The 70693-nt window shown below is 44.7% G+C and overlaps 4 protein-coding genes across 4 annotated transcripts; 3 read left to right on the top strand and 1 right to left on the bottom strand.

Moving 5' to 3' along the window:
* Positions 1-22891: 22891 nt before the first annotated feature.
* On the bottom strand, positions 22892-24481 carry LOC100657658 (coatomer subunit zeta-2-like). Its single transcript, XM_064279988.1, has 2 exons — positions 24473-24481; positions 22892-23677 (listed from the first exon to the last, which is right to left on the bottom strand). Exons 1-2 carry the CDS (start codon positions 24479-24481, stop codon positions 23186-23188), a joined length of 501 nt encoding a protein of 166 aa, XP_064136058.1. The 3' UTR covers positions 22892-23185.
* Positions 24482-35114: 10633 nt separating this feature from the next.
* LOC104846337 (protein S100-A15A-like) lies at positions 35115-39579 on the top strand. Its single transcript, XM_010594996.1, has 3 exons — positions 35115-35146; positions 37060-37252; positions 39403-39579. The coding sequence occupies exons 1-3, from the start codon at positions 35115-35117 to the stop codon at positions 39577-39579; spliced, it is 402 nt and encodes a 133-aa protein (XP_010593298.1).
* Positions 39580-46577: 6998 nt separating this feature from the next.
* S100A8 (S100 calcium binding protein A8) lies at positions 46578-47681 on the top strand. Its single transcript, XM_003415076.3, has 3 exons — positions 46578-46708; positions 47181-47343; positions 47480-47681. Exons 2-3 carry the CDS (start codon positions 47203-47205, stop codon positions 47606-47608), a joined length of 270 nt encoding a protein of 89 aa, XP_003415124.1. The 5' UTR covers positions 46578-46708; positions 47181-47202; the 3' UTR covers positions 47609-47681.
* Positions 47682-61799: 14118 nt separating this feature from the next.
* On the top strand, positions 61800-63574 carry LOC100657376 (protein S100-A12). Its single transcript, XM_003414902.4, has 3 exons — positions 61800-61927; positions 62634-62794; positions 63303-63574. The coding sequence occupies exons 2-3, from the start codon at positions 62654-62656 to the stop codon at positions 63441-63443; spliced, it is 282 nt and encodes a 93-aa protein (XP_003414950.1). The 5' UTR covers positions 61800-61927; positions 62634-62653; the 3' UTR covers positions 63444-63574.
* Positions 63575-70693: the final 7119 nt, after the last annotated feature.

Below are 70693 nucleotides of genomic sequence, written 5' to 3'. Positions count from 1 at the left end.
GTAAAATAAAACATTTCCAGGAAGATTCTCAGTTAGAAAAAAAGTTTTTTAATTCTACATGCAAAAGAAATATGATCCCACGAGACTCACAGAAATGGAAAGTGAATGAAATGCAATTGTTGTTAGCTACCATTGAATTACCATTGAATTGCCCTCCAACTCATGGCAACCTATGTACAACGAAACAAAACTCCACCCTGTCCTGTGTCATCCCCATGATCAACCGTGGATTGGAACATTGTGATCCGTAGCATTTTCCTTGGCTGATTTTTGGAAGTAATCTGTTTTAGTCTGGAAGCTCCACTGAAACTTGTTCAGTATCACAGCAACACAAAACCCTCCACTGACAAGACAGGTGGTGGCTGCCCTTGAGGTACATTGGCTGGGAAACAAACCAGGTCTCCCACATAGAAGGCAGGGATTCTGCCACTGAACCACCAATGCCTCACAAGTGGAATGCAATCGAAAGAGTGAACATGCGATTTACAAATCCCAAAGTCCCTTGTATTCACACTTTCTGATCAGACTACTCCTGTAAACAGCATCCCTAAATCCAGACACCTGACAACAAACGGCCTGTTTACTTTTCCACTGACAATGCTGCTCTCATTCTTGCCCTTTAAGAAGAGAAAGAATCAGAAGGGCAGGATCTCTCCCCTAGAATATCCACCCACAGCATATCCAACAAAATATCCTGGCTTTTACCTGCCTCTCCACGAGGACAATAGTAGAATCATGGAACCTGTGCCTTCTCTTCTTGCTGGCCCTTAATTTACAAGTTCCCTCCAATAAAACCTATTCTTTAACCCAAATGGTGTGATTATGTTGTATTCACCCAAGTCTTAGCTCTGAACAGATGGAGGCTGAAAAGGATGTCAACTCACACAACATGGAATATGAAGAAAAAATCACTGTAAAGGACGACTCCAAGGATTTTGGCCTGAACAACTGAGGTTTGGAGTTGCCATTGAATTAGATAGGTGCTATGGATTGAATTGTGTTTCCCCAAAACCCGTAAATATCTTAAACCCTAACCCTGTGGATATAATCCTGTTTGGAAATAGGGTTGTATTTGTTATGTTAATGAGGCCATATCAGTGTAGGATGTGTCTTAAATCTAATCACTCCTGAGTGATATAAAGATTAAGCAGAGACAAGCAAGAACAAATGAGGGGAAAGATAGATGTCATGTGGAGAGCACCAAGGAAGGATGTGGCTAGAGAAGCTGAGACAAGGATTTTCCTTCAGATCCAACAGCGAGAGCCTTTCTCTAGAGCTGTTGTAAACTCCTAAACTACGAGAAAATAATTTTCTGTTCTTTAAAGCCACCCACTTGTGATATTTCTGTTACAGTAGCACTAGGAAACTAAGCTAAAAGAAAACTGCAGGAAAAATGGGTTTGAGAAGGGCTTGTTGATTTTGGTAGACCTATCACACACACACACAACAAAAACGTTGGTTTTTCTTTGAGGTAGACACAATGATAAAGTGGTCTATGATTGAAGTCCTGCAAGTCTCTTCATGCCATCCTGGAGTCCTGCAAGTCTCTTCATGCCATCCTGGCTTTTGTCACAAGATGGATCTAAGCTTTGTTCAGCTACCTCGGTTTTGTGTATTTTTTTCCTTGGGAGAGGAACATAGCTTAATCAGCAACTAAAAATTGATTACCTTATTTTTCTTTAAAGGAACAATCGTGGGACAGATTCCAGAGCAAGTAATTACATTTCAAAGACTAGCTTATACAGTTATACTAAAACATTAGAAAATATATTCTGTCTACTTCGATACTAAAACCCTAAAGAAAATATGTTTTCTCTACTTCACAAGGAGTCCTGGTGTCGCAACGGCTAAAGTGACGGACAGCTAACTGAAAGGTCGGAGGTTTGAAACCACCACTGGCTCCACCGGAGACAGATGTGGCAGTCTGCTTCTGTAGAGATTTATAGCCTTGAAAATTCTATGGGGTGGCTATGAGTCGGAATCTGAGTGGGTTTGGTTTTTTGGGTTTATTACATACTCACCAGTCACTCTGCAGGAGAAAGATGTGGCAGACTGCTTCTGTGATGATCATAACCTTGGAAACCCTATGGGGCAGTTCTACTCTGTCCTATGGGCTCACTATGAGTCAGAATCAACTCAAAGGCAATAGCTTTTTTTTTTCCTTTTTAAAATTACACACTCAAATAGAGATATCGAATAGCTAGCTGGATATACTGGTCTAGAGTTTGGGGGAGATGTTCTAACTAAAATATAATTTGAGACAACATTAGCATATAGCTGTTATTTAAAGCCATGAGATTTAATGAAAATTCCAAGGGAGTGGGAATTGATAGAGAAGTTCAAGGACAGAGACCTGTGGTGCTCCAACATTAAACTGCCATTTAGAGGGAGGCTGGGGAGGCCACGATGGATGAGGTGGGAGCCTTGACCCTGTGCTTTTTAATTGAAGACTCTGGCTCAAATAAGAGCATACATTGTTGTTAACTGCTGTGGAGTTGGCCCCCAAATCATGGCCACCCTATGCACAACAGAAGAAAAGATTGCCCGCCATAATCTGTTTTCGATCTGGCCATTGTGATCCACAGGGTTTTCATTAGCTGATTTGTTTTCTGAAACAGATTGCCAGGCCTTTCTTTCTAGTCTATCTTAGTCTGGAAGCTCCAGTGAAACTGTTCAGCATCATAACAACATGCAAGCCTCCACTGACAGATGGGTGGTGGCTGCACCTGAGGTGTATTGGCTGGGAATCGAACCAGGGTCTCCCAAACGGAATGCGAGAATTCTACTACTGTCCCCATATAAGAACATACACAGGAGACACAAAAATTCTGAGGAAGGATTTGTCTACACCCCCTTTGAATGCCCAATATTCATTCTCCCAGGCCTGGCACCCTTTGAATTCCAATCTCAAAATTACCTCCGTTCATTCACTCCCATTAAAATTCATAAATTCTGAGGCCCCTCCTTTTTGGACTCAATTATCTAATCCGTTACATTTTTCATGCTAATGAATTCAGTGGCGGTGGTTTAATGGTGAAGTTAGATAAGACAGTGAGTGAGACTCAAAAACTAGAGTTTTAGGGCTGCCTCATTTCACTTGGCATTAAGAATTCTATTGTGTTACTTCTGCTCTCAAGAGTACATGAAGAGAAACTTCCAGAGGCAGCTACAGAATCCAAATGAGTCAAAAAAAAAAAAAAACCAAACCTGTTGCTTTTGAGTTGATTCTGACTCATAGCGACCCTATAGGACAGAATAGAACTGCCCCATAGGGTTTCCAAGGAGGATCTGGTGGATTTCAACTGCCGACCTTTTAGGTAGCAGCCAAGCTCTTAACCACTGTGCCACCAGAGGTCTCCAAATAGGTCTAAAGGGGAAAATTTTTGTTGCAGAGAAAAGAGAGGTGTTTTTCCTGACCTACAAACTACCATAGATAGCTGACCAGCTAATAACAGTGGTTAATATCTCTACCTTTCTTTGCACTTTATGAAGCATTTTTGCATACATCACCTTATTGAAGAGCTCACAACAAGCTGGGAAAATAGGTACTATTGTCCCCATTTTGAAGCCATGGTGGTGCAGTGGTTAAGAGCTTGGCTGCTAAACAAAATGTTGACAGTTCGAATCCACCAGTGGCTCCTTGGAAGCTCTACAGGGCAGTTCCACTCTGTCCTATAGGGTTGCTATGAGTAGGGATGGACTCGACAGCAACGGATTGGTTTGGGTCCCCATTTTACATATGCAATAACTAAGGCTCAATGAGTCTGTAATTTCCTAGGGTAATTTAGCAACAGGGGGCATTGGTGGTTCAGTGGTAGAATTCTCGCCTTCCATGCAGGAGACCCGTTTGATTTTTCTGCCCATGCATCTCAAACTGAGGCACCATTCATCTGTCATTGGAGGTTTGTGTGTTGTTATGATGCTGAACAGATTTCAGTGGAGCTTCCAGACTAAGACAGACTAGGAAAAAAGGCCTGTTAAGCTACTTCTGAAAATCAGTCAATGAATCACAATGGTCCGATCTTCTCTTGCATGGGGTTGCCATGAATTGGGGGCTGATGTGATGACAGCTAACTACAACAACAAAAACAATTTAGTAAGTAAATGTCCGTGGCTATGTAGGAACCAGGGTCTTCTAAGCCCTATCCTGGATTCTGTCTATTACACTCCTTGGATTCAAGAAGCAGGCCCTGCAGGAAGCTAGGGAGAGATGCAAGATGTGAAAGAGAGAATGAGGCTCAGAGTCTGCTTGTCAACCCGGCTATGAGAGTCTCTTAGGGAATTGGAATTCTCTGGCAAACTAGGGCTGTGTGTCCTACCCACTTCTGCTCCACTCCCTGCCCAGCCCCGTCTGCCCCCCACTCACACAGGCTGACAGGAAGGTGGGGACATTTTCCTTCATCATCTTTGACAAGCCACATTTGTCCATGGCATCTGAATCTCAAGAGTATTTGTGAAATTCGTGGAGCAAGCCCATCAACATCTTCTCAGCTTCAGTGTTACTCATCTTCGTTTTCCAAGAAGCTGCAGGAAACAGAGATGGCCACTTTGCTTCACTTTCCCGTGTGTGAGACTCTGGGGAACAGGGATGAGAGGAGATGAGATATGCTGGGAATGGCGTGAGCCACAGGGCTGTGGAGAGAGTGAGAGCAGGGCTTAGATGGAGCAGAATGATTCTGGTATTTATTTGGTCCAGGTGAAGTTCAGAGAAGGGAACAAAAATTTGAGGAGAGAGTGGGGAAAGTGCGGGGGATTAACTCTGAGCCCCACAGTGCCTCTCTGAGCATCTTGAAGAGACTGGAGCTCAGAAAGCCAGCGGAAACCACAGACCATGGAGTGAGTCAGGTGGAGGGCTGCAGAAAAGAGAAAAGGCTCTGGATACCCAGGACTCGGCTCTGTCCTCAGTTTCCTATGAAGACATTCACCCCAGTACTCCTTCTGTGAATCTCCCTGGGTGTCACACCTCACAGCCACCAAAAGTCAGAGCAGAAGGAACACAGGAGATTTTCCAGTCCAGCCCCCTCATTGCCCAGAAGAGGACACTGAGACCTGGAGAACAAAGAGGAATGAAGTTCCTGAGGCCACACAGCTCAGGAGGGGGCCAGCTGTGACTTGAACCAGGAACCCTAACTCCCAGCCCAGAGTTGTTCCCCTGGGGTTAGCAGGCAGCAAAGCAGGCTGGGGCATTAAGAAGCAAAGAGGCAGATGGAGCTCAGCAGACCCTGAGGAAGAGGCCCAGAGGAGGAGGGCAAATGAGAGATGTGCATCAGGGTGAAGAGCGTCCCTTTTATGGTGTGCTGATCTGGGCTTGGCCATGGCTGAGGGCCTGAGGTTTGTCCCATCAGTTGCCCCAACACGATGGTGCTCTTGGTGGAGGTTCACACCCAAGACTCTGACTTGGGGCTCAGTAGCATCTGCCCAGCCCAGGCCACCTTCTGCCTTTTTAAATCCTATAGGGCTGGAATGGCAGGTGGTGATGGAGAGCAGGTGATGGGGCCACTGTGCCCCAGGAAATAGAGCATTTAAGGATTTGCAGGTGGAATCAGAGTCTCTAATTATGTATCCAGTGAGTCATCCAACTAGCTTTTATTAATGGTCGATAACGTAAGAGCTGCTGCCATTAGTGACAGGTTCCTACATGCCAGCAGTATGCTGAGAGCTTTGAATGCATTGTCTCATTTAATCCTCAGAAAAACCCTGTGTGGTGGGGATCATTATTGCACCTTACAGATGTGGAACAGAGAGTTTAGATAAATTTCCCAAGAGTATCTAGTTACTATTGAGCTAGTTCTAACTCATGGTGACCCCAAGTGTATCAGAGTAAAACTGTGCTCCATAGCGTTTTCAGTGTCTGATGTTTTACAAGTAGATCACCAGACCTTTCTTCTGAGCCACCTCTGGGTGGACTCAAACTACCAGCCTTTTGGTTAGCAGCTGAGTGCATTAACCATTAGCACCACCCAGAGACTCTTTTCCAAGGGTACATCCCTCATAAATGGCAAAACCAGAATTTGAAGCCAAGTCCTACTGACTCAGAGGCCCAGCTTCTAGAACTCTGCTGAAATGCCCAGTCTCTGTCATGTCAGTCTCTTTGCTGAGTGAGTGGTGCCACCCTGGCCTGCCCTACAAGAGCCCACTGCCCAGGAGCAGATGCTGTTTGCACAGACACATGCACAGCAGAGTGACCAGGGCTCTCAGAGAGACACGGCCCAGGGCCTAAGCAGCAGTGAGGGAACCTCTGTGGTCTCCAGAGCCATGGTTCTCACACTCTTGCAGGCCACAAGCCGCTCTGGAGGGGACAACAGCAGAGGGTTCACTTTTGCTTTCTAAGGAAAACCACTTCTAATGGAAACATCTTGCCAGATCCTCTAGGAGGCTAGAAAGATAATCAGGATATTTTAAAAAACAAAGATGTCACCTTGATGACTAAGGTGCACCTGACCTGAGCTACGGTCTTTTAAACCTCATATGCATGTGAAAGGGGACAATGAAAAAAGAGAGAAGGAGAACTGATGCATTTGAAGTGTGGTGTTGGCAAAGCATATTGAATAAACTGTGGACTGCCAGAAGAACCAACAAATCAGTCTTAGCAGAAATACAATCAGAATCCTTCTTAGACGTGAGGATGGATAGGCTCTGACTCACTCACTTTGGACACTTCATCAGAAAGACCAATTGCTAGAAAAAGACATCGTGTTTGGTGAAGCAGAAAGTCAGTGAAAAAGAAGGAAACCTTCAGTGAGATCAACTGATACAATATCCACAGCAATGAGCTTAAATATACCAATGACCATGAAGATGGCGCAGGACCAGGGAACCTTTTGTTCTGTTATACATGGGGTCTCTAAGAGTCCAAGCTGGTTCAGTGGCAACTAACAACATCAAATGAAGGAAGAAAAGTTTGAGAGGATGTGGGCTTGGGCAAAGTCACAGAGTTGAGGAGGGCAGACTTGGGGCCAGAGCCCAAGAATTCTGATTCCCGGTAAGTGCCTTGCTGCCTGACCTCAGAGCCTCACGGGGTCCCTGGGGCACACCAGTAGAACCATTCCTTTATCCAACAGGAACTGGAGAGGCCAGGCACAGGGGTCTGATGACTTCTTGAGTTTACTCTTGGCCTGCTTTATGCTCCCCTCCTAATTGCCCTCCATGGAGCCAGGGGAACGTAGATTATTCAGTGAGCCCCACCCAGGCACCCTGGTGCTCCTCAGAGCCACTTCTGATGCCTCCCTTGGATGGGGCCTGTCCTTGGGGCCCTTCATATTCCCCCTAAACTGTTCTTCCAGCTCATAGGGTCTATCAAGAGCACCAGTGGTCTCCCTGACATCAGGGCTTCCTGGCTGTCCTGACAGCCCCCAACATACACACACACACACACACACACTAAGTCGTCACTTTCTTCCTTGAAAACATCCCTGACTCTCATCTCTTATCCCCAAGCCAGACTCTTCAAATGATTTGATTCCAAGATACTTTCTGCAAACAAAATTGTATGTGGGAGCCAGCAATGTCAAACTGTACAAAGCAGAGGTGTTTTGGGAAAGGATGGAAATGTGGCCATCAGCAGCAGCCACTACAGCACTCCAAAGCACCCAGGTTTCCAGATTCAGGCTGCCATGTTACTTATTATCTCTGGAACTCAGTGCACTCATTGGTAAAGGAGATGACAATAATAGTACATATCACCTAGGTGGCTGTGAAAATTAAAGGACAAACTATGTAAAGCACCTGGGAGAGTTATTGGCAGGTAGTATTTACTATATGTGTATGTGCTATTTGTAGTCAAGAAATTGGGTATAATTACTGAAAATTTTGATAGAAGACTCTATAGAAGAATCCTGATCAAAAGGGAAAAAATGCAGAACAGAATTTCAAATTCCCATGGAATTCAGACTTCTGGAGCCATAGAGGCTAGATGAATCCCTGAAGCTATTGCCCTGACATAATCTTTAAATCTTAGGCTGAAAAAATACCTTAAAGTCTTAAAACCAAACAATATTTAGCTTAACTAGTAGAGAATGTCTGCCTTGAGCATTGTGCTCTTTTAAAGATCTATCTATATGGGATCAAATTGACAACAGCAACTTGAAAGATTAGATAGAAAGCTTAAGGGGCAATGAGTTTATGTTAACAGGGAAAGAACAACTCAGAAAAGGAGGGTGAGAATGGTTGCACAATTCGAAGAATGTAATCAATGTCACTGAATTATACATGTAGAAATTGTTGAATTGGTGTATATTCTGCTGTATATATTCTCAACAACAACAAAAAAATAAAATGAGTTATATATATGCGTCTACTACCTATCTACCTACTCTACCTACTCAAGGGTAGGGTCTTGTCCAAGGCTCCATGATGAAAGTGACAGGCTCAGGGGGCATGTCAGAGGCCCGATCTGCCCAGACCTCTGTGCGGAAAAGTCACTGAACTGTATTGGTTTAACTGAAAGCAAAAAGAGACAGGGGACCTTCTTTTCACTCCTACCCTTCCGTATGAGATTTCAAGGTGGAAAGATAGAGACACAGACTGAGAGGCAGAGATTGGTGGAGACTGAGAAGGACTGGTTGGAGAGCAGAGTCTCGTTGGTTCAGAATGTATTTGCAACTGGACTCTCTCCATAGGTGAGATAAAAGCAAAACAGCCTTGGCACAGAACATTATTATCAATCTAAGGAAAAGCAGTTGAAAGACAAGACTGCTGGTCTTTGGTTGGGGACTTACGCGCATATGTGCACCAAAAAAAAAAATCAATCCGAGGGTTTTACTGTGTCCCATACCACCCTGCCCCTACTCTCCAGAGAAATGATTTTGAGGTCTGCACTTACTAGGCTCACCTGGGCAGGGTGCTGTGATGACCAGGCTGTAGCTTTCACAGTGACGATGAATTGCTCACACCTCCCTCACAACTCCCCCCTCTCCCACACACCCACCTAGTCATCCCTTGTTGTTCATTGTTGTTAGATGCTGTCAATTCCAACTCACGGTGACCATTTTGTACAGAGTAGTACTGCTCCATGGGTTCTCAAGGCTGTGATTTTCCAAAGCAGATCACCAGGACTGTCTTCTGAGGTGCCTCTGGGTGGGTCTCAATTGTCAGCCTTCTGGCCAGTAGCAAAGCACAAACCGTTTGCACCACCCAGGGACGTAAGAAACTACTACTTTGTTTTCTGTCTCTATAGATTTGCCTATTCTGGACTTTTTATATAAATGGAATCATACAATATGTGGTCTTTTGTAACTGGCTTCTTTCATATCATATAATGTTTTCAAGGTCCATCCATGTCATAGAATGTATCAGTGTTTCATACCTTTTTATACATGTATCAGTGCTTCATTCCTTTTTTACATTCCTTTTAATACATTCCATTGCATGTATACGCTTTGTTGTATTTAACCATTCACCAGGTGATGGGCATTTGCATTGCTTCCACTTTTTGGCTATTGTGAGTAATGCTACTTTCAACGTTTGTGTTTTTTGAAAATTTGAAAGTTTGTGTGTGAACATATGTTTTCATCTCTTTTGGGTATCTATCATCTCTAGGAGTGGAATTCCTGCGTCATATGGTAACTCTATGTTTAACCTTTTAAGGAACTGCCAAACTGTTTTCCAAAACAGCTCAGCATTTTACCAGATGCAGGGGTTGAATGAGTCTGAGTATTGTGTGTGTGTGCACAATGTGCCAGGGATCCCAATTTGCAGACCCTTAGGATGTATTCTTACAAATTGGAAATATTTCAGGCCAAGCTACATGAAAAAGAGAATGATTTTCCTTTGCAACACTGCCTGTCCACCATATAAATTGGCAGATGGACAGGAATGGCTAGAGAATGGGTCCTTAAATTATAATACTGTCCTTCAGTTAGACCTTTTCTGTGCTCATAAGGGAAAGTGGGATGAGAAGTATTATGTGGAAGACTTTATGGCACTGTTTTTTTTTTTTTTTTTTTTTTTAATCGGGACAAAAGATTGCAGAAGAAATGCAAAATTCTAGTCCAAAAGGGGGCCAGTGGACTGTTCTGCCAGTCCTCTCCTCTGACCCCAGGGAGGCACCCCCATAACTCCCCCTTCTTATGCTTCCATTCCAGGAGAAGCAGCTGTGCCAACAAGGATTCCTAGAAAAGGCTGGGGCCGAGGCCAACAGGTGCCATGAAGTATAGGCAGTAAATCAGCTGGGAGCAGATCACTGGCAAGTCCATCCCTAGGAGTTTAAAAACAGCCCCACTTTTTTCTGGGTCCACTCTAACTAAAGAACTGAGACAAAAAATCCCGACCAATAATATACTCCTCCATTATGTAGATGATTTGCTCATCACCAGCCACAGTGGGTATGATTGCCTCCAGAATACCATAGAGGTTGAACTTTCTAGGAAATGCAGGGTATCAGGTCTTGGAAGAAAAAGCTCAGGTCAATCAAAAGAAGGTGATTTATCTAGGTTTCAGGATCAAACAGGAGGAGAGAGAATTTCTCCCTGCCCAAAAGGACACTATCTGTAGATTGGTGGTCCCTACCAACTGGAAACAGCTCCAGGGTTTTTTGGGAATGGCTGGTTTTTGCCACAACTGGATCCCAAACTTTGGACTTATTGCCAAGCCTTTATATTGAGCCTTAGAGGGAAAAGACACAGACCCCCTAGAATGGACCATGTTGGAGCAACAGGCTTTTGATATCATTAAAACAAAGTTGATGGAGGCCTCAGCCTTAGGACTCCCCCATATGATTAAACTTATTGACCAGTTTGTTCATGCATCTGCCAGAGTGGCAGCCGGGGTACTTACCCAGACTCTCAGGACTTGGAAGCAACCAGTGGCATACTTCTCAAAGCAGCAAAACCTGGTCACTGGAGGATGGCCAGAACACCTTTTGGCAGTAGCAGCAGCAGTATTAATCATCAAAGAAGCAAACAAACTCACCCTTGGCCAACCTCCCCATGTGATCATGCCCCGCTCTGTTCTGACCATCTTAGAGCAGAGAGGGTAATGTTGGCTCTCCCCGGGGCAGATGGCCCAGTGCCAAGCAGTGCTGTTAGACAACCCAGCCATCACCCTACAGGAAACCACCAGTTGGAGCCCACCCACCCTACTGCCCACCTTGCCAAAGCAAGAAAGGGAACATGATTGCCTAAAGACCATCAGTCTGGTGTATGCCAGTCAGCCTGACCTCACTGACCAGCCACTCCAAAACCCAGACTTGAACTGTTCACAGATGGAAGCAGTTACATAGAACAAGGAGAAAAGAAAACTGGGTATGTGGTGGTCACTTTGGAGGAGATTCTAGAGGCTAACATGCTTACCCTGGGTGGGTACCTCCACCCAGAAGGCCAAGTTAATTGCCATGCTACAGGCCCTTAGAATCACCACAAGTAAGCGATCAACCATTTATACTGATTCCAAGTACATATTTGGAGTATTGCATGCACACAGGGCAAGCTGGAAGGAAAGAGGCCTCCTGACCACTGGTAAGGACATCAAGCACCCTCAAGAGATCCTTCAGCTCCTACAGGCCATCCTTTTGCTAATCCAGGTGGTGGTGGTACACTGCAGGGGATATCAGAAAGGAGATACCACTACAGCCAAAGGCAATAACAAAGCTGATCTGGCTGCCAAAACGGAACTTACAACAGGAACCTGTGATACTCACACACTTAATTCCCCACCTAGAGCTACCCCTGACCTGGTCTCTGCCCTGACTACTCACAACAGGATAAAAACATTGCCAAGACCTAGGGAGCCACTCTAAACAAGGATGGATGGCTGTACACCGCCCATGGAAAGATTTTCATTCCATCAAAACTCACGCACCCTATCCTACAGGACCCCACTGGTCCACCGTTTATGGGCGTGGTGGACTATATGATTGTGTTAAGACATTTAATTGGACAAAAGATCCATGACACTGTTTCAGCAGTGATACAGAGCTGCCCCACCTACTCAAAAAATAATCCCCAGAACATTACTGAAGTGTCCCCAGGGGTCCAGCAAACTGGGGCAATACCTGGAGATGACTGGCAGGTAGATTTCACTGAGATGCCTTGACCTTCAGGGAATTACAAATACCTCCTAGTTTTTATCAACACCTTCACTAACTGGGTTGAAGCTTTTCTTTGAAGGACTGAAAAGGCCACCAAGGTTGTAAAATACCTCTTGAACAAAATCATCCCTTGATTTGGGCTTCCTGTCTCCATTGGCAGCAACAACAGGCCCGATTTTGTGGTCTTGGTGGTAACTGCCCTGGATATTAATTGGGATTTACACACAGCCTGGATACCCCAGTTCAGCTGTAAAGTGGGACGGGCTAGCCAGACTCTGAAGAGACACCCAGCAAAGTTGTGCCAAGAGACCAGGTTGATATGGACAAAAGCACTGCTTATGGCCCTCTGAAGAGTTCTACCCGCCCCAGAGGCAAACTAAAACTTAATCCATTTACAGGCACCCTTTATTAGAGAAGCCCAATATGACCAACCTAGCTTGCCTTAATAATGGCCACCCTCCCACCATCCATGAGGTTGGAGATGTTCGAGTTACTAAATATTTTCAGTCTCTTTCAGCAACTCTGTCTTCTCTCAATGGATATGCTCACCTGGGCCTGCCTGAGCCAGAGGTGCCCCTTCTCAAGGCATGGAAAGCCAACCCCCTTCGGCAGAAGTGGACTGACCCCTTTGAAGTCCTCCTGGCTACTCCGACGGCTGTCAAACTCAATAGGCTCAAAGCTTGGATCCACCATACTTGGGTAAAGAAAACCACCCTGCCAGACACCGAGGGAGAAACTTGTCAGAACTGTGAGAACTGACTTGTGAACTAGTCGCAGACCTTAAGTACTTATTTTCCAGACACTCTTCTGCTTGGGTGAGATCCCCCAAAGACACTTAACACTGCTAAAAACCTTGGCGTTAGTATTTTGTCTTCTATACCTGCATACTCTACTCGAACAGGTTAGATTGCTGTAAACCTTTGAGTGAGCAGAATCAACCACAAACAGGGTGATATGGTTATTCCTGGGAGTTGCTCTATGTGTAAATACTGGATACGATTTCAATGTTCTTAATAGGTTGCACCAAACAGTTGTAAACCATAAGGCATGGGCTAACAATTGCTGGATTTGTTTACACTCCCCTTTACATGTTGGGCAAGGGTTACCCATAATCCCTGTACCTCTCCATCCAACTTACTGGCTAAAAGAAAAGGGGATGCAGGTAATAAATGAAAACAAAATCCTAGGCAGAGTCCAATACACTACTGTGAGGTCTGACTATACAGCAGTTTGGTGCATTCCATGTGATCCTACCCATCAATAATAGGTCAGTGGCCACGATACAACACTATCTGGGTCTATGCAAACCAAATATGAACTAAATTCAATACCAATACTTCTTCTGAATGGGACAGCACTAACGTGGTTATGTCAGAAAAATTAGGGCAAACTGTAGCCAATCAAAGCATTATAAAAGCAGACTTCCAATTTCCCCCTAGAGCCTACTTGTTAAGACACCAAGAACTTCATTGGTTGTGTGGGCATTCAACCAATAAAACATGGCCAACTGATTATACTAGCACATGTATGCTGGGCTGGATATGGGCAGGAGGCATACTTTTATTCCCACTAGAAGAGGTTCTGTATTCTACCAGAAGCATATGTAAGTTTAAAAGAGAAACTATAGATATTACTAAGAGTGCTTGGAAAAAGGCACAGAGGGTGCTACTCTTAATGCTTGGGGTTGGGAAGAATTATGACCACATTCATACCCTGTACCAGTTAATTAAGAATGTTTCTTTCTCACTTTAGACAGTAACCAAAAGTGCCAAAAACTTGATCCAGACTTAGCAGACTGAAGTAGACTCCATTGAAATCATAATTCTACTAAATTGAGCTGCATTAGATCTAATGCTAGCCTCTTATGGAGGAGTTTGTATATAGGTCAATGCTAGCTGTCGTTTCTTAGTCAATGCATCCGGACAGATTGAACATGACCAAGAAAAGTTGAGTTCAGTAGTTAGACAACTACAATGAGATCGTGCGACCACTGAACAATTAACAATGCCTTCTTTTTTTTTTTCAGGTCCTGATTTTAGCTGGTTGACATCGTGGTTACCCAACCTAGGATGGTAGAAGTCATTGGTTGCTTTTATAGTGTTAATAATGTTGTTGTTGTTGTTAGGTGCTGTCGAATTGGTTCCAACTCACAGAGACTCTATGTACAACAAAACCAAACACCACCCAGTCCTGCACCATCTTCACAATCGTTATGCTTGAGCCCATTGTTGCAGCCACTGTGTCAATTTATCTCCTTGAGGGTCTTCCTCTTTTTCTGCTGACATTCTACTTTACCAAGCATGCTGTCCTCTCCAGAGACTGACCCCTCCTGTTAACATGTCCAAAGTATGTGAGACACAGTCTCACCACCCTTGGTTCTAAGGAGCATTCTGGCTATACTTCTTTCAAGACAGATTTGTTCATTCTTTTGGCAGTCCATGGTATATTCAATATTCTTCACCAACATAATAATTCAAAGGCATCAATTCTTCTTCTGTCTTCCTAACTCATTGTCCAGCTTTCGCATGCATATGAGTCAATTGAAAATACCATGGCTTGGGTCAGGCACATCTTAACCCTCAAAGTGGCATCTTTGCTTTTTAACACTTGAAAGAGGTATTTTGCAGCAGATTTACCCAACGCAATGCATCTTTTGATTTCCCTACTGTTGCTTACATGGGTGTTGACTGTGGATCCAAGTAAAATTAAACCCTTGACAACTTCAATCTTTTCTCTGTTTATCATGATGTTGTCTGTTGACCCAGTTCTGAGGATTTTTGTTTTCTTTATGTTGAGGTGTAATCCATAATGAAGACTGCGGTCTTTAATCTTCCTCAGTAAGTGCTTTAAGTCCTATTCACTTTCAGCAAGCAAAGTTGCGTCATCTTCATAATGCAGATTGTTAGTGAGTTTTCCTCGAATCCCCAGGCCCCATTCTTCTTTATATAGTCCTGTTTCTCAGATTATTTGCTCAGCATGCAGACTGAATGAGTATGCTGAAAAGATACAACCCTGATACACACTTTTCCTGTACTGCTACAACTGCTTTTGAATGATCTTCAGCAAACTTTCACTTGTGTGTGATATTGATGATATTTCTCTATAATTTTTGCGTTCAGTTGGATCACCTTTCTTTGGAATAGGCATAAATATGGATCTTTTCCAGTAGGTTGGCCAGGTAGCTGTCTTCCAAATTTCTTGGCATAGATGAGTGAGCATTTCCCGCGCTGCATTCATTTGTCAAAATATCTCATTTGGTATTCTGTCAATTCCTGGAGCCTTATTTTTTGCCAATGCCTTTAGGACAGCTTGTACTTCTTCCTTCAGTATCATTGGTTCCTGACCATATGCTACCTCCTGAAATGGTTGAACATCAACCAATTCTTTTTGGTATAATGACTCTTGTATTCCTTCCATCTTCTTTTTTTTTAAAATAACTTTTATTGAGCTTTAAGTGAATGTTTACAAATCAAGTCAGTCTGTCACATATAAGCTTATATAGACCTTACTCCATACTCCCACTTACTCTCCCCCTAATGAGTCAGCCCTTCCAGTCTCTCCTTTCGTGACAATTTTTCCAGTTTCTAACCTTCTCTACCCTCCTATCTCCCCTGCAGACAGGAGATGCCAATACAGTCTCAAGTGTCCACCTGATACAAGTAGCTCACTCTTCGTCAGCATCTCTCTCCAACCCATTGTCCAGCCCCTTCCATGTCTGATGAGTTGTCTTTGGGAATGGTTCCTGTCCTGGGCCAACAGAAGGTTTGGGGACCATGACCGCCGGGATTCCTCTAGTCTCAGTCAGACCATTAAGTCGGGCCTTTTTATGAGAATTTGGGGTCTGCATCCCACTGATCTCCTGCTCCCTCAGGGGTTCTCTGTCGTGCTCCTTGTAAGGGCAGTCATTGGTTGTGGCCAGGCACCATCTAGTTCTTCTGGTCTCAGGATGATGTAAGTCTCTGGTTCATGTGGCCCTTTCTGTCTCTTGGGCTCATAGTTGTCGTGTGACCTTGGTGTTCATTCGCCTTTGATCCAGGTGGGTTGAGACCAATGGATGCATCTTAGATGGCCGCTTGTTAGCATTTAAGACCCCAGACGCCACATTTCAAAGTGGGATGCAGAATGTTTTCATAAATAGAATTATTTTGCCAATTGACTTAGAAGTCCCCTTAAGCCATAGTCCCCAAACCCCTGCCCTTGCTCCGCTGACCTTTGAAGCATTCAGTTTATCCTGGAAACTTCTTTGCTTTTGGTCCAGTCCAGTTGAGCTGACCTTCCGTGTATTGAGTATTATCCTTCCCTTCACCTAAAGTAGTTCTTTTCTACTAACTAATCAGTAAATAACCCTCTCCCACCCTCCCTCCCTCCCCCCCAGTAACCACAAAAGTATGTGTTCTTCTCAGTTTATACTATTTCTCAAGATATTATAATACTGGTCTTATACAATATTTGTCCTTTTGCCTCTGACTAATTTCACTCAGCGTAACGCCTTCCAGGTTCCTTCCATATGAAATGTTTCACAGATTTGTCACTGTTCTTTATCGATGCGTAGTATTCCGTTGTGTGAATATACCACTATTTATTTACCCATTCATCCATTGATGGACACTTTGGTTGCTTCCAGCTTTTTGCTATTGTAAACAGTGCTGCAATAAACATGGGTGTGCATATATCTGTTTGTGTAAAGGCTCTTATTTCTCTAGGGTATATTCTGAGGAGTGGGATTTCTGGGTTGTATGGTAGTTCTATTTCTAACTTTTAAAGAAAACGCCAGATAGATTTCCAAAGTGGTTGTACCATTTTAGATTCCCACCAGCAGTGTATAAGAGTTCCAATCTCTCTGCAGCCTCTCCAACATTTATTATTTTGTGTTTTTTGGATTAATGCCAGCCTTGTTGGAGTGAGATGGAATCTCATCATAGTTTTAATTTGCATTTTTCTAATGGCTAATGATCGAGAGCATTTTCTCATGTATCTGTTAGCTGCCTGAATATCTTCTTTAGTGAAGTGCGTGTTCATATCCTTTGCCCACTTTTTGATTGGGTTGTTTCTCTTTTTGTGGTTTAGGTTTAACAGAATCATATAGATTTTAGAGATCAGGCGCTGGTCGGAGATGTCGTAGCTGAAAATTCTTTCCCAGTCTGTAGGTAGTCTTTTTACTCTTTTGGTGAAGTCTTTAGATGAGCATAGGTGTTTGATTTTTAGGAGCTCCCAGTTATCTGGTTTCTCTTCGTCATTTTTGGTAATATTTTGTATTCTGTTTATGCCTTGTATTAGGGCTCCTAACGTTGTCCCTATTTTTTCTTCCATGATCTTTATCGTTTTAGTCTTTATGTTTAGGTCTTTGATCCAATGGAGTTAGTTTTTGTGCATGGTGTGAGGTATGGGTCCTGTTTCATTTTTTTGCAAATAGATATCCAGTTATGCCAGCACCATTTGTTAAAAAGACTATCTTTTAATGTTTTTCTAATATTAAACCAGCCTTGCATGTCTGGTATAAATCCCACTTGGTCGTGGTGGATTATTTTTTTGATATGTTGTTGAATTCTATTGGCTGGAATTTTGTTGAGGATTTTTGCATCTATGTTTATGAGGGATATAGATCTGTAATTTTGTTTTTTTTGTGATGTCTTTACCTGGTTTTGGTATCAGGGAGATGGTGGCTTCATAGAATGAGTTAGGTAGTATTCCGTCATTTACTATGCTTTGAAAGAACTTTAGTAGTAGTGGTGTCAACTCTTCTCCGAAAGTTTGGTAGAATTCTGCAGCAAAGCCGTCTGGGCCAGGGCCTTTTTTGTTGGGAGTTTTTTGATTACCATTTCAATCTCTTTTTTCGTTATGGGTCTATTTAGTTGTTCTACTTCTGATTGTGTTAGTTTAGGTAGGTAGTGTTTTTCTAGGAATTCATCCATTTCTTCGAGGTTTGCAAATTTGTTAGACTACAATTTTCTGTAATAATCTGATATGATTCTTTTAATTTCAGTTGGGTCTGTTGTGATGGGGCACATCTCATTTGTTATTCGGGTTATTTTTCCTTTCCTGTATTTCTTTCGTCAGTCTGGCCAATGCTTTATCAATTTTGTTAATTTTTTCAAAGAACCAGCTTTTGGCTTTGTTAATTCTTTCAATTGTTTTTCTGTTCTCTAATTCATTTAGTTCAGCTCTAATTTTTATTATTTGTTTTCTTCTGGTTCCTGATGGATTCTTTTGTTGCTCACTTTCTATTTGTTCAAGTCGTAGGGACAGTTCTCTGATTTTGGCTCTTTCTTCTTTTTGTATGTGTGCATTTATTGATAGAAATTGATATCTGAGCACTGCTTTTGCTGTGTCCCAGAGGTTTTGATGGGAAGTGGTTTCATTCTCGTTGCATTCTTTGAATTTCTTTATTCCCTCCTTAATGTCTTCTATAACCCAGTCTTTTTTCAGCAGGGTACTGTTGAGTTTCCAAGTGTTTGATTTCTTTTCCCTAATTTTTCTGTTATTGATTTCCACTTTTATGGCCTCATGGTCTGAGAAGATGCTTTGTAATATTTTGATGTTTTGGATTCTGCAAAGGTTTGTTTTATGACCTAATATGTGGTCTATTCTAGAGAATGTTCCATGTGCACTAGAAAAAAATTATACTTTGCAGCAGTTGGGTGGAGTGTTCTGTATAAGTCTATGAGATCAATTTGGTTGATTGTAGCAATTAGCTCTTCTGTGTCTCTATTGAGCTTCTTACTGGATGTCCTATCCTTCTCCGAAAGTGGTGTGTTGAAGTCTCCTACTATAATTGTGGAGGTGTCTATCTCACTTTTCAGTTCTGTTAAAGTTTGTTTTATGTATCTTGCAGCCCTGTCATTGGGTGCATAAATATTTAATATGGTTATATCTTCCTGGTCAATTGTCCCTTTAATCATTATGTAGTGTCCTTCTTTATCCTTTGTGGTGGATTTAAGTTTAAAGTCTATTTTGTCAGAAATTAATATTGCTACTCCGGCTCTTTTTTGCTTGTTATTTGCTTGATATATTTTTTTCCATCCTTTGTGTTTTAGTTTGTTTGTGTCTCTAAGTCTAAGGTGTGTCTCTTGTAGGCAGCATATAGACGGATCATGTTTCTTTATCCAGTCTGAGACTCTCTGTCTCTTTATTGGTGCACTTAGTCCATTTACATTCAGTGTAATTATAGATAAGTATGTGTTTAGTGCTATCATTTTGATGCCTTTTTATGTGTGTTGTTGACAATTTCATTTTTTCTACTTACTTTTTTGTGCTCAGGTGTTTTTCTTTGTAAATTGTGTGTTCCTCATTTTCATAGTATTTGACTTTATGTTTGCAGAGTCATTATGTTTTTCTTGGTTTTCATTTTGAGTTATGGAGTTGTTATACCTCTTTGTGGTTACCTTAATATTTACCCCTATTTTTCTAAGTAAAAACCTAACTTGTATTGTCCTATACCACCTTGTATCCCTCTCCATGTGGCAGTTCTATGCCACCCGTATTTAGTCCCTCTTTTTGATTATTGTGATCTTTTACATATTGACTTCAATGATTCCCTGTTTTGAGCAGTTTTTTTTTTTTAATTAATCTGAATTTGTTTTTGTGATTTCCCTATTTGAGTTGATAGCAGGATGTTCTGTTCTGTGACCTTGTGTTGTGCTGGTATCTGATATTATTGGTTTTCTGACCAAACAATTTCCTTTAGTATTTCTTGTAGCTTTGGTTCGGTGTTTGCAAATTCTCTAAGCTTGTGTTTATCTGTAAATATTTTAATTTCGCCTTCATATTTTAGAGAGAGGTTTGCTGGATATATGATCCTTGGCTGGCAGTTTTTCTCCTTCAGTACTCTATATATGTCATCCCATTGCCTTCTTGACTGCATGGTTTCTGCTGAGTAAAAGTAGTCTCAAGTTATTCTTATTGATTCTCCTTTGTAGGAGACCTTTTTTTAATCCCTGGCTGCTTTTAAAATTTTCTCTTTATCTTTGGTTTTGGCAAGTTTGATGATAATATGTCTTGGTGATTTTCTTTTTGGATCAATCTTAAGTGGGGTTCGATGAGCATCTTGGATAGATATCCTTTCATCTTTCATGATGTCAGGGAAGTTTTCTGCCAACAGATCTTCAACTATTCTCTCTGTGTTTTCTGTCATCCCTCCCTGTTCTGGGACTCCAATCACACGCAAGTTGTTCTTCTTGATAGAGTCCCACATGATTCTTAGGGTTTCTTCATTTTTTTAAATTCTTTTATCTGATTTTTTTTTCAGCTATATTGTTGTCAATTCCCTGGTCCTCCGGATCTCCCACTCTGCATTCCAACTGCTCAAGTCTGCTCCTCTGACTTCCTATTGCATTGTCTAATTCTGTCATTTTATTGTTAATCTTTTGGATTTATGAATGCTGTCTCTCTATGGATTCTTGCAACTTATAAGTTTTTCCACTATGTTTTTGAATGATCTTTTTGAGTTCTTCAACTGCTTTATCAGTGTGTTCCTTGGCTTTTCCTGTAGATTGCCTTTTTTCACTTCTGAGGTCATCCCTGATGTCTTGAAGCATTCTGTAAATTAGTTTTTTATATTCTGCATCTGGCAATTCCAGGATTGTATCTTCATTTGGAAAAGATTTTGATTCTTTAGTTTGGGGAGTTGTAGAAGCAATCATGGTCTGCTTCTTTATGTGGTTTGATATCGACTGCTGTCTCCAAGCCATCACTAAGATATTGTAGTGATTTATTCTATGTTTGCTCACTGAGTCTAATCTTGTTTTGTTTTCTTTCAATATACATAGATGGGCTACTAGATTGTGCTGTCTTGATTGTTGTAGCCTTGGAATCACTTATGTCCTATTACCAGCTGGTTTGGGCTGTTACCAGATAGTCCATTCACTATTCTTGTGTAGAATCTGATTTTGGGTCATCAAGTGTGTGGTAAAGATTGTCACCTATCCACCTATAGAAATAGTGGTGATAGTTGTGTGCACCAGATTCTAGTAGCAGCAGGGGTTTACACTCTAGGGGGGGGAAGGATGCTGACAGGCTTCCCCCAAGTGCCAGTGAGGTAGGTGTGTCTCTATTCCTAAAGCACTTTGGTGGGTGGGCTCTGCAGCTGTACCTTAGGCCCCCAGTGCAGGTACCTCTACAGATTGGTAGGTGTCACTATCCTCAGACCCCTATGGCAGGAGGTTAGGTGGTTTGGGTGGAGCGTCAGCCCTCAGTTCCCTGTTGTGGGTCAGTGAGGTCTCTGTCGAATTCGCAGAGATATCAGACCTGGGAAACTTGTCTTTCCAGTAATCTGCTAAAACAATTACAGTCAGATCCCTATCAGAATTGCCTTTGCATTATAATAGCCACCTTGTTCCCTGTAGGGATGAAAGCCCAAGACTGTGGATCACACGTGCTTGGCTGGAGCTGGTTCTGTGTTTTTAGTGCAATTAGGGAAGGATTTTTGGTCCCTGGGTTTTTTATAGCTGCTTCTCTCAGGCCAGGAGAATGGGTTAGGAAAAGACCAAAAAAAGAAAGAAAGAAAGAAAGAAAAACCGCAGCACAGTTCATTCTCTGGCTCAGGAAATTCCAATGTTAATGAAGCACCTGGGAAGGGGAGGGGAGGGTTCAGATAGATAGGAGAGAGTAGCACCCCGGAACATAGACAAAGTTACTTATCTTGCTTGGGATGACTGTTTTGTCTGAGGTTCCCGAGGGGCACGTCGACTGTGTGTGCTGGCTGAGTAGAGATTGCCCCCGAGGGTCAGGCCTGCATCCCGTGCTTGAGCTGTCTCAGAAGCCGCGGTTAGTTCCTCCGCTCCCAGTCCAAAGCCCAGTGCCAGGGTTCCCCGGCTGGGACACCGCACTCCCGGCTCCAAAACCAGTCGCTGCCTCCCGGTGACTTCTCCTCCTGTCAGCTGTGTTGCTGTGCTGCCTGAGTGCACTGGCTGAGCTTCCCCTGAGGTCAGTTCAGGGGGCTAGAGCTGCGTCCCATGTTTGCGCCGTCTCAGGATGCCCTGCTCAGCTCCCCTGCGCCCAGTCCAAAGCCCGGCGCCAGTGTTTCCTGACTGGGACACTGGCTTCAGGCTCTGAAAACAGTTGCTGCTTCCCCGTGGTTGTTCGTTCTCAGTCTCTGTCACTCAGGTCAACTCTTTAGATCTGTGTTTGAAGGTCAGGGTTCGTAGATTGTCATGTATGTGATCAATTCACTTGTTTTTCGGAGTCTTTGTTGCAAGAGGGATCCGAGGTAGCTTCTACCTAGTCAGCCATCTTGGCCCCGCCTCCCCTTCCATCTTCTTTTGATATTTTCTGCACCGTTTAATAATAATCATAGGTATATGTTCCTGCTGTTGCATGTGATATATCCCTGCCTGCATGTCCTGGTTAAAAAGGCCAACTGTTCAAGACTATGTCCGATATTTGCCCCCTTCCAGAGAATATGGTAAAGAATTCTAAGCCGAGCTATAGTTCAGAATGGACATTGGTCCTGAATGACCAATGCCCAAAAAGAAGAGGAAGGAATTACAGAAGGCCATGCTAGAGCCCTTTTGTTAAGCATCTGATGTTTTCCTCTTCCAAGAACTGTCTGCCTCACTGAGAGCTAAAAAAAACAGTTTAGAACCAGTCTTGTCTGGTCTCATGCCCTCTTGGTGACCTACAGAGCAGTAAGTGGCTCATGCATATTAACTTCTCCTTTCCTATGTGGAATTTAGCCTCCATTTTTTGAACATGCAACCTATGTAATCGCACATAGCCCCCACTGCGCCTACGTAATAAGACCAAGAATGTTGTTAATGTGAGTTACACGATCTCTTTGTCAGCCCTATAAAAGTAGCTTGTCCGCTAGCCTTTATCAAGCAGTCTTGGAGGCGCACTAGCCCTGACTGTTCCTTTCCTTTTTTTTTTTTTTGCCAGCAAACAAAAGTAGGTTTATTAGGGTTCTGGGGCCAGGAATGCCTAAGGTCTGAGTTAAAGCAGCTCAACTGGTTCTCATGCCCCAGTGGGCAGGCCAGGGCATGGGAAGGGATGACTCAGTGCTGGGGCCAAACCTTTGCATTTTAGAGTTCCTGGCAGAGACCTCAGAAGTCAGTTCCAGGAGGAGTCTGGGGACGCAGAGGAGTTTCTCCTGTCCTCTGGGGTCTTTGGACTTTTTCCAGGATTGGGGAAATTTTCCAGGGGTAGGGAGCCTTACATCCACAGCCTTCATTTCAGTAATGACCATCTAATTTGTTCCTTGGCAGACTGAAGAACCTGGGCCACTCTCTGTTCTGTCAAGCCACCATCATCTGCCCAAAAATTCACTTTCTGGATCACTTGCTGGGGGTCACTCTCTAGAATCACGCCGCCATCCACAATTTCATCCAGCACCAGGAAGGCTCCGTCCGTGTTTTCCAGCAGCCAGCGCTTCTCCACATTCTTCCTTAACATGTGGTTCAGAGACTCAAACAGGCAAGTGAGAACAGCCATGAGCATCAGCTCATTCTCATGGGATGAGCCCACCACATACAAGACAATGGTCATGCCCCCAAAAAATGCAATCTCGCTGTCGGTCCGGCTGGTCTTGTTGAAGACATTTTTCTCAAAGACCATCTGCTCCTTCGTGGAGGGGAGTGTGTCGTCATAATACTTGGCTAGCAGCCGGCGCCCATCATTATCCAGGATGAAAACAGCCTTGATGGTGTAGAGGGAAGGTTCCTGCAACCGAGGCCCTGCGGGCTCTGTTCCTTTCCTTTTGCAACAAAATAAAGACACCTTTCTGATCTCCCATCTCCACCTCTTGTTTATTGCCTGTGACAAGTTGTGTGGAGCAAAACCTGGGGTTTCCCACAGAGTAACACTTCTGCTTCCCATATCCTGAAGCCAGGTGTTATACATAGGTTAGGGAGTGTTGATCAGAGTGTAAACTAGAACTAGTCCTAGCCAGGGACCAGGTGGGCACTTACTGTCTGTGCCACTTTCATGAGTAGGAGGGGGCAGCAGTGGCCTAAGCACTAGACCCTTATGCTGGGGCCTGGTCCCTGCCACTGCACCCTTGCTCTTGTGCATGTGTGTTTGGGTCAGTGTGAGCAGACATCATAATTTTGCTCTCAAATATGGCTTTCTAAATGCCAGGCACCCAGCTAGGAACTGGGAGTGCAAAGGAAAATTAGTCAGTTCCTAGTCTAATGGGGGAATCCTGACAACACTTATGAAACTGGTAGCAAGTGTGGTTCATTCAGGTCAATACTTTCGGGGTGGTCATTAATGGACCATTAATGGGCCAGGGGGCTAACATTCATGCACCAGATGAAGGGGCAGGGAGAAGACAGTGATGCTCAACTCTGAGCCAGGACTGGGCTAGGCACTGAAGATGCAGGAAGAAAATGAAATAGTAGCTGAGCCTCACCAGAAAACACCCATCCTCTTGGGGCCTCTTCTCTGGGGGTTCCTGGTTTTAGGCCCTGCAAACCCTTCTGGCCATGGGGAAGGGTCAGCACTTGCCTCCATTACCAGTGCCATTTTTAGATCATTTTTCCGTTAATCCTCATATCTCCATAACCTTCTCCTATCCTTGAGGCTCATGTCATGCTGCCAGAAGATTCTCTTCCTTTCTGATTCCATTCTGACACCAACCTTCTGGCCACCCTCCTCCTTCATAGAGAAATTAGACACTTGGAAACATTCTCCATCTCAATCTCACTGCAAGTACTTATGTGGGGTGAGTGCAGGGTATTAGGTCAGTGTGGTAGGCTGAATAACGTCTTCCAAAAATGTTTACATCCTAATCCTTAGAACCTTTGAGTATGTTAGTTACCTTACATGGTGTGCTGGTTTTCTAGGGCTGCCTGTAGCCAAGTACTACAAATTGGGTTGTTTTAAACAATAGAAAAGTACTATCTTACCGTCTTGGAGGCTAGTCATCCAAATTTAGGTTTTTCAGAGGCCATGTTCTTTCTGAAGGCTTTAGGGGAAGAGCCTTTCAAGTATCCCCAGTCTTCTGGTAGCCCCAGGCATTCCCTGGCTTACAGCTGCAGCATAAACCTGTGGTCACATGGCCTTTTTCTCTCTGTCTCTTCTTGTGGCTTCTCTTCTTTTATGAGGACACCACTATGACTGGACTAACCCCAGTATGGCTCTGACTCATAGCGACCACTATGATTGGACCAAGACCCACAATATTCTGGTATGGCCTCCTGTTAACTGATAAAATCATCAAAAATCCTATTTCCAAATAAAGTTATGTTCTTAGGTACCAAAAGTTAAGACTTTAATATATCTTTTGGGGGGACACAATTCTATCCATAACACATGGCAGATGGAACTTGGCAAATGTGATTAAGTTAAGGATCTTGAAATGGGAAGATCATCGAGCCAGGTAAAGATGTGGCTTCAGCTGAGGTCTATCTGCAGTCTCATTCTATAAGAAACTCTGGGGCTTGAATGGAACCACAGTGCTGTCCCACCTCTGTACCCTGTGTCAGTTAGTCACTGGCTACTGGCCACCTCCAGGGACAGGTATAACTCTCTAGGCATCCCTGGGCCTGGCGCTTCTTAGGAGCAAGGAAGCAGATGTGACCTATTAGTATCCAACACTGATAGAAGCTGGGTGATGGGCACATGTATATACATATTCTGCCCATTCATTCTTGGAATTTTTTGATTATATATATTAAGCAGAGAAACCCTGGTGGTATAGTGGTTAAGTGCTACAGCTGCTAGCCAAAGGGTCGGCAGTTCAAATCCACCAGGCGCTCCTTGGAAACTCTATGGGACAGTTCTACTCTATCCTATAGGGTCACTATGAGTCGGAATCAACTCGACAGCACTGGGTTTGGTTTTTTGTTTTTGTTTTTTTTTTGGATATTAAGCAGTACCTTTGTTGGCTGCCTATCTGTCTTGTTCCTAGGAACACCAAGTTTTATTAGATCCCTGTCAGCCAGGTTACCTACATTCCTTGGCCTGTGGTCCCTTACTCCATCTTCAAGGCCATTGACTTCGATGCCTGCTATGGTATTTTCTGCACCTGGCTTCTGATGATTAAGAGCTGTCACCTGGACTCTGCTACTCCAAGATCCTGTCATTCCTGTTTCAACCAGGGCACCCAGCTCTGTATCAGCATCTCTTACAGCCAACACCTGCCTACAGAGGACAACAGGAGGAACCAGAAGGGTGTGTCCAAGAGTGAACCCTGAGGGTGCCGGATTAAGGGGAGTAGAATATAAAGCTGGATAGGGAGAGTTAGCTGATATTGGCACACTCTCCCACGACACAGGATTTAATAACCACTTTATGGATGAAGAAACAGAGTCCCAGGGAATACCTGCGAGAGGTCACACAGTTTGTTAGGATCAAGTTGCTCATTCTCAGTTCAGTGCACCTGCCAACTCCTTGTTGGGCTTTCTCTTGCTGCTTCCAATTTGCTCTTCCAGCTGACCTGGCTCCAAGCTAACCCATCAGCTCTAAATCTCTCAATATTGCCATCTTTCCCCTTACATTTATGCAGCACTGCTTTCTCCAGTACTGCATGTGAATCTCATGAGCATCCTATGCAGTGAATTATTTTCTCCCTTTGACAAATGAGACAATGCTACAGGAGGAGGTAAGAGTCTCATCCTGGGTCACCCAGACTAGATTCAGCTAGAATTCCCAGTGGGCGGTGGTTAAAAGCACTCGGCTGCCAACCGAAATGTTGTTGGTTCCAACCCACCAGTCACTCCACAGTAGAAAGATGTGGCAATCTGCTTCCATAAATATTACAGCCTTGGAAACCCTACTGGGTGGCAATAGTTTGAGTTTTTTTTGTTTGGTGCTGTAAAAGAACCCACGGTGGGAGTGTCTATTTCATTGCAGCTATGGCTTCTGGTGCTCAGGCTCAAATATCAATAAGAGCAAGTGCAAACCTTCAGGAAGCTCATTGCTTGAATGTATATAGACAGTTAAAGAGGTGATTTCCACACAAACTTTGTTGTGGAGGTGACTTTTGAATTGTATCTTAAAGAATGAGTAAGACTTTCCCAAGCAGAGAAAAAAAAAAAACAAAGCAGAGAAGGAGATGTGAATTCCTGGTGCAGGGACCAGTGTGGGCAAATCCATGGAGTCATAGAAAGCAAGGCATGTTCACTGTGCTTGGAAGAGGGAGGCTGAGACGAGGCTGGAAAGACCCAGTGAGCACCCAGCTGTACGTCTGCTTCCTCCTTGAAGAGAAGGTCAGTGCTTCTCTTTCTGTTGTAGTCTTTACAGCATCAAGTATAGACCCTGAGTCCTGTCAGAGCCAAATAGTTTCCTAATGAGCCTGGTCCCTTCCCCAGGGAGCTCATTGTCTAAACCAGCCTTTCCCGGCTAAATTGTCCTATGGTGGTGTTGTTGGGTGCCTTCAAGTCAATTCCAATGGAGGTTGTTAAATACAGGTTCCTAGGTCTCACCCTTAGAGGGCACTGGTGGTTCAGTGGTAGAATTCTCTTTTCCCCTTCCATGTGGGAGTCCTGAGCTCAATTGCTGGCCAATGCACCTGATGTACAGCCACCAGACAGGTGGTGGAGGCTTATGTGTTATTATGAAACCAAACAGGCAAGTAAAAATCCTATGGATCATAATGGCCCAATCTGCAACCAATCATGGGGATGGTGCAGGACTGGGAAGCATCTCATTCCATTGTTCATGGGGTCACCCTGAATGTGGGGCTGACTAGATGGCAGCTAACAACAACAGCCCTCGCCCTTAAAGACTTTGGATAATGAAGTCTTGGGTTGAGCCAGATGATTCTGCCAAAGGGCCCCAATAGCATACTTTGAAAACCACTGGCCTAAACAGCCTCCCTGCTGGGATCTGGCTGGAAACAAATCGTAACAGTTGGGCAAGGATTTGTGCTAATACTGCAGATCAGACCTCAGCTCTCCCTAGTAATTAAAAAGAGCCACAGCTTGGCTAGTACAATAGAGAGTGTAACCCTCAAATCCCTATATCACTGTGTGAAATTTTGTCTGGCAGCCAACAGATGCACAGCTTCATTCTGGGACTCTCAGGGTAACTCAGGAAACTTTTGAGACATGAAGAACTGAGGGTGCTGCCCATTTGCTCTTAGGGAGGAAACCGTGTTCCTGATCTTCCCTACCCCACCTGGCCTGGGGAAGTGTAGCAAAAGTAATATGTCTTTATACCCACTCTTGATAGATAGATAGGTGATAGAGAGAGAGATGATAGATAGACAGACAGATAGACAGACAGACAGGCGGATAGATGGATAGATGGATAGACCGATAGACCGATAAATGGATAGACGGATAGACTGGATAGGTGGATAGGTAGATAGGTAGATAGACACATATATATAATTCATTTTATTTTTGTTGTTGAGAATATACACAGCAGAATATACAGCAATTCAACAATTTCTACATGTATAATTCAGTGACATTGATTACATTCTTCGAGTTGTGCAACCATTCTCACCCTCCTTTTCTGAGTTGTTCTTTCCCCATTAACATAAAATCATTGCCCATCCTCTGAGTTGGGAGGCAATGTCCCCCAGGATTCTGGTTCTGTTCTGACAGAGCTGGCTTTTTCCACTGAAGACTGCAGACTTGAGCTCCTGATTTAGTGGGTGATGGATGCTAGGTTGAAGCAGTGGAGAGGAAGGTGGGCAATGATTAGCAGGTTCTGGTCACCGGGTATGTCGCTCTTGTCTCTATGGCCAATCCTCATCCACCCCTGCTGCCCTGTACACAGAACCAGGAGCTCCTAAACCCATGCAGTGGCAGCCCTGCCACACCCTTTACTTATCAGGCAGCACTGCCGTTGACCACTTGATCTTCTCCTGAGTTTCACAGTCCTAGGCCTGAGCCTCTCACCTCACCCCCTGCTTCCTTAGGGAGCTTCCTATCAAGCCATCTGGATCAAAAGAAAAATAAGTCCTTTTTTAACCTTCACTCCATTCTCAAGCTGTTCACAACCCTCATCTCTCATTCTTTTTTTTTTTTTTGCAGACTTTCAACTTGGAAAATAAACTCAGGTTGTTACTTCATCAGTCATAGCCTGAGGACAGCAGAGATCAGTTACACTGTGTCTGAGGAGGACATTGAGGACATGGCTGCCCTGTTTCACAAACATATCAAAGAGGAGCCTGAAAACGGGAGATAGGAAAAGTCTAAAGAATGATCATTTTCTCGACTACCTGGTTATCTTTGTGAGTGGGGTCTGATTGGGACTGGAGCAGGGAAAGTCCACCAGAAGGGATGATGCTACAGGCACTGGTGTGACAGAGAATCTGGAATCCCAGAGGGACTCTGGAGTTAGGGACTTGCCTGGATAGTTCTGTGCACTACTTGTCACTCTCAGAATCCCCTCTTAAGTCAGTAATCTTTTTTGTCCTATTTAAGAAAGCTTAGCCTACCCTAAAAAACCCTAAAGTCTCCAGGATATTTTCTTGTGTTATAGAAGCTGTATTACTTTACTTTCACATTTAGATACAATCCACTTGGAATTTATTTTTGCATGCTTCTGAGGTCAAGTTTGTTTTTTCATGTGAGTATTTGATTGAGCAAAATTTGTTGAAGAGCTTGTCCTTCTCTACTACTACTTAGCAGTAACGATTTTGTCATAAAACACATACCATGTGTGCACATATCTTTTTCTCAATGCTCCATTTAGTTCTGTTGGTCTATTTAAGCCCTGGTGGTGCAGTGGTTAACTGCTCAGCTGCTAACCAAAAGGCCAGCAGTTTGAATCCACAAGCTGCTCCTTGGAAACCCTATGGGGCAGTTCTACTCTGTCCCATAAAGTTGCTATGAGTGGAAATTGACTTGACAGCAGTGGGCTACTGAACTAGCCCTTAGTGTCTTAGTTACTGTTGTTATTACAGTGTCTTACTATCTAGTACTGTAGATTCACCAACTCTTTTCTCCTTCATGACTATCTTAAGTATTCGTCTCTGACTCGTGGTGACCCCATGTGTTACAGAATAGAACTATACTCCATAGGATTTTCAAAGCTATGATTTTTCGGAAGCAGATCACCAGGCCTGTCTTCTGAGGCACTTCTGGGCTAGTAGTTGAGTGCTTAATTGTTTGTGCCACCCCAGGACTCCATTGGTTATTCTTAGCCTTTTGCATTTCCACGTACTTTTTAGATTTCGCTTGTCAATTTCTAAAAAAAAAAAAAATGCCTGCTTGGATTTTGATGGGAATTGCACTGAACCTATAGATAAATTTGAAAGAATTGCCATCTCTACAATAGCAATGTCTCCCAGTCCATGAACATGTCATACCCCTTGTTTAAAATCTTTTAGTGGCTTCCCATCCCACTTAGGGTAAACTCCAAATTTGCAAAGTCCTCCTTGGTCTAGCCTCTGTCTACCTCTCATATGTCACCTCCTATAAAAAAAAAAAAAAAAAAAAAAAAAAAACATTTTTTTTTTTTTTTATCACTCTACCCTTCATTTATGCCATTGTAGCCACACTGCTTTTCTTTTTGTCCTTTGAACACACCGGACTGGCTCTTACCTGAACACCTTTGTACTTGCTGTTTTTCTAAATACAGAACTCTTCCCCTGGTCTTGCCTAACCTGGATACCCTGTTATTCAGGAGTAAGGTAATGTAGTGGTTAAGAACAAATGCTGTGGAGCCAGACAGTCGGGGTTTGAAATATGCCTCTGTGTTTACTTGCTGTGTCACCTTGGGCATGTTGCTTAATGTGCTTGTTCCTTGGGTTCCTTGTCAGCAATTGTTATAAAGAGGACACGAATGGATGTTCATGGAATAATGCTCAGCTTAGAGGAAGCACTCAATACTTTAGTTATTCTCTCAGCCTCCAGGAGTCCTCCTGGCCCTGTAGAAGCCTCTTAGGTACTCTTTATATTCTAATTCTGCTCTAACTTTCTGTACAGCAAAGAGATTAAGTTGCCCAGAAAACTTAATAATACCATGTGGTGTTTCTCTTTCATCCCAATCCTCCCTGGTACGGATTCTCACGCATCTGGTAACCCCCTTCAAGCATAGCCCATCTTGCGTTTCAGATATATTGTTAAGGTCGTGAACTAGGGTATCGGTTTGCTCTTGATTCTAAAGATAAACTAGGTCTGTAAAGTAGAAAGTAGATATAAACTGATGAGAATTGGCAAAAATCTGCAATGAAGCCTCATATTTAACCAGTATGACCTGATTCACCATCTTGGGTATCAAAGTGGTCATATTTCTTCTAATTTACAAAAAAAATTTTTATTTTAAAAATCAGTTTAAGTAATTGCTCTATCCTCCCTCAATGGCCTCTTAACTAGAAGTCTAATATTATTTTTTTGAGGGCTTTGAGTTGTCTAAAACCCTGGGGTCATCAGGGCCAGTTGCAGATGTCTCCTTCCTTACTACCATGAGTCAGTCTGTCCTACTGTGGTAGCTTGCCTGTTGCTTTGATGTTGGAAGCTGTGCCACCAGTATTTCAAGTACCAGCAGGGTCACCCATGGTGGACAGGTTTCAGCAGAGCTTTCAGACTGGGACAGGCTGGGAAGAAAGGTCTGATGGTCTACTTCTGCAAACTGGCCAGTGAAGTCCCTATGGATCACAACAGAACATGACCCAACATAGTGCTGAAAGATGAACCCCCTAGGTTGGAAGGCATTAAAAATACACAGTGGCTGCAACAATGGACTTGAGCATACCAAGGATAGTGAAGAAGGCACAAGCCTGGGCAACATTTCATTCTGTTGTGTGTGGGGTCTCCATGAGTCAGAACAACTTCCTCAATCTAACCAGGGCTTGTCCTTTACTGCAGTGGCCTTTGACTGCCACAAGATGTCGCCTTCTGTGACTGGTCTGCACAACTGGAAAGGCTGGAATGTGTATGTATTCAGGACCCTGCTTAGGCCACAGTGGTGGTGCATGTTTGGCATCAAGTTTGCAGTTCTTTACTAAGTACACTACTTTGAAGCTTTGTTGAGATGTCTGTCTCCGCCTCCAGATTATGAGCTTTGGAAGGTAGTATGTTATTCAATTCATTTCTGTCCCCGTGTCTCCCCAGCAACTAGCAAGGGCTTTACTCATGGCAAAATTCTTAAGAAATAGCAATATTAAGGAAGAATTGACATGGAAATGTGTAAACTAAAAATAATTTAAATATCTACCAATAATGGATCAATAGGTTTTTTTAATTGTACTTTAGATGTAGGTTTACAGAACAAACTAGTTTCTCATCAAACAGATAGTATACACATGGTTGTATGACATTGCTTAACAACCCAATGACATGTCAACAGTTTCCCTTCTCAATCCTGGATTCCCTATTACCAGCTTTCCTGTTCCCTCCTGCCTTCCAGTCCCTGCCCAAGGGCTGGTGTGCCGCCTTAGCCTCGTTTTGTTCCATGGGCCTGTTCAATCTTTGGCTGAAGGTGAACCTCAGGAGTAACTTCATTACTGAGCTGAAAGGGAGTCTGGAGGCCATAGTCTCAGGGCTTCTCCTGTCTTCGTTAGGCCAGCAAGTCTGGTCTTTCTTTTTGAGTTAGAATTTTGTTCTACATTTTTCTCCAGCTCTGTCTGGGATTCTCTATTGTGATCCATGTCTGAGCAGCCAGTGGTGGTAGCAGGCACCATCTGGTTGCCCATGGTAGATGTGGTCCATTAGTCCTTTGGACTAATCTTTCCCTTGTGTCCTTAGTTTTCTTCATTCTTCTTTGCTCCCAAAGGTGTCAGACCAGTGGAGTATCCTAGATGGCTGCTCACAGTCTTTTAAGACCCCAGCCATGCTCACCAAAGTAGAAAGTAGAACATTTTCTTTATAAACTATGTTATGTCAATTGAGCTAGATGTTCCCTGAGACCATGGTCCCCACAGCTATCAGCCCAGCAGTTTGGTCCCTCAGGGAGTTTGGAGGTGTCTATGGAGCTACCATGTCCTTGCCTTGTACAGGCTGTGCTAGCTTCCCCAATATTGTGTGTACTGTCTTACCAAAGTTACCACTTATCTATGGTCTATTAAGTGTTAATAAAAAAAGTTTTGATACATGCAAACAAATGATCACTATGCCCTCACTCGCACTGATTAAGGAAGTGTGCAGGGAAGAGTGCAGCTATAGCCCAGCTGTGGAAAGAGACACCACTGTGCATTGGCCTTGCGTGGGTTTCGTTTTTGTCCCATGTTGAACAAAGGGCAGGGTGAAGAGGGATGCAATCTGCCCTTCCCCAAGGCCATAACATGGAGCTTCTCTTGAGCAACAAATTGTTATCCAGCAACTGGCTGAAGGTGAGTCATTTGTTCATTAAACGGTTTCAAGGTTTCGTTTTTATTGTGTGTAGATATTGCAGTGGTGAACATTTTCCTGATTATTGCTTTTAACATCTGTTGAATTACTTTTTTGGGATGAATTACCAGGGGAATGATGGCTGAATCAAAGGTATTTAGTAAAATTCTCTGTGGCTCTAGCTTGACATTGTCAAATAGCTTTTCTTTTTAGAAACTCCAACCATCTTTTTAGTTTGAAACATAACAGTGTAGTGATGAGACACTGGCTTGTTGAGACCGTTATGTTTGGTAGGTGAAGGCTTATTCCAGAAACCGGAAAAAATGTTGGCTTTATTAGCTGCTTAGTTTTTCTCAAGCCTTCAGGAACACCTGGACAGCCACATTCTCCAGTTTGATTACTTGTCTTTTGACACCCGCTTCTGGAGATTCACTCATAAACCCATGTGGTCCTTCCCAGGGTGGATGCATGGGGACAGGGAGTCACTGAGTGGTGCAACAGTTAAGGTGTGCGATTGTTAACCAAAAGGTTGGAGGTGTGTGTCTACCCAGAGGCACTTTGGAAGAAAGTCCCGGCAATGTACTTCTGAAAAATCGGCCTCTGAAAACGCAAAGGAGCACAGCTCTACTCTGACACCCATGGGGGTCACCACTGAATCTGAATGGACTCCATGGCAACTGATTAACTGGTTAAGGAGAGGTAGGAAGAGTGTGCTGAGAGAAGGCTTGTGGTAGGGTGAGATGGGGCAGGGGAGTTCACCTGTAGGCTTGTCAAGCCTACGCTTCTGGTCCCCTTTAGAGTAAAATCACTTCCACATTGCTGTTGATCATTACCTGATAAACAAAGCTGGTCCTGCCACTTCCCATTCACCTCCCATCTATCACCCAGCCATTTATCTCCTCTCTTAGCTTCGCTTCTGCACAGAATAAAGTTCTATCTCTAGCTTGGCATACAGAGCCCTTCACCTGTTACCTGCACCCCCCTCACCCCCCCACCCCGTTTATTTCATTTCCCAAGCAGTCACCTTCTCACACATACCCATACCTTTGCCCCTGCCATTTCCTGTGCCTGGAACACATGGTCCTCCACTCTCTTCCTTGCAACTCAAAACTTTTCTTCAGGTGCCAACTCACATATCACCTCCCTAAGAAAGTCTTAAAGAAGCCCTGGTTGCACAGTGGTTAAGCACTCAGCTTCTAACCGAAAGGTCGGCGGTTTGATCAAACCAGTCACTCCAAGGGAGAAAGATGTGGAAGTCTGCATTAGTAAAGATTTACAGCCTTGGAAACCCTATGGAACAGTTCTATTCTGTCCTGTGGTGTTGCTATGAATCGGAATAGATTAGATGGCAATGGGTTTGGGGTTTTAAGGAAGTCTTCTTCAACTCTTCAGGCAGAAGATGTTCTTTCCTGGACACCGGAGTCCCAGGTTTGTGCCACTAAGTCAGTCATGTTCACTGTGCGTCGTAACAGTGTCCCCACCCCGTGAGCTGACCCCGTGGCATACTCATATTGCCTGGCAGAGGGCCTGGCACCCTGTGGATACTTGAGAAGTATTTGTGGTATGAATGAATGGATGAGTGAGTGAATGAATGAATGAGTGAGTGAATGAATGTCCTTCCTTGCTGTGGAGTTTGGGGGTTCACTAATTGCAGGAGGACATCCAAGGAAGATGTGTTTAAGCTGTATATTGGGCTCCATCCAAGCCCAGAAGCTAGGAGGCTGAGCTCCTCCAGGCAGGCAGACAGATAACATGAGCTTTGTGATTCTTAGATGCTTCAGATGAGGCTCGGAGGGAAGGTGGGTCCCTGAAACTGGCTGAGTTAATCCTAGGAAGAAAATATCATGTGATGTCTTTTTGGGAATGTGATTAAGGCTCCGTCTTGCTGTTGAAGAACCTGTGAGCATCCAGCACTGGGTAAGGGCAGGATGTGGGGCTCGGTGGTGGGGCCCCTGTGCACGTAGCGGACTCCTGCTTGAGCACTGGGGAATCTCCAGGAGAAGCCACAGGCCAGGACTGTGGGTGCACAGCTCCCCTGCCCAAGAAGCAACAGGTTAGTGTCCCTTTCAAGAGAATCATGGGGATGGGGGAGGGCTGTCTTGGGTCTGTACAGGTTCAAGAAAGCAGAGGTGCACAATTTACCTGTTTAAGAGAATGTGTGCAGTGTAGATGAATGCCCCCAAAGCACAACTGTGGTCCCCAAAGGGGTTTCCTGTTGTTAGGTACCACCAAGTCAGCCCTGACTCATGGAGTGAGTCGGCCCCTACTATTGGCGACCCTATATACAATGGAATGAAATGCAGCCCTGTCCTGTGCCATTCCCATAATTGGTTGCCAATCAGATCGTTGTGATCCGTAGGGTTTTCACTGGACGATATTCAGAAGTAGATCACCAGGCCTTTTTCCAAAGGGGTTTTGGACCCTGAATTATATTTTTGGGGTTATTCTTAAAGATTTTGGTTTGAATCCAATCCCAAGTGGATAATTTATGTGATCTTATGAAACTTGCTTAACCTCTCTGGGTTTCATCTTCTCCTCAGGAAAATGGGGGTGGTGACACCTGGTCACTGCGAGGCTGAAATGGGATAATGCATACAGAGTGCTTAGCTCAGTGTCCGGCCAGCTCCATAGGCAGGAGAAGCAGCTGGAAGCAGTGGTGGTTGTGATTCTTATCTGCCCAGAATTCTGGAAAGCCTGTTGGTTGATCTAGCAGGGTACTGCCGCCCCTGAAGACAGAGGTCTCCGCGGGGTGTGGGGAGAGAGCAGTCACGGCCATCAGGAGCTGGGGTACGTAGAGCACTGGGATGGGAGCTGCAGGGCGACCAGGACAGGCTGTGGGCCTCTGCCTGCCAAGTGTCCAGCTGCTGGCCAACCCAGGTGTGGATAATGGGCTCTTAGGACTGCAGGTGCCGCACTGGCTTTGTGTGGACTCCTATTATAGATGCTGAAACAGACACCAGACAGGGCCTCCCTGCAAGGTAGGAGCAAAGACGAGAATCCCTGTGTTGTAGGCACATTCGGTTGAGAAAGAAAACATCTTCATCCTCCATGACCAGGGCTGGGGTTTCCGGGTAGTATAATTATTATTTTAGGGAACTTTGGCTGCGTAGTGGTTAAGAACTACCCCTGCTAACCAAAAGGTCAGCAGTTCTAATCCACCAGGCACTCCTGTAATTATTTTAACAGTCCATTTGTGGTATAAGATAGTTTATAGTAGTGCGAAACCTGCCTTCTACAAGGGGTCTTAAAATATTTCCATTGGGAAACAATGTAAAGGCCGTGTTGATTACAAGAGTCTTTAGTATCTCCTCATTCTTGCTTTAGGTAACTCCTGAACTAATAGTAAAAAGGTCCATGGGCGGTACAAACGGTTTGAGCTTGACTACTAGCCTAAAGGTTGGCAGCTTAAGCCACCTTAGTGGCACTGAGGAAGAAAGGCCTAGCTATCTGCTTCTGTGAAGATTACAGCCAGGAAAACTCTATGGAGGAGTTTATTTTCTGTAATGCATGGGGTCTCCTTGAGCTGGCATCAACTCGATAGCAACGGGCTTGGTTTTGGTGAACTAAGAGTGAGGTTGGAGGGGAGAAGGGCACAGCTTTTGTCCTCAGGAAGGCTCCAATCTGAGCGAAGACACATAGCTCAGCCCTGAGCTTTAGCAGAAAGGCTTCTTGCAGGTCAAGGACTTTCAGCCAATTTGGAAGGAGCCAGACTGAGGGCAGGGAGGGGACCTGAGACAAGGTGTAGGAATATGGGCAAGAAAGAGGGCAGAAGATTCTGGAGAATGTGATCATACTGCTGTGGGCTGGCCCAGACCAGGTGCTGCTCTGTCCTCCTCCCAGATTCTCCCCTGCCCCCAGTTGCTCCACCCCCAGATCTCCAGAGCTGCCCGCTGCCCCTGACCTGGGCCCAGCCACCTTCACAGGCACGCCAGTGGAGGAATCTCTCTTCCAAATCATTCACTGCTACCACCAGTATGCGGCACGGGAAGGGGATAAGGAGACCCTGTCCCTGGAGGAGCTGAGGGCTCTGCTCATGGACAACCTGCCGCACTTCATGGAGAGCTTGGTGAGCGGGGTTTGGGTCAGGGTAGAGGTGAGAAGAGGGCCTGGACATGGGGCAGGGGACACATGTAGGGTTGGCTATTAGGGATTGGAAGTGAGTGGTGACGTTGTGAGGTACCAGGAGCCATCTCCCATGAGCATTTTCAACTCAGAAGAGGGGAGGGCAGGGTCTGTGGCCAGAGGAGGGGGATGGGCCCAACTGGCTTTATTTCTATTCTTTCCCTGAACCTCCCTGCCTGGCCCCACTCCAGTTCAACCGCAGCTAATCCCCGAAACTAAATCCTAACCTCAAACCTGTTTAGTCCTCTGCTCATCCTGTATCCTTAGTACAAACCCTAAACTTGCCTTCTGCCCACAGTCCACTGGGTCTGTGATCCTGCCCCACCTCCCCGCCCCCATCTCACAGAGCCCTTTGTGCTCTAGCCCCTTCTCCTGGGTCTACCACAAACCTGGCCCACCTGCCCCCTGTGCCTGGGGATGAGGGCTGACTTAGGCTGCAGCTGTACCTCTAGACCAGGGTGGGAGTAGGGTGTAGGTGGGGGTTGGAAAGGCAACATTCCTCTTCCACCTCCCGTCTGAAGAGCTCATTGAGTCTTTTAGACCAGCCGTGGGAACCCAGGCCCAGGTCTCCTCAGGCCCTGCTATCTCTGTTGTTAGGCCCAGCCCTGTGATTACCAGGCTCCTTGAGGACTGCGGGGCCCTTGGGAGAAGTGTCTCTGGGGCATGCCCTCCGCCCTCTGTCCCATGCCTGGGGGGGTCTCTGGACTGTGTCATCTCAAGAGGACTGCAAGTCTGTTCCCCAGACTTCAAGGTCATTATGTTCCAGGAGAAGGCCTTCCCTTGGTCACTTCCCATCTCCCCCCGCCTGATTTTGGAGAACCAGTCAGAAAAGACAGCCTGCCCTCAGTTCATTGGAGTGTAAATCTGAGGGTTGTGGAGAGGGGAGGGAATTCAGTGGGAGGTTATCAGGCTTGGTCCCCTGTTTCTAGGGGAACCTTTTTTTTTTCCCAGAGCCAAACTGCCCATATGGTGGGGCTGTGCCAGGATCTCCCAGGCGCTACCACTTATGGGGCTGTCCCACCCTGGTACAGGGTTCTAGGGTCCTGACATCTTGGCACAGAGCAGACAGATAGGAAGACCGCAAAGGTGGGCTGAGGTGAGGGCAGCTGGGTTCAGCCTGCCCAAGGTGGGAAGCCTCCAGCTCTTTTCTGGTTAACCAGCTTTGTGGAGGTGGTAAAATTATAGGAACAGTAGATGGCGGAGGTGGGGAGATAGGAAGAGTGGTGCAAGCTTGCCCTCAAGGATGAGGGGCACTCCCCAGCTCGCTGCTGTTGCTCCCAGATACTCCTTCCTCTGGATGCTTTCCTAGGGCTCCACGCTGGGTTCTTCACACCCACCAGCCACATCCTGCTGAGGCATGCTTCTCCAGCCACTGCCTAGTGTCCCCAGTGCTCATCTCATCTCAGCCTGTGCCCTGCCCTCCATGCTGTCTCTTCCACCTCAAATGCTTCCTACCCTCTCCTATGCCACCCCCCCGGGCCAGAACAAGGCCACCTCCTTCCTTCTCTAGGATACCCTGGACAGCTCCGGGCCTCGTGACTTTGCCCTTTCACTCATCCTGCACCTCCCTGAGTGGCATAGCAGAGTGTGCAAGCCATCACTAATCCCCACAGATGTCGTAGCATGCAGTGTCTACACCCCTGCTTGTTGCTGGGTGTGCAGAGATGGGCATGCCTGACTTTGCCCTCGGGGAGCACCAGGAGAGAAGGAGGGGGCTTATCCACTGCCTCCAGGACGCATCTGATCAGGGAGCTTGCAGTCAGGCTGGGCAGACAAGCTCAACAACTACTGATGGTGGATGTGAAGGGGCCTGGACTCATCAGGCTGCCCAGCATAGGGACTGTCAACGGTGCCCAGGTTATAACCGTGCAGCTTCAGGTCCACGTATCGGAGCATCTACACATCTTTGTCTCTGTCTAATTTTCAGCCTGTGGCGTCCTTGCCAAGATTGTTTGGGTGTGGAGTTGTTTTCCTGCAAGCCCCTGCAGGCAGGGCCATGCCACACTTGTCCCCACCCTCATCTCAGCAGGTGGTGGGGAGCCCTGGTAGGTGGGTGCATGCTTGGGTGGTGTTGACCTCTGCCCCGATCCTCAGGGCTGGAAACAGCTGTACTACATCTCAGAGTTGTTCCGGGCAGCAGACAAGAACAAGGACAACCAGATCTGCTTTGAAGAGTTCCTCTACATCCTAGGCAAGCTGGCGAAAGACTACCACCTGCAGTACCACCGGCAGCTCTGCGCCCACTGCTGCACCCAGCACGGCCTTTACTAGAGGGGGCCCAGCCCTCACTCTGCTGCGTGTGCACCTATGTGTGTACATGTAAGTATGAGTCTGTGGGCGGGGACAGCTGTGTGGGAGAAGAATAAAGCAATTTCATGAATACTTATGGATAATAGTCAATTCATGGTTCTAGGCATTCTCTGTGACCCAGAAGGAGGTTTTATCCCTTCTCTGTCCCACTCTGTGGAACATCCATTCTGGGTGGGAGACAAAGCCTCTGCCTCCTGGGAGCTCCCAGTCTGCGGGGGAGACAGCCCCTGCCTCCAGAGAGCTCCCAGTCTGAGTGGGGAAGACAGTCCCTGCCTCCAGGGAGTTCCCAGTCTGAGTGGGAGACAGCCCCCAGCCTCAGTTTTCTGCCTGGGAAGGAGGAGTCTCTTCTCTTGGGGAGATGGCTCTCCGTGAAGGAATCTAGGCCACACTAGGGTGTATTGGATCATTCATCACTCATTCCACATACATGATTGGATGGGAGCCCCTAGGGCAGTGGAGCACTCAACGTGGCTCCCTGCTTGAAGGTCTCCCTGCTCTGAGGGAGAACACTAAGGAATCTACACAAAAGATGGAGTGCCTGGGCCTGGGAACAGGCCAAGATGGGAAGGCAGGGGATGGGGAGAGTTCATTTCAAGCTGAGGGAATGGTATTAGTAGGAATTTATATGGTATATCCTAGGACAATAAATAGTTTGGTTGGAAGTTAGTGTCCATGGAGAATCCTACAGAATAAATTTAGAATGATGAGTTCGGACCAGACTCTGGGAATCCTTGGATGCTGAACGTTGAAATTCAGACTTTATTCTTCAGGTAATGGGATGCCCAGTGATTGTTTAAGCAGCAGGAGGGAGGTCATGTGACCAAAGCTGTGCTTTCAGAACAAGCTGGGGGCACCAAGGGGAGATGAGACAGGGCAGAGGCTGGAGACCGGGAGACCCATTAGGAGCGTCTTGCCGCAGCTTGGGCAGGAGGCAATGAGGCTGGGCTGCATAAGTGGCTGCAGGGGTGGTAAGGAGGGAGTGGACACAAGAGACCCTGGACCTCAGTGACTGCAGGTGGAGGCTGAGGAATGGGGAGACCCAGAATGAGGCTGAGGTTTCAGGCCTCGATGACAGGCAAGATGATGCCTGTAACTGACACGCAGATCAGGTCGGGGAGCCAGTATTCAATGAAGATGACAAGTCTGGTTTTGTGCATGCTGAGCGAGTCAAAAGCTGACAATCCAGCTTGGCAGAACAGTAAACACCTGCTGTGGGGAAGAGGGCATGGGTAGGGCAAGTGGACTGTGAGAGACTGTCAGTTAGGGAAGGCTTCCTGGAGGAGACAAGGGTGGGGTCTGGGTTTTCTTAGTAAGAAATGCTCACGGCAATTCATGACTCACTGGTCCAAGTCCTCCCATGGTTCCTGACCCTTCCTGAGACCTGCCCCTTCCCTGTCTCTGTGTTGTCTCTCTCTCCATGGAAGCCCAAAAAACAGATGGACAATTTCTCTCGAAGGGTCTCCTCTGCCTTTAGGAGCTGTTGGGGGACCCTGGGTGGTGCAAACAGTTGATGTGCTTGGCTACTCACTGAAAGGTTGGAGGTTTGAGTCTACCCAGAGGTGTCCCAGAAGAAAGGACTAGCGATCTGCTTCCAAAAAATCAGCCGCTGAAAACCCTGTGGAGCACAGTTCTGCTCTGATACGCTTGGGGTCACCATGAATTGGAGTCAACTCCAAGGCAACTGGTGTTTTGGTTGGGCCCCACCTTGGTGGGCTTTCTTTTCTGAGGATGGGCCTGGGAACTGACGTCCTGAGCTTACTGTGACATTTAAAAGAATGATGGGAGATCATCTCTCCTGCCCACCTGTTCAGATGATTGGGGTAGTCATTTAAGGGACTTGATTTGGTTCACTCCCTCAAACTAGGTCTGTGTGCCAAACCAAGTAAGCAACTTCCTAAGGGCTTAGCCCAGGAGATGCTGGCTCCTGAGTGGCCCAGTTCTGAAGCCGAGTTCTGCAGGTGCTGCTCCCTGGGCCTGGACTGCCCCCTGCCTCCGCTTCCATACCTGTCAATTCTGCCAGGGCTTGCCCTTCAGGACCAGCTGGGCCATTGCCTCTTCTGGGCAAATGTCTGCACCCATTTCCCTCTGGTCCTTCCTGTGAGCTTCCACTATGTCTGAACTTCCCCTACTGAGGTCCATGTCCTGCCACACTGCAGTTGCCTCTTTACTGTTCTCTATCCATCCCTAAGGTGCCAGTGGCTAAGAGCTGGGCTACTAACTGAAAGGTTGGCAGTTTGGGTCCACCCAAAGGCACTTCGGAAGAAAGTCCTGGTGATCTGCTTCCGAAAGACCACAAACACAAAAACCTTATGGAGCAGTTCTAGTCTGCACCCATGGGGTTGTCATGAGTTGGAGTAGACTCGACAGCAACTGGTGTTTGGTTTTGTTTTTTCCTCCACTGAGGCAGGGACCTTGTCTTGTCCATCTCTGCATCCCTGCCCCTGGCCCAGTGTCTGGCCCTCAGTCTATGCTCAGCAAGTGCTCGAAAAGGAAGGAATGCAAGAATGGGGTCCTGCAAGATTGGAACGCTAAGACCCAGCTCCGTGCTTCCTCCATGGGGCAGTTTGTCCCATCTAGAGACCTACAGACAGTTGATGGGGTTACTCAGGCCATCTTCCTCGAGGCCCAGGGGAGCTTCATCATCCAGAGATTTTTTCCTGCCTGTCTCACCTGAAAACTGCTTGGTTCCACACAAACAAGGGCTGCCCAGTCTGAGCCCTCTGCCTTCCTCTTGCCCCTCCTGGGGGTTTCTCCACCGGCTCTGCTTGCTCTGTCTTCATTTCCTCAGCCTTGGGGATGGGCCTGCTCAGGCCTATTGGGACACGCACCCCAGAATTGAGATGTTTCCTGTAAATATGACCAGGTTCCAGCTCCCCTGGGTTGCCCCATGTCTGTCAGTCTGATTGCATTCTCTGCTTTTCTCCCCATCTGCTTACCCAATTCCTGATACCTATATTCTGAGAGGTCAGCTTAGCCTGGCTCCTGTGTTCCTGAAGCCCTCCAGGCTGTCTGCCCAGGGGGAGCATCTCATGGGGGAGGTGGCAGTGTTTCATGATCTCTCTGCTCATGTTGCCCCACTGACAAGCACAGGATGCTGGGAAGAAGTCCTTACTCACGTCTACCTAAGTCTCCCTTGCTGAACCTGGGGCCTGGTTCCTTACTACCTAGACAAAGAAAGCTACATCCACCAGGACAGTTCCCAGAGGAATGGGCTCAAGGGAGGCACCTCCCTAAGGCATCAGGGGTCTGGGATGACACCTCCATCAACTTCATCATCAGAGGTTAGTTAGCATAAGCTTGATCTCAGAATGGTGAGAAATCCTAAGAAGAGTCTTAGAAAAGCCACCTTGCTTGTTCTAATGTGTTCTTTTTGGCACCTAAACTGTCAAGACAAAGCAGGACATATACCCACAGACCTTGAGCAACTCCCTGGGCCTCAGTTTCCTCATCTGTCAAACAGGGATAATCGTACCTGTAATGTCCTCTTCACACAGTTGTTGGGAGTATCAAATGAGTTAAGGGATGTCAGAACACTTTGAAACTATGATACGTTGTTTTCGGGTAAGATGTTGTTAAACCAGGTCCTATAGGATAGTGCCTGGTGGCTGATAGGTACGTACTAAGTGCTTGACCATTGGCTGAAAACTTGTCACGTTGTATGTCAGGACAGCTCTCTCTCTTGCCACTGCAAATGGTCAAGCAGAGCTTCAACAACCTCTTGCCAAGGATCTTAGGCTGTATTTGGTTTACTCATTTATATTCAACCTTATTCCAAAAATGATCTAAGATGACTTGGGTGATAAAAGGTCCCTGGCTGGCACATACAATTTGCACTGAACTACTAACCTAAGGGTTGGCAGTTGAGCCCACCCAGCAGTGCTGTGGAAGAAAGGCCTGGTGATCTACCTCCATAAAAATTACAGCCAAGCAAACCCTATGGAACAGTTCTACCTTGTAGCACATGGGATCTCAACGAGTCAGAATCGACTCAATGGCAATGGGTTTGGTTTTTTTGGTTTTAACGTAATAAAGGTAATTTCTGTTTTGGATAAAGGATAAGCCAAAAATTCAATTTTGCATTCATTTATTCCGTCTGTAAATACTAATTGAGCCCCTACTCTGCGTCAGACACTAGGGGTGAAAAATAAATACAGCCTCTTCTCTAATGGGGCTCCTAGGACCAAGGAAGAGACAGAAAACTGGCAGAGGAATCACAGTATGGCAGATAAGGATTTGGGGAGCACCGAGCAGAGAGGGATTAACTTCATCTAGATAGGGGTGGGAAACCCTGGTGGCGCAGTGGTTAAGTGCTACAGCTGCTAACCAAAAAGTCGGCTGTTCAAGTCCACCAGGTGCTCCTTGGAAACTCTATGGGGCAGTTCTACTCTGTCCTATAGGGTCGCTATGAGTCGGAATCAACTCAACAGCAGTGGGTTTGGTTTTTTTTTTTGGTTTAGATGGGGTGGAGACGGAAGATCAGGGATGGGCGTGGAGCAGATAGCACCTGGACTGATCAGGATGGATGAGTAAGACTTTACAGATAGAAGAGGCCTTCCTAGCAATGGCAGGAAGTAGATTATGATGCATCACATCATAAATCACCTATATTGTTCAATGCAACCAATGTCGTGTATCTCTCTATGGGCCTCAGTTTCACTGCCTGTAGAATGGGAATTATAACAGTGCATACCTCATGGGATTGTTGCCAGAATCAAATGACTGGATGTAAGAAAAGGACTTAGAGCCGTTCCTGGCACAAGGTGAATGACCAATAATAAATAAGAGCTATTATTTTTATGGTTATCATGCTGTTACTTGTTGCTCTTGTTGCTGTTATTGTGTATGCCAGGCTCTGTGCTGGGTCCTGGGAAGGCAGAAAGGAATGATCCACAACCTGAGCCCTCGAGGGGGCTTACAGAGCAGCTGGGGAATCGGGCCAGGACTCATGGTATACACTTCCACAGTGCTTCCTATGTGCCTCTCTAAGTGCTTCACAAATTTTTGTGTGTGAACTTTTTATTAAAGTGTAGCACACATTAAGAAAAGTCCACAAATCATAAATATTTTGCATTTACTCTTAATCCTTGAAGGAGCCCTGGTGACGCAGTGGTTAAGCACTCAGCAGCTAACTGAAGGGTTGACGGTTCCAACGCCCTAGCTGCTCTGCGAAAGAAAGATGTGGCAGTCTGCTTCTGTAAAGATTAACAGCCTTGGAAACCCTATGGGGCAGTTCTATTCTGTCCTGTAGGGTTACTAGAGTCAGAATCGACCCTAAGGCAATGGGTTTGGCTTTTACAATCCTTAAGTGTCCCTAGGTGGTGCAAACTGCTTGTACTTGATTGCTAACCTAATGGTTGGCAGTTCAAACCCACCCAGTGGTACCACGGAAAAAAAGCCCTGGTGATCAGCTTCCCTTAAGGTTACAGCTAAGAAAACCCTATGGAACAATTCTACTGTGTATCACATGGGGTCACTATGAGTCGACAAGTTGCAACTAACAACAAGTATTAATCCTAACAAAAACACTATGAGGTTCTATAATAATCGAGATAACTGAGGCACAGAGAGGGTAAGTAATTTACCCAAGATCACACAAGTAAGGAAATGGTGTAACAAACCCCAAAGGGCTGTGGAAACAGGGAAAGAGAGGCTAATACCATCTACTTCCCCTAGGGGGCGACAATGGCCTGGGTCCTCAGGAAGCACAGGGCAAAGGCTTGATGAACACATGGAGGAAGGCCAGACAAGAGGGGTTTCCCCAACAGAGTCACATTCTTGTTGGATCTTTGTCCTGTGTTCTGCCTTCCTGATGGGCGTAGTTCCAGGCCCTTTTGAGATTAATATGGATCCGAAGGGCTTTGTAACACATTAAATGTATCACCTACTTCAGTGCTGAGAGACAGTTAATCCGAGTGGCATTTTGTTGGGAGGTGGCTTGTTTCTCCTGAAATCCTGGGGGAATTAGTCACTTCCTTTTCTCCAAAGGAACCCTTCCACCATAGAGAAGGTTCCTCTCTGCAGCCCAGCCTCCTGGGGTCCAAGGCACCATACTCATCCCAAGGAGGGATTGGGGCCCCTGCTGCTGTTTATGCAGGGTGTGCAGTGGCTTATTGCCTTGTCCAGCACAGAGGGGTCCCACTCAGCCTTTGACTCCCAGGAGCCTAGTGCACCCCCAGGTTCACAGAGCAGGAGATTTTTGGAGGGGTGTGGGCAGCAGAGTAGCAACTGATTTAGCCCTTAACAACATACATCTCCAGAGAGTCCAGTTACCCACATAAAACGACACCAATAATAGCAATATTCCTTTCATTGCTGAAGACCAGCAGTAGAGCAAGTGCTCCTAACCTTTTTGGGGGCCTTTGGATGCTTTTCAAACTCTCTCACAGACCGTGGAGGGATGTGCTTACACATAAACATTCAAAGTGATGCCTTCAATTTCAATTCAGTTTCAGAGGCGCATAACCAAAAAACCAAACCAGCTGCCATCGAGTTGATTCCTGTTTATGGCCACCCAGTGTGTGTCAGAGTAGAAGTGGCTCCAGAGGGTTTTCCAGGCTATGACCTTTCAGAAACAGATTGCCAGGCCTTTCCTCTGATGCACCTCTGGGTGGGTCTGAACCACCAACCTTTAGGCTAGTAGTTGAGTGCTTAACTGTATCACCCAGGACTCTCTTAGAGATGCAAAGACGGCCTCAAATGCATGGGATTGGTAATAGCCACGGCATCAGTAACAGGGGAAAGGACTCAGGAATGGGAGTGCTGGCTGTACCAAGCCAGTGGATGCCAGCAGCCCAGAAAACGAGTGCTCCCCACGTCTCTTCCTGGTCTCTCCTGCCAGGCAAACTACTGCTCGGCAAACAGCTTCCTCCTTCCACTCTTCCTCCCCCCTCACCCCGTCAGAAATCCCCATTCTCGAAGTTATTGCCAAATTCACCTGGTTGGGAAACTGGTGGTTTGTAGCAACCGTAGCAGGGAGCTGCTGCCTCTGAATGGCCCGAGGCCTGGGCGGCTGAGCTGGCCTACCTGCTATAAAAGGGAGCTGGCGCTCAGCCCTGCATGTCCTTTGTCAAGTCTGCTTCGGGGAGACCTGGTATGTGGGATTGTCACAGTATGGGGGAAGCTCGGGGGAGTGGAGCAGCTGTCTCTGAAGGAGAAGCAAGAAAGTTCCGGGAGGTCTGGAGCAAAGATCAGGGGCTTCTGGCGGAGAGGGAGACAGGCAGGAGGCTGCTGGGGCGGGGTCCTCTGAGCCCTTTTCCAGTGGGTGAAGGCATGCGTGTTTCCTAAGCTGGGCCTTCTTGGGCAAGGGTGGGGGTGTTGGAAGAGCTGGCAGGCAATTGTGTATATCTGTGCATGTGTGGACCCTACCCCTCTCACACATGCATCCCACCCTATCCCATTATAGCCAAAGTCATCCTCTGGATGAATTATTTGAATGGTGCAGGACAGGTGAAACCATTACTATGGGGGATGAACCATCTGTGTGTCCCCACCACTCTTCACTCTGCCCTGGGCAGAGGCATCATCCCCATCCTGGGATTCTGCATGTGGCTTCCTTCTTCCAGGTGAGGCAAAACCTTGGGCACCATGCTGACCGACCTGGAGAGAGCCATTGACTCGCTCATTGAAGTCTTCCACAAGTACTCTCTGCTGAAGGGAAATGCCCATGCCCTCTACAGGGACGACTTTCAGAAGCTGTTAGAGACGGAGGGTCGCCGCTATTTGAGGGTGAGGAGGGCAGGTGTGGTCGTGTTCTCTACCTGGCTATGATGATGCTGGGCCTTTGGCCCTCCTTGCTTTAGGCTTTGTGACTCAGTTCTCGCTGAGATCTTTACACTCTTGCTTTTTTCCTCAATCCTGACAGATAAAGGATGCAAACGCCTGGTTCAAAGAGTTGGATGTCAATAGTGATAGTGCCATTAACTTCGAGGAGTTCCTCATCCTGGTAGTAAAGATGGGCGTGATAGCTCATGAAGATATCCACAAAGAGTAGCAGGCTACTGGGCCCTGGGGCTGGGCCCCTGGACGTGTATGTGCAGAATAATAAAGTAATTGGTGTCTTGAGCTCCCTTAGTCTCCTGCTTTTCTTTTGTGGGATCAACTTCCTGGGACTAAGGTAGGGTTGGAAACCCAAAGGAAGGAAAAGAACCTCTTGCCCCCCATTCCCCACCTCTCATAAGCTTTCAGTCCTTACCACACGTCTGGTGTCCTCCCCACTGTCTCCCCAAACCATTTCTGAGTCTCTTCCAGCCCCCACAGTCCTGAGTCATTGATTCTAGGACTTAAGGATTCTAAAAGTCTGTGATATATTACCATAGCTGATGATTTTCCTTGTTGTTCCCAAATGGGTGATTTATGGGAAGAGGTTGATATAAGGAAAATTGGTAATGCTCTCTAAGCTAAATTTTAGTTTCCAAACTAAATGGCTTAGATGTGACTCTTGGGAAGCTAAGGAGATAGGTACATAGGAGTGAGAGAGTGCGTGCGTGTGTGCGTGTGTGTGAGAAAGAGAGAGAGAGAGAGATTGTGTGTGGCTGGACTGTATGTGGAAGTTTAAAGCCCTGTATTAAGTAAGAGTAGACCTGGCTCCACCCTTGGGTTTGTCCTTAGAGATTTTGGAAGCTTCCTGCTTCATCCCTGTTCCCAACCTTCCAACTTAATTAAGTAATAAAGTAATTGGCAGATAGAACAATTCATTCGTAAAACTCAACTCAAAGAATAGGTTACTCAAATCCTGCCTTATGGCATCTCTGCTCTGTGGATCAGCGAATTATCTAACATAACTTCCCAATCATTATGTCCGTGGGTTTTTCCAAGAGCCTGGTAACATGGAAAGGCCAGAAGATGAACTGGCACTTCTCACCAGAACTCAAACTCCAAGCTGGGGTTCTATGCTGTGGCATGGGAAATTTTCTGCTGTTTCCACTCAGGAGGTGGGGCAATGGTGTTGGTGGTGGGGAAGGGGTAGGCAACTGTCAACCAGAATCACTAAGCCAGGGTTCTTAACTCAGTCTGCCTATGTATCTCTGAAATTGAATTGCAATTGAGCACATCATTTTGAGTATATGTGTATAAGCAGATTCCAAAGATCCCCCAAAAAGGTTAAGAACACTTTTCCTAGCTGCTGGCAGTCAGGAATGAAAGGCGGAGTACTACCATCATCATTGCTCTTTCATGTGGGCTGTTCCATTTTTGTGGGGTTGTGTGTTGCTAAGGGTTAAATCAGTTCCTACCCTGCTGCCCAAACCCGTCCCAAAATCTCCTGCCCTGTGAAGCTGGAGGTATGCTGGGCCCCTGGGAGAAGAAGGCTAGGTGGGGTCCCTCTGCACTGGACAAGGCATTAAGCTGCTGCACACGCTGCTTAAACAGCAGCTGGGACCCTTCATCCTTCTCTGGGATGAGTATAGTGGCTTGGATCCCAGGAGCCTGGGCTGCAGAGAGGGACCTTTCTCTGCGCTGGTGGTGGTACTTCTTTGGAGAAGCCAGGAATTCTTCTTGCCCAGGAAGAGAAGAATAAAACTAACCAAAACCCTTGCCATTGAGTCAATTCCAATTCATAGTGACCCTATAGGACAGAGTAGAACTACCACATAGAGGTTCCAAGGAGTGCCTGGTGGATTCAAACTGCTGACCTTTTAGTTAGCAGCCATAGCCCTTAACCACTATGCCACTAGGGTCTCCAGGAGGAGAAGAGGAGGTGGCTAATCCCTTCAGGACTTCAGGAGGACACTCTTCTCCTCAGTAAAATACCACTTAGATTACCTGACTTCTGACACTGCAGATTACTCACTTTAAGCCATTGGGCTTTTTGTTTGTAGTAGACTTTAATCTTAATAAAATTCAAATGAGCAGAGAAAGGTTACAGCCTAAATCTTTATTCATCAACACTTCAATTACCTTGCAGTTTTATTGTTAGTTTATACATCAGTGAGAATGGTTGACAGCTAGCTGAGAGTTAAGATTGGGACTAAAATGGGGTGGGGGTGTCTGGTCATCAGAGTATGGAGATGAACTCCTGCCAGAGCAAGTGGGAAGGCCCAGGATTAAATAACTTCCTTTTTCAACTTTGTTGAAGGATAGCTTTACCTGTCCCTCAAAGCCAGTGCTTTCACCTTCCACCAGAGCCAGTAGAACACAATCTCTGAATTATAGAAATGGTGATTATGCATTCTGAGAGGCACTCCCCTCCCTGTTGCCACTGAGTTGTTTCAGGCTGATAGCAACCCTATAGGACAGAGTAGAACTGTCCTATAGGGTTTCCAAGGAGTGGCTGGAGAATTCAGACTACCAACCTTTTAGTTAGCAGCCATAGCTCTTAACCACTGTTCCATCAAGGCTCATCAGTAATACATATGTGCTACAATTTCCTCTGGAGTTCCTGGGTCATGCAAATGGTTAATGTGCTCAGCTGCTAACTGAAAGTTTGGAGGTTCAAGTCCATCCACAGGCATCTCAAAAGAAAGGCCTAGTAATCTACTTCTGAAACATCAGCCATTGGATACCCCATGGAGCATTAGTGGTTCAGTGGTAGAATTTTGGCCTTCCGTACAAGAGCCCTGGGTTAGGTTCCCAGCCAATGCAACTCCATTCATCTGTTAGTGGAAGCTTGTGTGTTGCTGTGATCTGAACAGGTTTCAATGGAGCTTCCAGACTAAGACAAACTAGGAAGAAAGGCCTTCTGAAAAGTGATCTATTACCAAAAATCAGTCAATGGAAAATAAAAACAAGCAAAAAAATTCCACAAAACCCATGTGGAGCACAGTCTACTCTGACACACATGGGGTCACCATGAGTTGGAATCAACTTGATAGCAACTGGTACTGGTATAACTTCCTCCAAGTACAATTTCCCCCAACACTTAGTTCAAGGCTGAGCAGTGCTCTCAGATGTGGTCATGCAAAAGAAGATGGGAAATGTTCCAACAGCAACAACAAAAATCACAACAACAATACCACCACAAAAGGAGAGCGTGACCAGAACCTGCCTCTCAGTGATTCACGGTGCTGGTGGTGATGGTGGTGGTTGTTGGTGGTGTGTGTGTCTGGGTAGGCAGGTGGGGCGACTTATTCCAGTATCTTACGTCCCACTCGAAAATTGCTGTTGATTTTTTTTTTTTTTGAGGGGGGGATTTACTGTTATAAATTCTGCTTGCCTTTAGTTGAAAGTCCAAGGAGTCCACTTTTCCTGCACCTACAGGGACCCTGGGGACCGTGGTCTGGAAGTGTCCTTTGGGGTTTCACCACAAGTGAAGGCTACTCTTTGTGAAGAATTGGGCCAATACTCACCTACCAACAGTTGATCTCTGAGCTTATGGGCCAGGGAAGGAGGCCCAGTTGGCCCTGACAGCCTGGAGCAAGAGGTGGGGTAAGGGAGGCACCTGAAGGAGGCGGCCTTGGAGATTATAATTTACAAACAAGATTGTGCCTGTTACAGGAACCACTGGGTGGAGTCAGACATGGCTTGTGGCCCTGAGCAAGGTGATTTGGTTTCCTGTTTCCTCAGCTATGAAAGCAGAACAAGGCAGTGGGAAGTTAAGAAATAGTAGTTTAGCAGAGAAACCTCATGCAACATTTGAACCCACAAAGGAGCCCTTGGTTCACCGATTGAGGCAGATCCGGCCGCTGAGATTTCCGGGGACTGTATGGATAACCTGCCTGAAACTCTGGTTCTCCACCCACCCATAGCAGGGCTCTTGACTTCAGCGAGTTCCTAGTGGTTGTGATAAAAGTCCTAAAGGGCATGGAGAAGGATCTGGAATTGGGCAAGTGATCTCTAGCAGCTGAGTGAAAGAGCTTATTTCAATGAAAAGGACTTACTTGTACATCCCTTCACTTGGGAGCAAGAGAGTTTTGGTTGAGTCACAGATGCCAGCTAGTCTTCTTGACTCCTGGCTGGGGGAATTCATTCTAAATCCCCGCAGGCTGAAGAGAAGGGAAGCTGCCAACATTTATTGTGCTCCTGCTTCGAGTCAGTGCAGAAGAAAGAAAGAAACCCAGAAAAAGACATTTCAAACCTGGAAAAAGACAAAATGGCGATTGCTTACATTTTTTATCTCATGCTAGAGTAGCAAGTCCTTGCTAGTTGTTAATATTCTACCATCTGACACTTTTGTGGCTTGGTTGGCACAGTATATTTGATGAACAATTCACAACAGATAAAGAAGTAGACAGTTTACATCTGCTTGGTTGGGTTAATAAGATTTTATAGCCTGGTATAGAAGTTAAGGTGGAAACCCTAGTGGCATAGTGGTTAAGTGCTACGGCTGCTAACCAAAGGGTCAGCAGTTCGAATCTGCGAGGTGCTCCTTGGAAACTCTATGGGGCAGTTCTACTCTGTCCTATAGGGTCGCTATGAGTTGGAATTGGCTCAACAGCACTGGGTTTGGTTTGGTTTGGTTTATAGAAGTTACACCCGAGACCGTTAGGATTTTTATCATCCTATTGAAAGTTAAAAGATTCTTGTACCTAATTTATCAGTCTTACTTAGGCGTTCCTTTCTTGGCTGTCTTTATATATTGTCAAATATTCTTCAAACCAGCCTTTCTTTAAAGAAAAAAATAAATTGAAAAAATCTCCCTTGCTGATTTTCTCAGTAATGAATGAAAGCAGAAACTTAAAAACAAGCAAACAAAAACCACATTTCTTTATTTTTTAATTGTGCTTTAGGTGAATGTTTACAGAGCAAATTAGTTTCTCATTAAACAGTTAATATGCAGATTGTTTTGCGGCATTGATTGCCAACCCCATGATGTGTCAACACTCTTCCCTTCTCTGTCCTAGGTCCCTGCTTCCATTTGTCCAGTTTTCCTGGCCCTTCCTACCTTCTCATTTTTGCTTTTGGACTGGTGTGCCCATTTGTCTCCTATGCATGAATGGAACTATGAAGCATATTCCGCACATGTGTTATTGTTGGCTCTATTAAAAAAACAAAAACAAAAAATCAAAGCCATTGCCATCAAGTTGATTCCAACTCATAGCGACCCTATAGGCCTGTCTAATCTTTGGCTGAGGGATGAACCTCAGGAATGACTTCAGTACTGAATTAAAAGGGTGTCCAGGGTCATACTCTTGGAGTTTATCCAGTCTCTGTCAGACCAGCAAGCCTGGCCTTTTTTTTTTTGTGAATTTGAATTTTGTTCTACATTTTTCTCCTGCTCTGTCCGGGACCCTCTAATGTGATACCTGCCAGAGCTGTGGGTGGTGGTAACTGGATACTATCTAGGTGTTCTGGGCTCAGTCTGGTAGAGGTTGTGGTAGTCATGGTCCATTAGTCCTTTGGACTAATCTTTCCCTTGTGTTTTTGGTCTTCTTCATTTCTCCTTTGTTCCAGCCAGGATGAGACCAGTAGCTGTATCCTGGATGGCTGTTTGCAGGCTTTTAAGACCCCGGATGCTACTCCACAGTCAGATGTAGAACAATTTCTTTATAAACTATGTTATGCCTCAGCTAAATGTCTCTTGAGACCATGGTCCCCAATGCTCAGCCCAGTAACTCTGTCCTTCAGGAAGTTTGGAAGCTTCTAGACTTTGCCTTGGTCAAGTTGTGCTGACTTCCCAAGTATTGTGTACTGTCTTATCCTTCATCAAAGTCACTGCTTATCCATTACGTAGTTAGTGCTTTTCCTTCCCCAGTCCTCCCCTTCCTTGAAACCATCAAAGATTGTTTCTTTCTGTGTGGAAACATTTTCATGTGTTTTTGTAATAGTGGTCTCATACAGTATTTGTCCTTTTGTGATTGACTTATTTCACTTAGCATAATGCCCTCCAAATTCATCCATGTTGTGAGATGTTTTGCAGATTCATCATTGTTCTTTACCATGGCTTGGTAGAATTCAGCACCATATAAAAAAATAATAGACCACAACCAAGTGGGATTCATACCGGGTATGCAAGGGTAGTTCAACATTAGAAATTCAATCAACATAATCCACCACATAAATAAAACAAAATAAATACATGATCATCTCAATGGATGCAGAAGAGGCATTTGCTAAAGTTCAACATCCTATTCCTGATAAAAACTCTCAATAAAATAGGAATAGAAGGGAAATTCCTCAACGTAATAAAGGGCATCTATACAAAACCAGCAGGCAACATCATTCTAAATGGAGAGACAGAAAACATGCACCCTGAGAACAGGAACAAGACAAGGATGTCCTTTATTGCCACTCTTATTTAATATTTTGCTGCAAGTCCTAGCTAGAGCAATAAGGCAAAAAAAAAAAAAAAAAGCATCTACACTTGCAAGGAAGAAGTAAAACTATCCCTATTTGCAGATGATATGATGCAATACATACAGAACCCTACGACTCCACAAGAAAACTGCTGGAACTAATAGAAAGAGTCAGTAGACTAGCAAGATACAAGATCAACATACAAAAATCAGTTGGATTCCTATATACCAATAAAGAGAACTACAAAAAGGAAATCAGGAAAGCATTACTATTTATAACTAGCCCCTAATAGGAATAAATCTATCCAGGGCCTATATAAAGAAAACTACAAAACACTACTGCAAGAAACCAAAAGAGACCTACATTAATGGGAAAACATACCATATTCATGGGTAGGTAGACTCAAATTTGTGAAAATGTTAATTCTACCCAAAGGAATCTACAAATACAATGCAATCCCGATCCAAATATCGACAATATTCTTTAGTGACATGAAAAAACTAATCATCAACTTTATTTGGAAAGGAAAGAGGCCCAAGAAAAGTAAAGCATTATTGAAGAAGAAGAATAAAATAAGAGGACTCACACTACCTGACCTCAGAACCTACTATACAGCTACAGTAGTCAAAACAGCCTGGTACTGGTACAATGGCAGACGCAATGACCAGTGGAACAGAATTGAGAACCCAGTTGTAAATCTGTTTACCTATGGCCACCTGATCTTTGACAAAGTCCATGAAATGGGGAAAAGACATCCTTTTTAACAAATTATGCTGACAAAACTGGATGTCCATCTGTAAAAAATGAAATAGGGCCCATATCTCACACCAAACAAAAAAACTAATTCAAAATGGATCAAAGACCTAAATATAAAACCACAAACTATAAAGATCATGGAAGAAAAAACTGGGCTTTCTATATTTGTTTGATAGTTGTTAACACTAGACATTGTAGTAGTTCATCTCATCTTTTTCTCATAATAATCTTATGAGAGAGGTAATTACTGTTTCTATTTACAGGAACAACACTACCCAGAAAAACCTCTATTTATAGGGCCAACACTAGGGACCCTAATATACAGCATAAACAGGATACAAATCATAATTAGCAATACACAAACACAGGAAGATATGCTAGATAAATGGGATCTTTTAAAAATTAAACACTTAATGCTCATCAAAAGACTCCATCAAAACAGTAAAAAGAACCCACAGGCTGGGAAAAATTTTTTGGCTATGATATATCTGACAAAGGTCTAATCTCTAAAATCTATAGGAAAATCCAACACCTCTACAATAAAAAGACAACCTGATTGAAAAATGGGCAAAGGATATGAGCAGACACTTCACCAAAGAAGACATTCAGGCAGCTGACAATTACATGAGGAAATGCTTGCAATCACTAGCCATTAGAGAAATGCAAATCAAAACCACAATGAGATACCATCTCATCCTGACATTACTGGCATAAGTTAAAAAAAAAAAAAACAGAAAATAACAAATATTGGAGAGGTTTTGGGGAGATTGGAGCTCTTAGGCACTGCTGGTGGGAGTGTGAACTGGTACAACCATTTTGGAAAACGATATGGTGCTTCCTTAAAAAGCTAGAAATAGAAATACCATAGGACCCAGCAGTCCTACTCCTAGGAATATATCCTAGAGAAATAAGAGCCATCACATAACTAGACATATTCATTGCATCATTATTCACAATAGCAAAAAGATGGAAACAACCTAAGTGGCCATCAACAGATGAATGGACAAACTATGGTATATACACACAGCAAAAGCAAAAACTTTGACATGGGCTTACAGTGTTTGATAGCTTTCCTTTTTAACACTAGACATTGTGATAATTTATCTTACTTTTTTCTTATAACAACTCTATGAGAGAGGTAATTACTATTTCTATCTTGCATATGAGGAGACTCAGAGAGGTTAAAAAACTTGCAGACATTTGCTAATCCCTCTAGTCGCAGAACCAGGATTAGACCCCTGTCTCCAGGTAAGAAACCAGGTGAGAGACCATGATTAAGAAATTAAATTGCTCTCTTCTGGTTTGCTTTACATCCATGCGTGGAAAAGGCAGTACTTATCGTGCCTGCCTTTCTGGCCTCTATCCTCCCTACAGGGTCTCTGTTGCTCAGGGGTGGCAAGTGGGAGGAGCAGGTACCAGAACGAACTCCTCTCTTGGGCTCCTCACCTCCATCCAGGGCTTTTCCAGACATGTCTATGAATCTGAACTACTGGTGGATTTTTTTTTTCCTGATATGAGCAATCCTTTAGACAAGGATAATCGCCCCACGTATAGAGTAAGAGGACTGGTATGTTGATTGCCCTAAGCTCTAAGGGTTTGTTCCAGTAATACCTCCCCTTCTTGGGGTGGAGTAGACTGCCTTCCAGCTTCAGGAGTTTTTAGAAGTTCCCATGTAAATAATTGTCTGAGTTGCAAAGTCATGGCCTGAACTGGCTGCTAAGTCAGGGCATAGAAACTCTTTCAAATGGCCTATACCTGACGCTCTGTGGATAGGAGCTTCCTTCTCTTCCCCCTCAATGGGCCTAATTAGCTGAAGAAAGGTGGCTCTTCACCAACCTGGTCCCAGCATGGACTGGATCCAGTGAAGCTTGATCAGTATCTGTATTGCTATGGCATATTTTTACTGTGCTTTCTAGAGCAAAATATCTAACTGAAATGTAGATGCTCTGAATTTCTTTCCCGCTTTTCTCATAGAAATCTCCTGATTAAGTGTTATCTATCAAATCTTAATAACAAATATTATACTTAATGAAGAAACTTCAGGAATTTCTCTTTAAAGAAAGGAAGAAGACAAGGATGACCACATTACCACTCCTATTTAGTATTGTATTGGAGATCCTAGGTGGTGTTATAAGATAAGAAAAATAAATTAGAGGTTATGGGACCTCTGGAGGCATTGGCTGTGTGAAGCAAACGCAGACTCTGTAGGGACTACTGTGAATGCATTTCATTGCCTCCTTCACTTCTCCTCCTTCTGAATACTGTTGCAGGTTTTTTAGTAAGTGCGCCAGCCAAGATGGACTTAGTTCTTTCCCTGAGGTGCTAATGTCGTTTCTGGAAAATACACTTACATATTGGTATCTCTTGGTTTTTCCTGTAGGTTGAATAGCCATTTCCACAGCCTTCCCCTGAAATATCCAGGTTTGGAGCAGGGGAGATGGTACCATACCCTAATATTCTGGAGACATGACATACTGAGCTCTATTCTCTAGGAAGAAGTGCAGATATTTAGGAATCTACAGTGTAAAGTAAGGGCCTTAAAATAATTTCTGATGTGCTTCCCTTTTCTGTTATCTATTCTGGGTCTTACAGAGAATTGACTTTTCAGCAGACTTAAAAAAAAGCTACATTTGCTTTTTTCTCCCTTTAGAATATTCTGCCAACCACTCTGTGCTGCCCAAGCATTTGAAAGCATCAACCTCAGCCCATCCCTGCACTAACATTTGATAGTCAACACCACATTTATCCCTGATTTCAAACTTTAAACAGAATTACAGCTACTGTCTCAAAAAGCCTCTGGCTCCAATTCGAGGAGAACCAATTGATCCATGATGAAGATAAGAGTCTTCCAAGGAACTCCAAAGTGCAGTAGATATGATTTGATTCATCATTTACAGTCACATATCTTTAATTTTTCCAATTAGTTGCTCATGCTCCCACAATGCCTGGTGTTGCCTTCTTGAGCCAAGGACATTCTCAGGCCAGTGGGGGCCTATGGGTCAATTCTGCTCTCATTAACTAGGGAACAGATAGGAGCAGCCTCTTTTGTGGTTGCTTCTATTTGCTGCAGGACCTGATATTGAAGCCATTATGAACAATTCTGCAGATGATGCTTCTTTATCAAGCTCTGCTGGGCATCCTTGATGTGCCAGGCCCCTGTCCTGGCTCTGTGGTGTTCTGTGTTGGTCAACAAGTTCCTCTCTTTTTAGTTCCTACTATGATGATCAGGCATTGTTACCAAAGCACACAGGGAAGCTGTGTCTGGAAGAGTTTCTATCAGCAGCTATCGCTGTTCCTGAAATAGCTCTCTCCTGTGTCACTGGCCTAGCCTCCCATTTTCCTCATAGTCATTCGACTTCAGAGAACTTTTCCTGACTCTGTATCTGGGTGGGGCCAGTAGGCCTCTCTTACCTCATACCTCGAGGAGATTTCTTTCCCCCATGTTGGCCAACATCCCTGCTGACTACACACCAAGGGTCAGAGAGCAGGAATCCCAGTACCATTGCCCAACAGAACAAAATAGAACTGCTTCGGGACAATTTTCTGCCTTACCTGTTCTGTACAACTTGCTGCAACCCTGCTCATCTGGTCAAGCATCTTATTTCTGTCTCCATTAGAGGGTCGCTTTTGCATATCCCTCCTTGCCCAAAAATGTCTGTCTAGTCTTTTTGAAGAACAGTCAATTCTCTCCAAAAATCCTTTCTCTCAGATCAAGGATTGGTGTGCCTGACAGGAAGCCAGTTCATTTGGGGGTGGATTCTTCTGGGGCACTCAAGGAACGCTGCAGGGAACTTGAATAAGAGGTGAATTTCCTACCATCTCCTTCAGGTGGTAACTCCTCATATTGATATACAAACCCCAATACCTTATACTTCTGAGCTGGAGCATATCCTCTGGCAGGGTTTCCACTAAGTCTAGTGGAGTCTCTGGTCGGCCAGGCTGACCTAAGACTGAACAATGACTACAACAGCTTTAGACTTAAAGGCAATAATGCGATGATTTGGATTCGGATCATTGGGATCCCAGAGGCTAGGAAGAGGTGATCTCTTGATCCTGGCTGAGGAAACTCTTTCTCCTCCTCTCCTTGTTCTCTGCTGTGGGATGCAGGTTGGGGGCTGTGATGACCTCCAGTGACTTCTCTTTGGATGGCCATGGGAGAGGTGTCTGGTATGGACATAGGCACATCTACCCTGACCCGAGTTCTCATCACCTCCCCGCTTGGTATCTGCAACTGGAGACAGGAAGATAGGTTGGCACTAACTGAGCTGAATCCTCCAGGGATGCAGAGCTCCACACTCTGAACTTCTGTTCATCTCTTAAGCCTTTGAGGCTAAATCTCAATTTCTGGAATGCTAATGGCAAGTTTGCAGCATGGGCTCAGGTCACGAGAAAATGACCATCTACCCCACAGGTGAAGCTAAAGGATGGCCTTTTTTATCCCTCTGGCTCTTAGAGATTGTCTCAGAAACAGTCCCTTCTCAGACCTTCAAAGCTCTTAGACTTCCTACTGGAACGATGTTCTAAGTGGAAACTCAGACTCCCAGCTTGGCGCCTCAGCCTGTGCAAGGGACTTAGTGGCTTTCTCACATGAATTGTGTTCCTCTCTCTTTTCCCTCTTGATATGGACAAAGCCCATGAATGCCCTGCAAGGTATAATCAAAAGTCATCCCACAGCCTCTTTAATTTTTCCCTTTTCTCAGATGGCTGTCACTCTTAAAATTCCTCGAGGCTGTAATGTCAACTCCTGGCAATCACGTCCTCCTGGCCCTCACTGTCTCCCAGAGGGCTGTGTGATCAGCACCACAGCTGCCCCTGGATGTTAACCCAGCCTCAGGATGCAGGCCAAGCCTCAAAGCCCTGGGGTGGCCTCATCCCCAGGACTCTCAGACCTCAGGCACTGTGAGCCAGACCCTCTTTCTCCAGGATGATGTTCAGCATCTTAAGGAATTCAGAGTCTGAGGCAGGGATGCTAAAAATTATTCTTGAAGCACGTACCTACTCTGCTATCTTTTGGAACTCTCAGAGAATTAGACTTTTCAGTGCACAAAAAGTTCTTTATTTTCCTTCTCTGCTGTTTAGAATATTCAGCCAAACACCTTTTATCTATCAGGGGACTAAAAGCATCCTGTAGGTTTGCTGGTGTTCTTTCTTTTTTTTTTTTTTTTTGTCTTGTAAATAGCTTCTAAGCTACATCTAACCTTTTTTATGTTTCAAAACTATATGGAATGTAATAGTAAAGATGGGTGAGGGGAAGAAAAACCAAACCAAACATCAACCACAAAAAATCATCCTGTAAGACCCCTTTAAGCTCAGCCTCATCCCCGTTCACTGGAAACCTCAAAGAAAGTATTGACTTAGGATGGTCCACATCCACCCAAATTCCTAGCAGGGTCACAGCTTTGTGTCAAACACCGGTCGGTTCTAACTCTGGAGGAACAAATTAGTCCATAATGCTGACACTAGCTGGATGCAACCCCAAAATATAATGGTTGTGATGTACTTCATAAGTTCAGAATAAAATACCATTGATGTTGCCAGTTGCTGTTGAGTTGGCTCCTACTCCTGGTGACCCACGTACAACATAACAAAACATTGCCTTGTCCTGTGCCATTCTCACGATTGTTGGTATGTTTGAGTCCATTGTCTCAGCCATTGTGCATCTTGAGTGACTTCCAACCTAGGGGACTCATCTTCCATACAATATGGGACAATATACTGTTGCGATCCATAGTGTTTTCATTGGCTAATTTTCAGAAGTAGATCATCAGGACTTTCTTCCTAGTATCTTAGTCTGAAAGCTCCACTGAAACCTGTACATCATGGGTGATACTGCTAGTATCTGAAATACTGGCGCCACAGCTTCCAGCATCATAACAACACACAAACCACCATAGTATGACAAATTGACAGACGTGTGGTAGGGAAGGAAGAAAACCCACCACATGTATCTTATTTTTCTCAACAATTGCTTCAGCTCCTAACTGTTCAATTTCTTCTCTTGAAGCCTCTCTCACCCCTGAATTGTCCAAACACACAAGGGGCTTTCTTAGTCCATTGCTGGAATCTGTTCTGCTTCCACAACAAAGTGTCTCACTCACTTATCCTCCTTGCTATATGCTGTGGCTCCTGAGGACTGGCCGTGTGGTTCTATAAATGGACCAAGCCCTTGATGTACGCTGTCCTGCAAGGATGGCTTGGGTCCAGGTCCGGACCTCAGTGGTTTCTCATGTTGGGTCTGAGGCTCTGAGCCTTTCAATTTATGCTGCCACAGTAACCGTGCTAACACAGAACAGGGGAGTCTGTGGTACAGAATAGAGAACATTAGGTGAGATTTAAAACATTGTATCTCAGAGGTTTTGATAACCTCTTCGTACCTTGGCGCTTTGGTCATGGTCACCAGTCCAACTTGCTATCTCTCTCTAACTGCCAAGTTCCAGAAGAGTGCGATGGGAAAGGTAGGAGGTGAGAGATATAGGGGTACTGGTCCTTCGTACCCGAAAACCCTGAGATCCTTATTGAGAATGGACCCTCTACTTTAGTGATTATCTTTGCAACCCAGAGGAACCCAGGGAGAGGTCTCTTAGCTTCCCTCCCTCCATAAACTAAAAGAGCTTTAAGCTGACATTTTGGTTGCCAAAACTGAGGAACTAATAACTGATTTTCCTAAAGCAACCACAAACCACATGTGTGACAGACTAGAACTGCCCCATAGGGTTTTCTTGGCTGTAATCTTTAGGGGAGCAGATTGCTAGGTCTTTCTCCAGCATACGTTTATTAACATTAATGAGTCAGTATTAATCCATTATTATTAACTCAAGCCCACAATTTATTGAGTTCCTTAGTTTCTACCTAATGTCCCTTTTCTTTTTAAGGTACACATTACATATTCACTTTTATTGTTTTTATTGTCATTATCATTTTTGTTGTGATAAGCAGTCAGCGAAAGTCTCTTCTTCTCCTTCCCTTTCCAGGCAGGAGCCTTCCAGGCAGTGAAACCTGTTTTATTAGCCCTTTATTAGAGAGAGGGGGTGCAGCTACCCATGAAGGCTAGGCTCTGGCCCGGGGTTAAGGATGTACAGGGTACAGGATGTGTGGGTAGATAAGGTAGGGGTGTGGATGTTTGTTTCAGGCTGAGCAAGGGGTGGGACACTGGTTGGTTGCAATCTGAGCTGCCTGTGTATGTTGCATTCAAAGCCACAGGTTAGAAGCTTCTCTTGAGCAAGAGATCATGCCCAGTAATTGCCTCAAGATGAATCAGAGAGAAGATTTCTTCACCCATGGTCAAATGTGAGTCCTGGAGTGCCTTATATAAACCTTCCTGGCCCAGCATGCCTCACCAGTGTTCCTCCTTCCTACAGCTCCGGTGTAGCCTGTGCATTGAGGGGTAAGTGCCCTTTCCTTGGTTGAGTCCACAGGGTAGTGATTGCAGGTGGCCACTTTGCAGACTTTTGGAAGCCACAACCCCACATTTGCCTGAGCACCTCTGGGTTGACTGCATTTTGTTCCAAGTAGAGCAGCTCTTGATGTGCTACGCAGACCCAGCCTTAGGATTTAGGGACAGTGGGAGCCCTGGTGGTGCAGTGTTTAAGATCATGGCTGCTAATCAAAATGATGGCAGTTAAAATCTACCAGCCATTCCTTGGAAACCGTATGGGGTCCTATGAGTTAGAATCGACTCCACGTCATCGGGTTTGGTTTTTTGGTTTTAAGGTGGGGTGTGATGGTGAAGGTCTGTTAGGGGTGTGACACAGAGACCGTCACCTGGGACCGTAAAGAGCCAGATCAACCAGAGCTCTTCCCAGGTTAACTTGAGTGAGCAATGCCCTCCTTATAATCCTCCTTCTTGAATGGGGTGGCATGAAACACCGTGGGCCACCAGGCTGATTCTTTTAGATTTTAGTTGGTATTATATGTCCTTCTCCCCATCTTATCTACAAATGAAAAATTCAGCACCACTCAAACACAGAGCCAAGAGAGCACAATACAGAGCTGGGGAAGACATGCTTTCCTCTAAATCCTTGATGCAGAAAGAAAGGAGAGGGCGCATATGGGGTAGAGGGCAGGGCTGGACTTCCTGCGTTTCTTCACAGGTCAACTCAAGGCCAGGAAGATGTCTACGACGCTGGAAGAATACATGGAGGGAGTCATTAACGTCTTCCACCGGTACTCCGTGAGGGTGGGGGATTTTGACACCCTAACTAAGGGTGAACTGAAGCAGCTGATCACAAGGGAACTTCCAAAAACCCTCCAGGTAGGTGATGGCCTCTCTCCTCTCAAGCTGCCCCCCTCTTCTCTACTGAGGACAGTGTCAAAGCTGGAAGGATGATGGTGGGACAAGGACTAGGGAAGAGGGCAGCCCAGGTTACAGCCCCAAGGATGTCCTCTGCTGGCTGTGAGTCAGGTGCTCCTCTTCCTTCTCTCCATGGCTCACCTATCACCTTAGACTCCTCGTACTTCCTCTCTCTGGAATCTGTTTCCTTAAACATGAAGCGGGGAGACACAGGGGAGGGGCTGGATTAGGTGAGCTCTGGAGTACCTTCCAGGTCGAGCCTTGTGTGATTCCTGGATGATTCTCCACAGTTTCTTCTTTCCTTCCTTTGTTTACTCACATGAGATTCTCCCCCACAGTTTTGGCTAATGAGTTAATGTTCCTGGGTCCCCCTAAGCTGAGCTTCGAGGGATAGGGGGCCTGAGAAAGGAGGGGAAGGGTCTTGTTTGAAGGTTCTGAGCTCACAAACTCTGCTACCCCTTTCTCCTAGAACTCCAAAGATAAAGCTTCCATTGAGAAATTGTTCCAAGAGCTGGATACTGATCGTGATGGACAGATCAGCTTTGGGGAGTTTATGAAGCTGTTGGTCCAAGTGCTGGTGACAGCCCATAACCATATCCACCAAGAATAGGAAGCTCTCTGAGGGTTTCTTTCCTAGAAACGTCTCCAAGAGGCTCCTCACTTCATCACCAAAGACTAGCCTTGCCTGAGGGGGAAAAAAAATTTGGAAGTGATAGATAATAAATGTACTTTTAAAACATTCTTAACAGTCTCTGAATCCTTTTTTTCTTTTCATGCCCATAGTCCTCAGGCTTGATCATGCTCAGCCCTCTAGAAGTTTTCATTTAGATCCCTTAGATCCTTCTTCCCCGTTTGTTCATCAAATATTTATTGATTTTCTACCATTTGTTCCTTCATTTATTCACTCTTTCAACTAATATTCACTGAGCATCTATGATAGTCAGAGACAAAAGAGACAAAGCCCCTGTCCTGTTGGAGCATGGATTCTATTGAAGCTTGCATTTTATCTCATTCTAATCCAGCCCCTCTCCTGCCTGTCCCCACTTTCCATACAAGGAAACAAATTCCAGAAACAAATCCAACTCTATTGAATTCTACTGGAAAGGAGCACTGATGGCTAAGTGGTTAAGTGCCACAGTGGTTTGAATCCACCAGTCGATCTGGAAATCTGCTTGCATAGAGATTACAGCCTTAGAAGCCCTATGGGGTAGTTCTATCCTGTCCTATTCCATTGGAATTGACTTGATGGCAACGGGTTTCATTTTCTATCAGAAAATGAAAAGATAAGTGAAAAGATAAAAATCACTGGTAGGTGGTGACAAGTGACATGAAGAAAACTACAGTAGGGGAGTGGGGCTGGGGGAGAAGTGGTGGAGGAGGGGGTGCTGGTTTTGATGGGATGATCAAGGAATGCATTTAAGCAGAAATCTGAAAAAGATGAAGGAGGGTGGCTTGCAGATATCAGGGGACCAAGAGTTCCCAGCAGATGGAGACTAAGATCTTGAGCTGGGCAATGCTTGACCTGCTTAGAGAACAGTACCAAAGCCAACATTCCTAGGCTGGAGTGACTGAGGCAGGAGTGGTGGGAGAAAAGGCATAAAGATAATAGGGAGCAGATAAGCAGGGGCTTATAGACCGTGGATGGCATAAACTATTAAGTTCTTGACTACTAGACCAAAGATTGGCAGTTTGAACTCACCCAGAGGCACCTTGGAAGAAAGACCTGGAGATCCACTCTGAAAAATTAGCCATTAAAAACTCTATGAATCTACATGACACTGCAAAAACTCAGCAACAAAAAGACAAATAACCCAATGAAAAAATGGGCAAAGGATATGAACAGACACTTCACTAAAGATGACATTCAGGTAGCTAACAGATACATGAGGAAATGCCCATGATCATTAGCCATTCCAAACCAAAAAAACCCAGCGCCATTGAGTCAATTCCAACTCAGAGTGACCCTATAGGACAGAGTACAACTGCCCCATAGAGTTTCCAAGGAGCACCTGGCGGATTCGAACAGCCGGCCCTTTGGTTAGCAGCTGTAGCACTTAACCATTAGAGAAATGCAAATCGAAATTATAATGAGATTCCATCTCTCTTCAACAACAACAACCAAAAGAAAAAACAAGGCTGCCATTAATCGAAAAAACACAAAATAATAAATGTTGGAGAGGTTGTGGAGAGACTGGAACACATATACACTGCTGGTGGGAATGTAAAATGGTACAATCACTTCGGAAATCGATTTGTTTCTTCCTTAAAAAGCTAGAAATAGAACTACCATGAAATAGAACTACCATACTATCCAGCAATTCCACTCCTTGGAATATATCCTAGAGAAATAAGAGCCTTCACATGAACAGATATATGCACACCAATGTTTGTTGCAGCACTGTTTACAATAGCAAAAAATGGAAGCAACCAAGGTGCCCATTGACAGATGAATGGATAAATTATGGTATATTCACACAATGGAATACTACTCATTGATAAAGAACAGTGATGAATCTGTGAAACATTTCGTAACATGGAGGAATCTGGAAGGCATTATGCTGAGTGAAAATAGTTGCAGAAGGACAAATATTGTATAAGACCACTACTATAAGAACTGGAGAAATAGTTTAAACAGAAAAGAAAATATTCTTTGATGGTTATGAGAGTGGGGAGGGAAGGAAGGAGAGGGGTATTCACTAATTAGATAGCAGACAAGAACTAATTTAGGTGAAGGGAAAGACCACACACAGTACAGGAGAGGTCAGCACAACTGGACTAAACCAAAAGCAAAGAAGTTTCCTGAATAAACCGTACACTTCAAAGGCCAGTGTAGCGAGGGTGGGGGTTTGGGGACCATGGTTTCAGGGGACCTCTAGGTCAATCGGCATAACAAAATCTATTAAGAAAATTTTCTGAGTCCCACTTTCGAGAGTGGCAGTTGGGGCCTTAAACACTAGCAAGCTGCCATCTGAGATGCATCAATTGGTCTCAATCCCCTTGGAACAAAGGAGAATAAAGAACACCAAAGACACAAGGTCATTATGAGCCCAAGAGACAGAAAGGGCCACATAAATCAGAGACTACATCATCCTGAGACCAGAAGAACTAGATGGTGCCTGGCTACAACCGATGACAGCCCTGACAGGGAACACAACAGAGAACCCCTGAGGGAGCAGGAGAGCAGTGGGATGCAGACCTAAAATTCTTGTAAAAAGACCAGATTTAATGGTCTGACTGAGACTAGAAGGGCCCCAGAGGTCATGGTCCCCAGACCTTCTGTTAGCCCAAGATAAGAACCATTCCCAAAGCCAACCCTTCAGATATGGATTGGACTGGGCTATAAGAAAGAAAATGATATTGGTGAGGAGTGAGCTTCTTGGATCAAGTAGCCACATGAGACTATGTGGGCAGCTCCTGTCTGGAAGGGAGACGAGAAGGCAGAGGGGGACAGAAGCTGGCTGAATGGACACGGAAATAGAGGGTGGAGAGAAGGAGTGTGCTGTCTCATTAGGGGGAGAGCAACTAGGATTATATAGCAAGGTGTACATAAATTTTGTATGAGAGACTGACGTGATTTGTAAACTTTCACTTAAAACACAATAAAAATTAAAAAAATAAAAACTTACTGAAGAAGGGGAAAAAAAAAAGCGCTATGAAGCACAGTTCTACCCTGCACACCATGGGTCGCCATGAGTCAAAATCTACTGGACAGCAAATAACAATATAGACAGTGGGGAGGACTTTCCGTGCTAGGGAGCTGCTGGGAGTTTTGGGCAGGGAAATAAGATGACTCAATTTATGTTTCAAATAAATCACTTTGGCTGCCTTTGTGGAGAACAGATCTTAGGAGGCAGGCAAGAGTGGAAATAAGGAGACCAGCTAGGGAAGGGCTCCCCAGACCAGGGCTGTCCAGTACAAATACAGTGTGAGACACATATGTAGTTTTAAATTTACTATTAGCTGCCTTAAAAAAGTGAAAAGAAACAAATTAAGCTAATTTTAATAACATTTTATTTAATCCAAAATATTATTTCAACAATAAAAAATATTGAGTTTTTTTTACAGTCTTTCCTTTTAGTCTAAGTCTTTGAAATCTGATGGGTATTTTATACCATGCATAGCAGAAATGACTACAGAGTTATGTGAGTGGGCTACATGAAGCCCCAGTCTGCAGAACAACAAGGTCAGTCTACTCTAAAGGCCTATGTTGAAAGATACGGTCTGACTGCCTGCCCTTGGTTACTTGTTTAATACTGAGCAACTTTATCTAAAAAACCAAAACCACACCCGTTATTACCATGGAGTCAATTCTGACTCATAGTATCACTATAGGACAGGGTAGAACTGCCCCATAGGGTTTCCAACGAGAAGCTGATGCATTGGAACTGCCAACCTTTTTGGTTAGCAGCTGTTGCTCACCGTAGCTCTTAACCACTGTGCCGCCAGGGCTCCTTAACTATCTTAAACAAAACAAAACAAAACTATCTAAGCTGCTCTTAAAAATATTTGTGGTCTTGGCTTTGGTTTAAAATAGCTTCTGATACGCATAGTCTATTTAAAAAAAGTCAGTTGCCTTTGAGTCAACCCTGACTCGTGGCGAATTTGACTCATGGTGATCCCATATGTGTTAGAGTAGAACCGTGCTCCACAGAATTTTTTTTTTTTCAAATAATTTTTATTGAGCTTTAAGTGAACTTTTACAAATCAAGTCAGTCTGTCACATATAAGCTTATATACACCTTACTCCATACTCCCACTTACTCTCCCCCTAATGAGTCAGCCCTTCCAGTCTCTCCTTTCGTGACAATTTTGCCAGTTTCTAACGCTTTCTACCCTCCTATCTCCCCTCCAGACAAGAGATGCAAACACAGTCTCAAGTGTCCACCTGATACAAGTAGCTCACTCTTCATCAGCATCTCTCTCCAACCCATTGTCCAGTCCCTTCCATGTCTGATGAGTTGTCTTCGGGAATGGTTCCTGTCCTGGGCCAACAGAAGGTTTGGGGACCATAACTGCTGGGATTCTTCTAGTCTCAGTCAGACCATTAAGTCTGGTCTTTTTATGAGAATTTGGGATCTGCATCCCACTATTCTCCTGCTCCCTCAGGGGTTCTCTGTTGTGCTCCCTGTCAGGGCAGTCATCGGTTGTGGCCAGGCACCATCTAGTTCTTCTGGTCTCAGGATGATGTAAGTCTCTAGTTCATTTGGCCGTTTCTGTCTCTTGGGCTCATAGTTGTCATGTGATCTTGGTGTTCTTCATTCTCCTTTGATCCAGGTGAGTTGAGACCAATGGATGCATCTTAGATGGCCGCTTGTTAGCATTTAAGACCCCAGACGCCACATTTCAAAGTGGGATGCAGAATGTTTTCATAAATAGAATTATTTTGCCAATTGACTTAGAAGTCCCCTTAAGCCATAGTCCCCAAACCCCCGCCCTTGCTCCGCTGACCTTTGAAGCATTCAGTTTATCCCAGAAACTTATTTGCTTTTGGTCCAGTTCATTTGAGCTGACCTTCCGTGTATTGGGTATTGACCTTCCCTTCACCTAAAGTAGTTCTTATCTGCTAACTAATCAGTAAATAACCCTCTCCCACCCTCCCTCCTCCCCGCCTCGTAACCACAAAAGTATGTGTTCTTCTCAGTTTATACTAGTTCTCAAGATCTTATAATAGTGCTCTTATACAGTATTTGTCCTTTTGCCTCTGACTAATTTCACTCAGCATAATGCCTTCCAGGTTCCTCCATGTTATGAAACGTTTCACAGATTCATCACTGTTCTTTTTCGATGCGTAGTATTCCATTGTGTGAATATACCACAATTTATTTACCCATTCATCCATTGATGGACACCTTGGTTGCTTCCAGCTTTTTGCTATTGTAAACAGAGCTGCAATAAACATGGGTGTGCACATATCTGTTTGTGTGAAGGCTCTTATTTCTCTAGGGTATATTCCGAAGAGTGGGATTTCTGGGTTGTATGGTAGTTCTATTTCTAACTTATTAAGAAAACGCCAGATAGATTTCCAAAGTGGTTGTACCATTTTACATTCCCACCAGCAAGTGTATAAGAGTTCCAATCTCTCTGCAGCCTCTCCAACATTTATTATTTTGTGTTTTTTGGATTAATGCCAGCCTTGTTGGAGTGAGATGGAATCTCATTGTAGGTTTAATTTGCATTTCTCTAATGGCTAATGATTGAGAGCATTTTCTCATGTATTTGTTAGCTGCCTGAGTATCTTCTTTAGTGAAGTGCGTGTTCATATCTTTTGCCCACTTTTTGATTGGGTTGTTTGTCTTTTTGTGGTTGAGTTTTGACAGAATCATATAGATTTTAGAGATCAGGCGCTGGTCAGAGACGTCATAGCTGAAAATTCTTTCCCAATCTGCAGGTGGTCTTTTTACTCTTTTGGTGAAGTCTTTAGATGAGCATAGGTGTTTGATTTTTAGGAGCTCCCAGTTATCTGGTTTCTCTTGGTCATTTTTGGTAATGTTTTGTATTCTGTTTATGCCTTGTATTAGGGCTCCTAACGTTGTCCCTATTTTTTCTTCCATGATCTTTATCGTTTTAGTCTTTATGTTTAGGTCTTTGATTCACTTGGAGTTAGTTTTTGTGCATGCTGTGAGGTATGGGTCCTGTTTCATTTTTTTTGCAAATGGATATCCAGTTATGCCAGCACCATTTGTTAAAAAGACTATCTTTTCCCCAATTAACTGACACTGGGCCTTTGTCAAATATCAGCTGCTCATATGTGGATGGATTTCTGTCTGGGTTCTCAGTTCTTTTCCATTGGTCTATGTGCCTGTTGTTGTACCAGTACCAGGCTGTTTTGACTACTGTGGCTGTATAATAGGTTCTAAAATCAGGTAGGGTGAGGCCTCCCACTTTCTTCTTCTTTTTCAGTAATGCTTTACTTATCCGGGGCTTCTTACCCTTCCATATGAAGTTGGTGATTTCTTTCTCCATCACATTAAAAAATGTCATTGGAATTTGGATCGGAAGTGCATTGTATGTATAGATGGCTTTTGGTAGAATAAACATTTTTACTATGTTAAGTCTTCCTATCCAGGAGCAAGGTATGTTTTTCCACTTAAGTAGGTCCTTTTTAGTTTCTTGCAGTAGTACTTTGTAGTTTTCTTTGTGTAGGTCTTTTACATCTTTGGTAAGATTTATTCCTAAGTATTTTATCTTCTCGGGGGCTACTGTGAATGGTATTGATTTGGTGATTTCCTCTTCGATGTTCTTTTTGCTGATGTAGAAGAATCCAAGTGATTTTTGTATGTTTATCTTATAACCTGAGACTCTGCCAAACTCTTCTATTAGTTTCAGTAGTTTCCTGGAGGATTCCTTAGGGTTTTCTGTGTAGAAGATCATGTCATCTGCAAATAGAGATCATTTTACTTCCTCCTTGCCAATCTGGATGCCCATTATTTCTTTGTCTAGCCTAATTGCTCTGGCTAGGACCTCTAGCACAATGTTGAATAAGAGGGGTGATAAAGGGCATCCTTGTCTGGGTCCTGTTCTCAAGGGAAATGCTTTCAGGCTCTCTCCATTTAGAGTGATATTGGCTGTTGGCTATAGATGCCGTTTATTATGTTGAGGAATTTTCCTTCAATTCCTATTTTGCTGAGAGTTTTTATCATGAATGGGTGTTGGACTTTGTCAAATGCGTTTTCTGCATCATTTGATAAGATCATGTGGTTTTTGTCTTTTGTTTTATTTCTATGGTGGATTATAATGGTTTTTCTGATATTAAACCAGCCTTGCATACCTGGTATAAATCCCACTTGGTGGATTATTTTTTTGATATGTTGTTGAATTCTATTGGCTAGAATTTTGTTGAGGATTTTTGCATCTATGTTC

The sequence above is a fragment of the Loxodonta africana genome, chromosome 3 (genome assembly GCF_030014295.1).
Source record: "Loxodonta africana isolate mLoxAfr1 chromosome 3, mLoxAfr1.hap2, whole genome shotgun sequence".
Classification (NCBI taxonomy): domain Eukaryota; kingdom Metazoa; phylum Chordata; class Mammalia; order Proboscidea; family Elephantidae; genus Loxodonta; species Loxodonta africana.
This window is presented reverse-complemented; position numbering and strand designations above follow the sequence as displayed.

Coding starts and splice junctions, on each gene's coding strand:
- LOC104846337 (XM_010594996.1), top strand. CDS start 35,115: ATGTGGGGCTCGGTGGTGGGGCCCCTGTGCAC. Junction 35,147..37,059: donor GTGGTGGGGCCCCTGTGCAC/GTAGCGGACTCC, acceptor CTCCACCCCCAG/ATCTCCAGAGCTGCCCGCTG. Junction 37,253..39,402: donor CGCACTTCATGGAGAGCTTG/GTGAGCGGGGTT, acceptor CCCGATCCTCAG/GGCTGGAAACAGCTGTACTA.
- S100A8 (XM_003415076.3), top strand. CDS start 47,203: ATGCTGACCGACCTGGAGAGAGCCATTGACTCGCTCATTGAAGTCTTC. Junction 47,344..47,479: donor AGGGTCGCCGCTATTTGAGG/GTGAGGAGGGCA, acceptor CAATCCTGACAG/ATAAAGGATGCAAACGCCTG.
- LOC100657376 (XM_003414902.4), top strand. CDS start 62,654: ATGTCTACGACGCTGGAAGAATACATGGAGGGAGTCATTAACGTCTTC. Junction 62,795..63,302: donor AACTTCCAAAAACCCTCCAG/GTAGGTGATGGC, acceptor CCTTTCTCCTAG/AACTCCAAAGATAAAGCTTC.